This window comes from Vicugna pacos, chromosome 16 (genome assembly GCF_048564905.1).
Source record: "Vicugna pacos chromosome 16, VicPac4, whole genome shotgun sequence".
Lineage (NCBI taxonomy): Eukaryota > Metazoa > Chordata > Mammalia > Artiodactyla > Camelidae > Vicugna > Vicugna pacos.
The window spans coordinates 50,348,572-50,402,701 of NC_133002.1; the positions used below are offsets into that span (position 1 = coordinate 50,348,572).

General features: G+C 46.7%; 1 protein-coding gene across 1 annotated transcript; it reads right to left on the reverse strand.

Annotated features, from left to right (window-relative positions):
- Window positions 1-1,931: 1,931 nt before the first annotated feature.
- PECAM1 (platelet and endothelial cell adhesion molecule 1) lies at window positions 1,932-50,132 on the reverse strand. Its single transcript, XM_006199317.4, has 16 exons — window positions 49,838-50,132; window positions 49,725-49,751; window positions 41,706-41,999; window positions 38,152-38,457; window positions 34,686-34,958; window positions 32,079-32,327; window positions 30,560-30,835; window positions 27,244-27,531; window positions 26,501-26,608; window positions 25,386-25,413; window positions 24,723-24,799; window positions 22,880-22,933; window positions 21,812-21,874; window positions 15,963-16,019; window positions 7,826-7,848; window positions 1,932-2,961 (listed from the first exon to the last, which is right to left on the reverse strand). The coding sequence occupies exons 1-16, from the start codon at window positions 49,899-49,901 to the stop codon at window positions 2,932-2,934; spliced, it is 2,217 nt and encodes a 738-aa protein (XP_006199379.1). The 5' UTR covers window positions 49,902-50,132; the 3' UTR covers window positions 1,932-2,931.
- Between the last annotated feature and the right edge of the window lie 3,998 nt (window positions 50,133-54,130).

Below are 54,130 nucleotides of genomic sequence, written 5' to 3' on the forward strand. Positions count from 1 at the left end.
ATTCTCTGTGCCCCCATTTGCTTTGAATTTCTCCATCACAGCCTTTGTCCCGCTGTTGTAACTGGCTCTCTACTCACCTGTATCTCTACTGGGTTGTACGGGAGAGCAGGACCCACGTGATTCTTAATCTTCCTATTCCTAACAGTGTTGGGAAAACAGAGCACGACGGATACAAGCTTGTTGAGTAAGTGATAGTGGCTGGTTCAAGGCAGGGCTTCTCAACCTTGGCACATTGGCATTTTTGGACTTGGTATTTCTTTGCCATGGGGGCTGTCCTGTGCATGGCAGGGTATTTAGCGGCATCCCTGGCTTCTACCCATCACATGCTAGTAGCGCCCTATCCAGTTTTGACAACTAAAAATGTCTCCAGGCGCTGCCTGGTGGAAAACCACTGCTTGAATGAATGAATGTTGATCTTGGAGCCACTTCACCCATCGTGAGTCTGTCAGGGACTGAGGGTTCAGTTAATCAGCTCATGCTGATGGAGCGCTCAGTATTTATGAACTGGGTGGCTGACCTCTTGTGACTCCTCAGGAGAGGGGAAAAAATTCCACTGTGTGCGTTCTAAGTGGTCTAGTCTTTCATGATCGATTACAACGTGAGGACACGAGGGGACGCTCTAACAAGCTCTACGGCGGAGAAAATGTCCACTCCTGGAAGTGGTGACGGACGGTCGCTCCTGTTAAGTGATGAGCTGGGGCTTAGGTGCTTGCTGATGTCATTGGGGTAGGACAGCAGAACCAGGATCCTGGGTTTAGAGAGGCTCTTAGCCATTAAATCTACTCAAAGACCCCTGTGTATGGGGTTTCCTCCACAGACATATAAAGACCAAGGGGAATATAATTAAAGACCCACTTATGCTCCATAAAAAATAAGCCATAAGGAGTACAAACAGGGTCTTCCCAGCTCTCACAGAAATGGCCCTGCTCTGGTGTGGCAGCAATGGACTGAGCAGCTGACACGGGGACTCGGGGCTCTCACGAAACCATCGACTGTCGACTGTCAGACTAAGGTTGTTAGAGATTGTCTAACACTTTGTCTCCACCCTAAGTCCATGGCCCTCAAAACTGGGAAACTATAACATGTCTGTGATACAACATTGTGTGTGCCCATACCTTCCATCATTTTTTAAAACTGAATTAAAGTCAGTTTACAATGTTGTGTCAGTTTCTGGTGTACAGCATACTGTTTCAGTCATACATATTCTGAAAGAAGGCTGAAGCCTCCAAACATTAAGAACCATTAGTCTAACCTCTTCATTTTAGAGATGAAGAATCTGAAGCTCAGAGGTTAAGAGGCTCCTTCAAGCTTCTACAGCTATGAGCTGGCAGAGCCAGGACCCACACTCAGATCTCTGCCTTCAGACCCAATAGGGTGGTGCTGTCATGGGGACCTGGCCTGTGGGACAGTGAGGTCTGGTTTGAGGCCACAGGGCAGGGTGGGTCCCAAGGCTTGGAGGGGTGGGAGGGTGCTTTGCCAGTAGGATTACCAGATGAAATGTAAGATGCCCAGTTAAATCTGAACTTCAGATAAAGGAACAGTTTTATAGTGTAAGTATGTCCCAAATGTCACATGGGACATAGTTATAATCAAAAACTATTTGCTGTTTATCTGGAATTCAAATTTGACTGGGCATCCTGGTTTTGGGGCGTGTTGGTTATTGTTTTCTGTTCAGTCTGACAACAGCCTAGCAGTCTTCAGCTGGGAGACAAACACTGAAGCCCCAGCCAGTGGACATAATAACTCCGTGTTTGAGACTCAGACTACCTCTGACTTCAGTGAGGGCACAGAGGCCCTGGCCTGAACAAGACAGCCCGCTGATAGGACCTGCCTGCTTCTGTCTGTGACTTCCAATGGTCTAGGGAGTCCCCAGGCACAACAGGTGCTCTGTACGCATGTGTCCTCTCAGAAGATGACATCTCACAGGTCTGTGAAGAGTAAAGATCAAATTTATTTAATACAACACCCTGCAGGGTCCCTGCGACCGTGTTGCTGGGGAGGACAAGGGAAGTGGTTTGGGTTACGTGTGCTCACTAATGCAATCCCACTGCAGAATGGCCGCAGCCCCTGGTCCACCCACTCAAGACAACATGAGAAACCTGTGAAGACCTAGGGAGACCATTTCTTCAGCAAGGAATAAATTAAAAAAAATTAGTAAGAAAAATATGCACTTCATTTTCCTATTAAAAATAATACTTGCTGGAAGTGACCATCTTCCTGTCCTTCAGCATGGTAGAGGAAACAAAAAAAGAGAATAGAAAAACAGCCTAAGAACACCTGTGCTTTGTCCAACTTCATCTTCTATTTGGTGCATTGCCCAGAATGAACCTTGTCTTCAAGTTGGCATCTCAAAGGGGTTGCTCCCAAGCCGCTCTGTTTTCCACTTGTGGCAGGCGAGGTCACAGAGGGGACAGGGTGCCACTGTCCGGTCCGTGCTGTGCACTTCCAAGGAACAAGGACTGGCCGGAACCACAGACCTCTGAAGGACCAAAGGCAAAGAGAAAAACCAGCCTCTAAGCCAGGCCGTTCCCTAGACGTAACTGACTACAACACAGGAACAGGTTTCTGTGTGTGAGGGTATCTGGAGAAGGTCTTTATATCTGTACAAGACAAAATATTCAAGTTTCAAAATATCCCAATGGCCGGTTTACTCTGAACCCCCTGCTGCTGCTCTCCACTCCCAAGGGTGCTCCGACTTGGTGGGAGGCAGGCCACGTGGGAAATTAACCAGCCCCTCAATGGTCCCTCTGTACCCAGAATGAATGTAGTTAGGATGGATTTAAGAACTGGTGGCTTGGCCTGAGGAATTGCTGCGTTCAGTGGGAGCAGGGCAAGTTCATAAATAAGTGCACAGAACTCTTGGAATACAGGCATCGTCTACTCTTCTCGGAATGCGGGTGCCTCCCAGGGAGGAGCGCTGCTCTCGCTGTCCTAAGTTCCATCGAGGGAGGCTTCCGTTCTCTGCAGTGACAAGAGACAAGATGAGCTATGGTCACACACTCCAGGATTATAGACAGGCCTGGTGGAAAGATTTGCAAAACTGCAGACCGCAGACTGTGCTTCTCAAAGGAACTGCAGAGCAGGGCTGTCATCTGCGGGTCCACCCACCCTGGGGGGCAGCTCCTGCCCACACTCATTTCCCCCTTCTCGCCACGCCTGCTCGGTAGGGCCTGCAGCCTCCACTCCCCGTATATACACTTACAGCAGGCTAGAACCTGGGCTCGTCCAGCACCCATGTGCACCCAGCACTAGGGCCCGTGGGTGCCGCATGTGCCCACAGGAGAAGACGAGTACAGTTGAGAGACCTGGCTTCTTGCTCCAGCTCTGCCTCTAACATGAGGTCTCCTTTTAAATGTCAAGAATGAAGGACGGAACTCAATTGGACAAACTTAAATGTTTTAAAATTCTATGATTCTGCCTCAGAAAGGAATGAAATTCTGATACATGTCAACATGGATAAACCTTGAAAACATTATGCTACGTGAAATAAACCAGACACAAAAGAAACGAGTGTTGTATGATTCCACCTAGATGAGGTACCCAGAACAGCCAAGTTCACGGGGACAGGAAGTAGAATGGTGGCTGCCATTCTGGGAGGAAGAGGGGATGTGGAATTAGGGTTTAAAGGGGACAGAATTTTGGTCTGGATGATAAAAAAAAGTTCTGTGGATGGATGGTGGCAATGGTTGCACAACAATGAGAATGTACTTAAGAACACTGAACTGAACATTTAAAAATAGTTAAAATGAGGGGGGCGGGTACAGCTCAGTGGAAGAGTGTATGCTTAGCATTTAGCATGCACAAGGTCCTGGGTTCAATCCCGAGTACCTCCATTAAAAAATAAATGAAAATATTAAACCTAATTACCTCCCCCTCCAAAAATTTTTTAAATGGTTAAAATGGTAAATTTCATGTTGTGTATGTTTTGCTACAATAAAAATGAAAAAAATTTAAAAAATATTCCATATGCCATCTTGTAGAGTTCTCTAACTGCTCCATGTGGTATTTGTGTCACCTATGCACCCATCAGTGACTGGACCCCCATGTGACCCGGGCACTGTTCTCTCTGTTGAGGATGCAAGAACATGTCCCCGAGAATTTTATATCCTATCGATTGTTGACAAGCAACGCTACTATGAAGTAGAAGGTGGAAGAGCTCCTAACAAACCACAGAAGGGGTTCAGAGGTGGTGAGAGGACCTGGCTGGGCTTCGGGGAAGGGACTCTGGAGCCGGCCTCCAAGCTGGGGTGGATTTTGACATATGGAGGGAGCAAGGGGGCAAGAGTGAAGCATGCCGGGAAGTACCGGAGTAGAGGGGCCCTGAGCAACCATGAGTCCAGAAGAGTCTATGACTCTGGACTCTCTGTGAGCACGGGGCGCCCTGCTGCAGGTGGAACACAGGGAGGCAGGGGCAGAAGTTGCGGGGACTGGCCAGGGTCTTAGGAGCCCCACTAGCCACGCTGTTAGTCCCTCTGAGGGTTGGCTGAGACAGAGTCCCTGTTTTGTTCTGGTCCTGCTGGGTCTGAGGAGCCTCTTGGAACAGGATACAGGTCCGTGGGGCTCCAGCTGGAAGGCCAAGGAGAGACCCAGGCAGGCAGGCTAAGAGAGCTGTGCTGGCCCCGGGGGGCTGGAGCCCTGCCAGCTCTGTCAGCTACCCTCGCTCCATTTCCTCCACTCCGCCTGGAGGGGTGACACTGGTGTCCAGCCTTCCTGCAGGCTCCAGACTAAGTCCGTCCCCAGACACCTCCGCTCTCCCTCTCCAGGGGAAGTGATTGCTGGGGGAGCTGCCACAGGACCAGCACCACAGATGGGAAGGGCTGGGCCACAGTCATCTGAGCCTTGGCATTCTGAAGCCTGTGCTTGCCTGTGTTTAAATCAGAGCCCAGCCGTCAGGCACCCAAGTACAGCCAAGAAACTGCCCCACTTCTGGCCAGAACATGGTGCGAACACTCTCAAAGGTCACTGTGCCTCTAACTCTCCTGGGAGCTTGACTTCCTGCTTCTAGAATGTGCTCCTTCTGAGCACTTCCAATAAACCAGATCTGTGCTGGGGGCTCACCTAGTCCTTGCAACAGCCAAGTGAGAGAGGGCTTTATTGCCTCCAGTTTACAGATGAGGAAACCAAGGCCCCGAGAGGTTAGGAGATCTGTCTGAAGTGACATGTCTAATAAAACAGCTGTCACGGAAAAGTCAACACGTTTAACGTGGGTCCCGCTTCCTAAGTCAAAGCTTGGCTATGGTTGAATCTGGTGTTTTAGTTAAGCAACTGCTACGTTCCTCTCATGTGACAGGGGGCATTTCAGGACCAAGGGAAGCAAATTCCCCATCCATGCTCCACACTGCTAGAGTGTTTGAGGAAAAGAACTTTAAAGCAGATAATCAATTAGCTTTTCTCCGGTCGTTTGCAGTCTGCACAGCACTTTGCACATGTGTTTCTCATTTACCCCTTAAGACCCTCCTTAATAGGCAAATATTATTTTTGTTGTTGTCATCATCGTCTCCATTTTACAGACGGGGAAGCTTAGGCTTGGCTGGAGAGCTGGAACTCACGCCCCAGCCTCTCGATCCCCACCCCAGGGCTGTTCCCACTGCAGCCCAGCTGACTGCTGGCTCCCAGGAGGCAAGGGGGACAGTGGTAACTAGGAATTGCCTTTTTTTCAGCAAGAAGTCAAGTTCTCTCCAAGATCCTGAGACCCACACAGGTCCAGATCCATCCCTTTCATTTAGGAACAGGGTGTTCTCTTTCACGTTATCTGTCTGCCTGGGCCACAAACATGATTTATAAACAAGGCAAAAATGGCAGAGGAAAAATGAAGTCAGAATGTGCCATTGAAGCAAGTCAAACAATACTAAATTAGTATTTGGCTAAGTGGCTATCTCATTGTTAAGATATTTCCTCCAATATGTTTTCAGAAGCAACGGCCATTAAACAACTGGGAATGATTGCCAGGTTTGATTTCAGGAAGGAAATCCCCTCCCATTTCCCTGCTGGGCAATTCAACTAATTTTCTCTTGACCCTCACCAGCTGATTATTAGGGAAACTATACTTGCTTCTTTTACAAACAAAATGCATTTGCTTAAAGATTCAAAATTCCTTTCCCAACGGCTGGGAACCCATGTTCCCGCCAAAAGGCTTTACTCTTTTGGGGGCAGGAGCAGCCGTGGGTGAGCTCTCAGGGGCAGACTCCTGGGCTCACAGGCCAGATACTAGGGAAAGGGAAAGTTCTGTCTGTTCTGGAGCTCGGAGCCTTTGTCCACAGAGACCATTTGGATCGAAGACAAAGTAAATAAGTCGGTCCTGCAGGTCCAGCAGACCTGCCTTGGGTGGACATGGCCATGATTATTGCAGCGGGAGAGCATCTCTTTATCTGGGTCCCACCAGGCCCTCGGAGCCAAGTTCTCACTTTCCACTCTCTCCAGGCCAAGGTGGCTGGGTCAGTGACATCACTTCTTGGAGGGAGTCTCGTGTTGTGGACTGGCCGGGAGTCTGGAGGCCTAGGTTCTGGTCTTGGCTCTGCTATTCACAAGCTGGGTGACCCTGGGCAAGCTGTTCTGCCAAATTCAGGCCTTGGTTTTCTCACCTATAAACTGGGCCCCCCGTCTTTCCAATGCAACAGTTTCTGATTTCAGAAGTCTAGGTAGGCTTAGGCTAGGGAAAGACATTTGTTTCATTCCTCTTTTCCTGAAATTGATAGCCTTCCTCCATAAAAAGAATGTCAGCGGCTTCCTGTCTGTCAAAGACATAATAAGTTTTCTGTTTTACAAGAATTCAGACTCAGGCAAAACAAAGGAAGCCAGGGGGCCCCCTACAAGGGCTACCAGCAAGCTTGCTGCAAGTTCTTCTCAGACCTTAAAGAAGCAGTTGGAGAGACAAAACTCCTTGTTTCTTAAGATGCTAGCAGCCCCGTTAGTTAACTCCTGCATTGCTGGGTAGCTCATAAAAAAGTTGGGAGTAGGAAGATGGGGAAGATGGGTCTTTGCAAAACTTGGATCTCTGTATTTCTTTTAAACAGTATCAGTTGCCTAAATCCTCTATTTCCCACTGAATGAAACCTCATAATGAGGTGTGGGAGTCCTTCCCAAGCAAGCCCTGACTCACCTTTCCCCTGTCAACTGTCACCAGCACCTTGTCTGCTCCCTCTCTGAGCTGCTACAACGGCCCCATTCCTCATGCCTCTGCCCCGGCTGATCTTTCCACCTGGATGCTGCCGTAAACGACTCATTCTTCCTGGCCCAGCCAAGGGACCCCTCCCTTGTGCAGAGACCGCTGTCCTGGCAGGATGAAGCACCTCTCTCCTCTGTTCCCATGGTCTCTGGTGTAGCTGCTATCACTTTGCTTTCCCATCAGTGAGAACACATCTGACTCCCTCATTGGGTCCAAGACCTTGAGTGTCCCCTGCAGCAGACAGCCTGGTGCGTGAGGGTGACTGGCTCTCAGACTTGAAATGACCTGTTGGATGCTTGATGTCTCCAGGCACATCCCCGAGTCTGCCTCACCTCCCAAGACTGAGCCCTGGACTCGGAGGAAATGTGGACTCGGTCACTGGGAACTAAGTGCCCTGGACTCCTCATCCTAGGGGGGAATTCCCGGGTCTCCATGCGTGCATGGAGATGTAATGACGGAAACAGCGGGAGGGAATTTCAAAATCACAAGTGGGCTAGAAAACCTGGCTGGTCAAGAGGAGCCCAGACTCCTGGTCTAGAACAGACGAGGCCAGTACAGTGGTGTAACTGGTGGGGCTGCAGTACTGGGTGAATCTGGAAAGACTTCACTGTTCAATGGACTATTTTTTTTTTAAGCAATGCATATGAAATGTGTACTTACAGAATATCTGTTTTCCACGAAATCTGCAAAACAAAAGACAACATGGAGGTGAGCAATACGAAGAGAAGAACACGAGTTAGGCTCCCCTCACCCCCAACCTCAGGGGCTAAGCACGTGGAAGAGGGAGGGAGGGGGCGGCGGTGCAGCAGACGCCAGACCCTCAAACTTACGGAGCGCACTGGCTTATGACTCCTTTGCCCACAGACTGCCTCCCTGGGCCCTATAGCTCCCTATGACAAGCACATTAAGTCCCTGGCAGCTCATTTGACATTTTAAGCAGTTTTTGAAAAAAGCTAATAGCATATGTTATTTTAGGAAAAAACCCCTGAAAACTACAGAAAAGTAGAAAGTAGGTGAAAATTATCTCTGGTTCCACTGTTGACTGAAATGTCTTCCAGTTATTTTCCATTAAGAGCAGAGTTTTTTTTTTGGGGGGGTTATAAGAACACAGTCTATGCCATTTTATAGTCTATCTTTTTCACTTCTTTTAAACATTTTCTGGTACCTTCTTAAACATAATTGTTAGTAGTTGCATAATAATCATTCAGTGGATGTGCAACTGTTTACTTAACCAGCTCCTTACTTAAAAATTTAGGTTCTTTCCAAGGTTTTGCTATTTTAAAAAATACTGCCAGCACCCTCTTTGGGAACAAAGCTACTTCCATATTTCACACAAGTTAGTCTATTCCCAGGAGTGGGGTCAGTGGAACAGAAGGCACAAACATGGCCGACGCCCTTGGTATATACGGTCCAAGCATACATCCCCTTTCTGTGGGAAGCCTCATCTTGACTATCTGGAGACCACAGCATCTTCATGGCAGAGGGCATGCTCAGACTGGTGGCCCTGCCAGACTGTGATGGTGGCAGAGGATGTCCAGAAGATGAGAGTGAGGGTGAGAAAGGCCAACGAGAACAGGAGACACTGTGTGGACGGTGAGTGACCCTCCAGTTGTATTAGTAAGAGATGGTTTTCACTACAAGAGGAAAGAGGGGTTGTGATCTGCCCCGTGGACAGGACCAGGTCCTTACTGATAGCAGAGTTTCTGAATGGGGAGTGGCTGATTCCCTAAATAGCCCATTATGGGCATGGACCTGAAGACAGAGAAGCCTGCGGAAGGCCCGAGAGGAGATGAGGGTATTGGGAGTGACTGCTGTCCTTGAAGTTGGTGGAGGGCCCTAAACCCACCACCACCACCACCACCACATACTCAGTCTTACTTGAGAGACACAATCCAAGGGCCCTCAGTTTCTACTCAGCGCCCAAGCTCAAACCCAGTCCCTCCTGAATCTCAGGGCTCAGCTGTCACAACGGGAGTCACAACCTTGTTTCTTTCTCTAGTTTAAAAATATCCTGTTTCCACCAGTCCACTTCCTCCTCAAACCCTGTCTTATCACAGCCCCATTGTGCGACTCCTCTAGAGGGACCAGGGCCAGAAGTTCCTCAGGGGCCCCCTTCTGTCCTGGCTGGGCCACAGGCAGGCGTCAAAGGCCAAATGGATGAATCAGCCCAACCAAGAAGTCCAGCCATTGTGTAAACTTCCACACATTGAGTGAGGCCTCGGGCAGCGTCCCACCCCCAACCCAAATCTGACCTGGGAGGACCCAAAGGGTCCAGTGCTTCCCACTCCTCCAAAGCCCCCAGGGCTCCAGAATCAGACACAAGAGGAAAAGGCTGCGTGTCCTAAAGTGATATGGACACAGAACAGAAAACCCGAGTACGCTGATGATTCTGATGGTGCTCTGAGTGACGCACAGCACTTGGTTTGTTTCTTTTTTGGTAATAGAATCCGGTGGGTAGCACCCTCCCACCGCCGCCCCCATGGAGTAAGTTTTACCCTCTTGCACTCTGAAGTAGGAGCCTCCACCCCAAGGGCAGGGCTGGCAGTACCTGATGGCGTGGCTGGCTCCGGTCCTTGCAGGATGGGAGGGGACGGGCCCTCAAGTGCTCTTCCTTCCCTCCCAGAGGGGACACAGCAGAGGGACCCTCTGCTCTTTGGTCCTTTCTCCACAACCACCCACTCCTTGGCTCCCTTAAGAAGCATCCTAGAAGTCTGAATTCCAGGCAAAGAGAAAGCAGAAGAGGGAGGCTGTGGTGAAGGTGGGCCCCATCTGACCCAATGGACATGGGTTAGTGTCTGGAGCAGGACTCGGTGTCTCTTCCCAGAGCCATGAGCCGTCAGGTGGGACGTGCCCAGGACCCCTCCCAGGTGGGCACAGGGCATCTAGGGAGGAACACCAGCTCTCGTCTTGGAGGAATCACAGGAGGTGAATTCCTCCAAACCTAAGTTTCTTAACACAGTCACTGTTGACATTCTGGGCTGGATAATCCTTCCTCGTGGGGGCTGTCCTGTGCCTTGCAGGATGTTTAACAGCATCCCTGGCCTCCACCCATTCGATGCAGTAGCACCCCTCCTGCCCCTCAAATTATGACAACCCAAACTGTCTCTAGACATTACCAAATGCCTCTTGCACTGAGGACAACAGCTCTAAACTCTGGAACTCTTATCCTAGACCTGAGTTCTTTCATAGGGAAGAACTTGACTGAGTTGCCAATTAATTATAATAAACCACTTTACCCTTCTGTTGTAAACAGTGTATATGTTAACAAGTTATGCTTTGGATGAACTGCAAACTGTTTTATAAAGGACTTTCAGGATAAGCTGGAGTACTATAAAACCAGTACTGAATCAGAGTGAAGATACAAAGCATCCTGGCTAGCCAAGCACACAAGCCTAAACTAGGCTGAGAAGCTGACAAGGACACTGTGAGGCACAGATAACCGTGACTTCTCGGAGGGGCTCTCTACCCAGCCACAATGTCTCCCTTTCAGCCGTGTCACTAGGTGAGGACTAGGAGAACAAGGGCAAGGAAAAGAAAATCTCAAGCCTTCCCTTCGAGTAGTCAGCACCCGTCGGAGGAGGAAGACAGCTTGCAGGGGCCGGGGGCGGGCGTTTGACTGCAGGCGGGCCTGTGACCCAGAGCACAGCCACTGGGCCTTGCAAATCCTAACCTCAGGCCAATAAGTGAAAAGGGAATGAGAACTTTAAAAAAAAAAACCTCAAATGCTAAGCTTACAGATCTAAATGGTAAGAGTGTCAGCATTTTCCCCTTTCCCTAGGAAAGCCGAAGTTTACGGAGAGGCAGAAACTCTTTCTCCACCCATCCTGGCTGTGTCCCAGAACTTGCTCTCTTGTCTCCTTAGGTCTCCCTCAATTTGGTGTCTTTCTGATCAAGTCTTTCTAGTTCTGAGAAACCCACTCCTTCCCTCCCTAACAGGCAGGGGACACATAGCAAAGAATCGTCTAACAGCCGGAAAGCAAAGAAGCTCAAAGGTCGAGAGGTTTCCTCGCCTTAGACTAAGTTAACTGCTGGGATGAGGAGATGTTAGCTCAGCTGTATGTCGACAAAATGGGCTCCAAACAGAAGAGCAGACACGCCTGACCGTGGCCAAGACCCAGCGGGAGAGACTGAATTGGAAGAGATGCCTCCCTCCTTCCGGTTTTATAGAACCTAGCTGCCACCGCAGCCCCTGTCCACTCAAGGACCACGTGCACCCCAGGAACACCAAGGTGTTCACCCTGCAGCAATCCCAGAGGCTGAGGGCATTTTATTGAGAATTAGTGAGAAAACTAATGCCTGACAGAGAAGTGAGGGGTGGGGCCAAGGCTTAGAACCTGACAAGAGCAGAGCTGAGACCAAACCCCAGGTCTCCTGCTTAGGCTATTTTCCACTAGGTCTGCAGTTTCAAGAACCGTCCAGGCTGGCCTCTGACTGACATGGATGCAGCCTCTGGGATCCAGGACTTAATTCAGATTTGAAGGGAAAACTCTGGAGTCAAGGGTGCGTAAAAGATTAGGACTGGCTCCAAGGGACCTGGGGAGTGACTCTTAGAAGTGACCGGCTCCCTGCCCCTGCAACAAACAGATCAGAGGCACAGGTCTGGGGTGACCAAGGCAAAGACAAATGAGCATTGCTTCCAAATGCCAGGACACTGGAGACTCTCAGAATGTTATGACTGAAAGGCAACTTAAGCTCATTCATTCAACCATCTAATTTGACAGATTAAAAAGCTGAACATAGTCAAATTCACAGAGACACAGAGTAAAACGGTCGTTACCAGGGGCTGGGGGGTGTGAGGAACTATCATTTAATTGGTAGGAATATCAGTCTGGAAAGATGAAAAGTTCTAGAGTTGGATCATCTGATGGTGATGCTGGTGTGAATATACTTGGTGTTACAGAAACATACGCTTAAAAATGGTTAAAAAAGCAAATGCTATGTATATTTTACCACAGTTAAAAAAAAAAAAAGCTGAGCTTAGAGCCTAAAGCTAAGATTGCAGAGACCTGCTGCCTCCCACGGCCAACAGGATCCCCGACATCCTCAGCTGGCAGCCCCCAACACCGTTGCCGGGGCCCTGGTCCTTCTCAGAGCCCCCCCTCAGGCTGCTCCTCGGAAGCAGGCCAGCTGATGCCCTTTTGCTTATCTGGAGGAGCAGTTTTCCTTTGTATTACTCAGGGGAAAAGGGGGTTGAAGAGCCAGAGCTACGCCCTGTGAGCCATTTCCCAAAATAGCCAGCCCTCAAGTGCTGCTTGTTGGAAGACAGTGGGGAACTGCGAAGTCAAGGTGGGGAAGAGTGTACAGCTGAGGAGGGAAGCCATTTTTTTATTGTGGGTCCCACCCTCCCCTCAACACACACACACACACACACACACACACACAGTCTCTCTCTCTGCTGGCCAATCTGGAGCAATCCCTCCGATTGCTGGGGAGTAAGAACAACTCTACCCCTTCAAACAAGAAGCAGAGCAGAACTCAGAGCATCTAGAAAGTGGTTCTAAAAGTATGTTCCCAGACCAACAGCAGCAGCAGCAGCACACGGGAATTTGTTAGACATGCAAATTCTCAGCCCACTCCAGACCGGTGTCAGAGGTGGTGTCAAACCACCTGTATTTTAACAAACTTGGAGAACCTTGACCTAGATTCCAGCCTATGCCTTTCATTCCACAGAGAAGGTGACTGAGGTCCCGAGAGGCTTCATGACTCGCCAGGGTCACCCAGACCATACCAGGCTGTTACTCTTGACTTCAAAAGCAGACAGAACTGAAACCTCCAATTAGGCTGATGATAAAGTGGAAACCAGTTGGCTTGGCAACACAGAGCAAACAAGAGGCTGGTAAAGAGAATCGCTCTGCAGCCAGGCACCCTGCTTCGAATCCCTGCCCCACCACCCTGGGCCTTGGGGCCAGGGCCAGCTATTTCACCCTGGGGAAACTTGCCCATCTGTAGAGCAGGACTAATAATGGAGCTTCCATCAACCCTATAATGATTTTAAGATTAAGTGAGCAGCTGACAGAAGAAACAAAAGAAAGAAAAGGGGAGCAGAATCAACCAAGGCCTGCAGCCTCCTCCCCTTGGGCAGCAGCTGAGGGGGAAATACTCAAAAGCAGGAACTCCGGGCTCCCAGGACAGGGCCCTCCTCAGCAAGGTGGGGGTGCAGGTTTTCACAGCAGTGACACAGTTTTACCTACAAGACCCAGGGCTCGCTCTGCCCTCAATCCCTGGGCAGGAGCCGGCTGCCAGGTTAGCGACAAGACTGCAGAGAGACTCAAGCCCCAGTCGACCCCCAGTGGCCCCGATAGCACAGTGGGAGTGCCCTGGCCTGGGAGCCCCGAGATGGCGCTGGTCTTGCCCTGGGCCAGGCACTGAACTCCAGGGCTCAATTTCCTCACGCGATCTTCAGCTACAATGGACTGAATGCTCACTGTTGGTAGGGGTAACACACTGACTGCGTGCTCGGGATAACTGGGGCCATCTCCCCTGATGCTATCTCATCCCTTTTTCTCACTTAATCCCACCTCCATTTAATGGTTGAAGAAATTGAGTCTTAGAGGGGTTAGGCATCTTGGTCAAAGTTACACAGCTGGTAGCACCAGGGCGGGGAGTGTGGAGGCCACGTGCACTTCACCAGCTTTCCTTCACCAAGACCAAAGGCAGCGCAGGTCATTGATCAGGAGCAGGGACTCCGGCTCCCGGGTGGGCCAGTTCTCGGGGACTAACACTAACCCTGGGCAAGTGTTTTAACTTCCCTGTGCCTCAGTATCCTCATCTGTAAAATGGGATTTGTTGTGGAGGCTGGAAAGAGATAATGTAACATAGACCACTTTTAGCACAAACAGCAAGCACTCAATAAATATGAGTGTTTGTATAACCGAAGCAACTGAAAGTGAACCACCTCAGGGACCACGAGGAAAGCAAGAGGTGCATTTTGGCCCAACCACTCAACAACTGGGACCCTAAATGACCTTTAGCTTTCTGTTTCACTAGAAGAATTTCTTTCCAAATGTGTGTTTTGCTAGCTCTGAATATATTAAGAATGCAAAATGAGGCACTGAAGCCAAAAATCCTCCAAGAAATGGTTTTCAGTCAGGGTCAAGTTCCCCAAGGGGCTGAGTTTCTGCTCCACCCATGAAAATATCACTTTAAAAAAGATTAATTAAGAAGTGATTCCTATTGCAGATAAAAAAGTAGGCTCTTCAGGTAAGACAGTGTCTCTCAAATGTTGGCAGCACCAGAAAGATGTGGGACCCAAAAAACACAAGGAATAGTCAGTATTTTGTAGTAACTATAAATGGAATCTAAACTTTAAAAATTGTGAATCACTATGTTGTACACCTGTAACTCATGTAATATTGTACATCGACTATATCTTAATTAAAAAAAAATCACTGACCACAGGTAAGAATGTAATAAAGGTAATAATGAAAAAAGTAAATTAGACCATCATATCAGAATTAGAGAAAACCATTAATTAGCACTAAAAAAAGAGAGAGATGTGGGACCTTGCTGGAGTTCAGATTCTGGAGGTTCTGACCCTGCGGGGCTGGGCTGGGCCTGAGACCACTGCCGCCCGTCTCTGGACCACCCTCAGGGCAGCTGGGCTTTACGGAAGTTGCCCAGCCCATTTTAATAATTTCCTTTCAAAGGATCCACTTAAATAGAAGGCTGTTGTACAAAGCAAGATAGCCACATAGGGACCATTTCCCCCAGAATGCTTATGTCTTTTGGGTTGCAACTTATTTTCAGAATTTAAAAGTAGTCTTTGTGTGAAAACAGACTCATAGATACAGAGAACAAACCTGATGCCAGAAGGGACGGGGGTGGAGGAGGGGTGACACAACAGGTGTAGGGGATTAGGTACAAGCCTCCAGTCACATTAAAAAAAAGTCACGGGGATATGATATATAGCATAAGGAATATGGCCAATAATATCATAATAACTTTATATGGGGACAGATAGTTACCGGACATATTGTGGTGATCATTTTATAATGTATGCAAATATCAAATCATTATGTAGTACACTGGAAAAGAACATAACATTGTATGTCAACTAGATTTTAAAAAATAAATAAAAGTAGTCTTTGTGGATTTCATTTCATGAGAATAGAATAATTACACAAAAAATGAGATTGTTGGGCACTTGCCCAGTTCCGTGTCTGCTTGGGCACTGTGCTCAGTCCTGGGGGAAGCTCTTCCTGGGGAAGCAGTGGAGATGGGAAATGAAGTGGGTTCTGGGCAGAAGTCAAAGGAAATGAGAGCAGATCCACACCCCGCCACCTAAAGTCATTGTGCTCTCAGAAAGGCTGGAGCTACTGAACATTTTCAAAGCAAAGCACTGACTTTGCCTGAGACTTTCAGGAGCCCCGGTGCACCATGGCCTGGCCCGTGTGAGGAGCAGGTGAGGCTCTGTGGCTGGTATCTGAGAACAGGCAGGGCCACACTGCTTCTCTCGGGGGTCACAAGTGCCCGGAATGCTGCTGGGCATCTTGTGAGCATACAGCGGCACCAGGACACGCTCTAGTCCAACTGGCCACTGCTGAGTGTGAATGTATGAGATTTTGTTTGCCTGGCATGCGGCCGGCAATCAACGAAATAAATAGTACCTGTAACCCGAGGCCACTTTGTAAGGGTGAGGGGGGGAGACAGAGTCAACAACTCTGGTGTAAGGTGGCATCTTTCTTGGCCTCCTTTGCTCCTTCTTTTCCCTGCCCACTCCCAAGACCCTGTGGATGATTCCAGGGAAAGTGCCCTCCCCCCAACCCCAGACTGGGGCAGTTAGGGGGTCCTCACTCACCAGGGTCAGCCTTCCGGATTTCACTGTACACCGTCTCCGTGCCCTTTGTTCCCAGACCTGGAAAGGGACCAGGCACAGGTCAACAGCTGCCTCTGGGCACCAGGTCAGCCCACTGCTGAAGCCGGAAAATATTGGAGGCTGCATCCCACTACCCCATCCCACAAGCGCCCATCTCCAGGAGCACCTGGAGTCCTTGTCATTACTAAGCCCAAGCTGTTTCCCAGCTTTAGAAGATCCTGGTCTAACCAGCGCCACTCTCAGCCTGGAAGTACAAGGCCAACAGACCGCTGTGGGAACCCTGGACCTAGGGCGCCAAAGGTAGAGGGACCCCCAGCACAGACCTGCAGCCTCTAGCTCAGTGGCCCCAGCCCTCTTTCCCTGTGTCCAGCTGCTCTGTCAGCCCCTCCCAGGAGGCTGGGCTGTGGCCTCCCTAACACCCAAAGTCTGGGTTAGAGCCTGGGCATCGTCTGGATCTCTAAGGATCAGCTGGGACTGAGACCTGCTTACAAATCTTGACAGCTGGGCTAGTTGATTTCCGATGCCAACACCTGGGCCTGACTGCTGCTTCTGATTGAATTGGTTGAGGGTGGACCCTGGCATTGGTGTTTTTTAATTGCTCCTCAGGGAATTCTAAGATGCAGGCAGGGTTGAGAACCTCTGGTCTGGGCCCTTTCTGAATAGCAGACAAGATGACTGACTTAGGGTATGGATTACACCCAGAGGAAACTCAAGGGCTTGGGAGACAAAGAGTCCCCGTGCGGCCATCTGTTTATTTTAATCTGATGTACGTTCACAGGTTGTGTATACACACAAGCACAAACACTCATAGTGCATCTACTGTACACACACACACACACACACACACACTCAGGAAACAGGATGGACCCCGCCACTTGCCTCTCACCTGCACAAAGGACCAGGAAGCCTTAGTGTAGAATGGCGCCTAATGCCGTGTGGCCAGCATTCTCCCTCTGTAGACTGAGAAACCCCAGACAGGGTGATGCTTCCCGCCGCCACGGTCAGTGCCACATGGACGTTGCAAATTCATGGACTCTACTGCACCCTGGACTCACCATGCTCCAGGGTCCCCCCTCTCTCACGTCCTGACCCGACACACACTCTGCTGCCCACACGGTCCTTCTTCTTTGCCCCATTCCTCCTCGTCCTCCAAGCCCCAGGATGAGCTTGGCTCCTGCACTCGGGGGCACACACCCTCACACACCTACCTATTTCCTCTTACATCCCATCTTCCCCTGTGCCCTGGGCACTTACGTGGGCTCCCACAGCATCTTGGGGACACTTGCCCATGACACACTGACGCCATCTGTCCCCACGACCATCTCCCCCGGCAGACCCCGAGCTCCTCCAGGCAGAGCCTGGGGTCTTGTGCTCCTCCTGATCCCAGGCCTTATTCGGCCGCCTGGAGGCACCTATAAAGGTTTTTTGGCTTGTTTTAATTAATTAATTAATTAATTAGGGTGGGGGAGGTAATTAGGTTTATTTACTCATTTATTTTTAATGGAAGTACTGGAGGATTGAACTCAGGACCTTATGCATGCTAAGCACACACTCTACCACTGAGCTATACCCTCCTCCCTGGCACCTATAAAGGTTTGTTGGGACAGTGACAACAATAGCCAATATCCCTGCAGGTGTCTCCATCTCAGAACCCTGGCCTCCAGGAAGGTCTTGGCATGATCAGCCCGATCCCTGAGGTTTCAGGTTTTAGGACTAAAACCACGGTCATTCATCCCACACTAAGTGTTGGTGGTTCCGGTATCAGGGCCAAGAGAAAGCTTGGGTGGCAATTCAGATCCTGACAGCTGAACTTGGGGCACTTGGGGTGCCAGGGTCTTGTAGAAGGCATTGTATTGACTCCCCCAGGGAATCACACAGGAGGTGCGACTCAGCAGACTGGCACCCCCTGCTGGGACACCTGCCTTTCTCTAAGAGGACAGCAGAGATGCCCACACCACTCTCCACTCTCCCTCCGCGGCACCAGATCTGGGGATGTAGAGGGAAGCCCCAGGGATCCCCATATCTGCTGGGGGATCAACCACACCCTCAGGGTACAGTCTGCTCAATATCAGGCCCGGGCAAGTCACACTGTCCTAACACCTACTGTGTGCTGGACGCCATGGAAGAGGAAAAGGTAAACAGGACCTGGTTTCAGCTTTTGAGGAGCTCCAGGCTCTGGGGTGGACGGTGTGCAAACAATGCTGTGATAAACATTCTAGGACACTGCACGCCAGGTGCACTGGGACCCTGCCAGCTCATCCTCTGACCCAGCACCAAACGGGACCTGGGGGCGGTGAGGAGGGAATGGAGTGAGGGTGCCGAGCAGCCAAGCCTGGGGGTCTAGACATCCTTGGGAACTCCCTAACCCGAGGCACATAAGGGGTGGCCAGTGGCCCTCCCCAGTCATCCTGGGGACATTCTGACATCCTCTGGCCCCGAGGAGCTGCGCTTGACTCTCTTCCACTTCACAACTCTGCGTATCAGCTAGGGCGGCAGGGTGGTTTCACTTCTTGGTTGAGCTGCCAGATTTGCAGCTGCCCCCAGGGTTTCTCCTGCTGCCCACCTGGCTCTGCCCAGCCCAGTGATGGGGGCGGGGTCTGCAGCTCATCGGAGCTGCCTTCCTCTTGCTGCTCCGTGGCAGCAGCTGCCTGCTAATGACTAAACCAGGCCAACAGGCTGTTTGTCTGTGCTGTCAGGGATGTTTCCGGATGGGCTTTATTTTGGCTCCTGTTTTTCTCTGTTAACAGAGAAAGAGATGGCTTCAACGTCATGGGGTTTTCCCAGGAATCGGTCTCAGAGCAAACAGGCAGCAAACCGGCGTTTAACGAGTTCCTTCCCACCCCTCCTCCATCCCCAAGTGACCACTTGGTCAGCTGCCAGGCAGGGCTACTGCTGGATGCAGTCCTCATTGCTTCCTCCACCCCATCTGTAGAGGAGGGAAGCCTTGAGGATGGGGAACTGGGTTGGCCAAGACCAGGCCAAGTTTACTCACCGCTGGCCTTGAACCCACAAAGTCTTTTCCTCACCTAGGAACGCCCCACTCCCCACCCATGAGAAAGTAAGGGGACAGCATCGTGGGCCAGGCCACCCTCCCCCACTGTCCCTTAGTTGCCAAGGAGGCTGGGTCCAGAAAATGCAACTTGAATCCTCTAGAAACTCTCCATTTCCATCCAAGTGACTTTCATTCCAGCTCTGCCAAGGCCCGCACAGACCACACAGCACCATTGTGCAAACTGGGAAAAGGTGACCTGGGTGGACAACCCTGCAGCTGCACAGCTGGGAAAGGAAATGTCCCCACTTCACCCAGTCTCAGGGGTCCTCTTTTCCCTTCCATTCCCTCCCCACCTTCAAGCAAGAAAAAGAAAACCAGATACTGCTAACATGGAAACATCCCTAGAGAAATGGAAAATGGACGCCTTCCCAAGGCCAAATCCTGCTTCCTTCTTCTGCTTCAGTTTCCATAAATCCCAAGCCCTCCAGGCCTCAGGCAAGCCCTCATAATTCCTTCTCGCCCTGGCCCAGCCGGCAGGTGAGAGTGGGGCCTGGCCCTCTGGGATAGGTATCAGATCCTTGAGGCCAGAGCCCAGGGCCATCGCTGCCTGCTGGAGCGCCCAGTGATGCGCGGAGGACAGCGGGGTTTCCCCTCACACATTCAGCCCTGCCCTCTTGTTGTGGTTCCCCTTTTTCCCCAAGCCTGAAGCCTCTTTAAGAGGAAGTGGCCCATGGGATGGAGCCCACAATGCACAGTGATGGAGGGGCTTGGGCTGGACCAGGGAAGGCTGGCGCAGAGCCCCCAAAAGTCCCACTGGCCACAGTCCACCCAGACCCAGTTCTGAGCATCAAACCCCTGGGGTGTCTTCTCCTGGGCTGTCAAACTTAACCCAACTGAACCAAGCTCCCCATAAGCCTGTTCTTCCCAACTGCAGTCATCTCGACCATCCATGCCGTTGTTTAGTCAAGAAACACATAGTGTTAACGTGATTATCCCCCATCCTGGCCATAGGCTGCGATCTGTCTCTAAAATATATCCAGAATCCATCCGCTGCCAGCACTTTGGCTCCATCTTCACCCCCTCTTGCCTGGTTTCCTTATTTAGCCCCTTCAATCTGTCCTCCACACCAGCCACCAGGATGGTTTTTAAAGAAGGAAATTGGAACCTATCAATTTGCTGCTTAAAAGCTTCCAAAGGCCCCAATGCACTGAGACTAGAACAAAGAGAACCTCTGGTGCCCCCGCCCTGTGCTCCCAGCTTCACCTGGCTCTGCTCCTTCTCTCTGGCTCTGCAGACATGAGTCTCCTTTCAGATCCTTAACCAGCCAAGCTCCAGGCCACCTCCCCCTGTCCTGTGCATGTCCTCAGTCCTCCTAGGCCTCCCTCCTCTTGGTGGAGCCCACTTGGTTGTGCCTTTCAGGCCCCAGCTCAAAGCCACGCCGCAAGTAGGCTTCCTAATACTAGGCAGCCAGAAAATGCATCACTGTTCACGCCTTCTCATCACACCCCATGCTTCTTCCTGTGAGCACTGACTCTAACCTGATACTATCTGCTCATCGGTTCTGTTTCCGAGGCTCCCACATAGGCTGTATCTCCATGGGGTTAGGGGGGCCACATAAGTATCTTTGCTGCTCACTTTGGGGCTGGTCTATCACCAGCCCTTAATTTGTTAACCCAACAGGCGAATCGCTTTACCATGAAATAAAGAGGAAGAGGACTTCAGACCAGCCATGGTGCCCAACCTCCCCGGTCCAGTCTAGACGTGGAAGTGGGATGCCCTGTGCAGCCGTGTAGACCGGGCCATGCTGGCTGCAGGCTGCAGGCATGGTGGTCCTGTTGTGCTGCAGCCAGCTCTGCCCAGAAGGTTCCATGCACACACCTGTGGCCGTGGTACCTGGAACCATGCTAAGCAAGGGAAGAAGGAAGGAACCCAAAACTCCTTCTGGATCATGGAGCAAGAGATGACAAGAGAACACCGTCACCACATGGCTCTGGCTAATGCTCACAGGCATGGTCTGTAAAGTGGCCCCAGGTGTGCCAGGCTGAGTGGACGCAGCTTGGCATCAGCCTCAGCAGAAATGGGATGCAAGCCAGCAGGGCAGGAAGGCTCGGGGTGGCTGCTTCCTCTGCGTGGCAGCCTCTGGGGACGCTAAGGAGGTTTGGGAGAATATGCAGGTTTTTTGTGGGGCCCAAAGCAACTGAGATTGTTGTCCTAGAGCTTGCTGTGGACGAACCCACCCTGAGTCAGTCTCCCCAGCCAGAACCAGAGCTCGGGATCTCTGCTTTCCTCCAGGGCAGCCTGCCCCCAAGAGAACCACACACATAAAAACAAAACCTGAATAAAGATGGTGCCACTGTTTACATGGAGAGAGATTCTGTGCTTTTAAAAGGCTTTATCCAAGTATCCCTTTAAATAGCCAAGCCCTTGCTTCCTTCAAATATGCATTTTATTTACATAAGCTCAGTCAACAAGCAACTTTTAAAGAAACGTGCTGGGTTAGGGCAAGGGGGATAACTCTGGAAGAATGTCCAGACACCCAGGAGTGAGGCTGCCTGCAACTGTCTCTTAGTAAATCCACTTCTTGACACTTAGTAATTGCTCAATAAAATACATCTGTTATTAGTAGTATGATAAATTAATGACGTTTTACACCTCGAAGCCTGGATGGGGGTCACCGCTCCTGCCTTAAGCACGACCAGCCCATCTGTCTGCTGACCACCTCCCTTCTGAGCAAGGAGGGTGACTGGGCTCTGGTCCCTGGGCTGCAACACAGCCCACCCTGGCGTCTATACCCAAGCAGATAGTAAAGCATGGGGAATCACTCGAGTGATGGTGTTACCTCGGTGAGGCTCAGGTGAGGTCACTTCCACTTCAGTGTACTCCACGTCCAAGGTCAGAGGCTCTGCTCAAAAGAACCACAGCACGTTGCAGTTAGATAAAACCTCTCTGTGGAGGCATCAGAGCACATGAAAGATTTCCATTCAAAATGATCACAGTATACTGTATTTTAAAGGGGAGGACAGATGCAGGCTTGACTTCATTCTAAATGGGTGAGAAAACTCAGGCCGGAAGAGGTAGTGATGAGGCCTGCAGCCCCCCAGGATGTGAAAGGACCCTCCTGCTCAGGTCCCCTTGTTACTACAGTAGGAGGATTTGCAAAGCTCAGTAGCTACAGAAAACACCCAGCATCAGCCACAGCAGTTAACCCTAGAAGCCTTCTCCACGGCCATAGGCACAGAACACCTTCTCCAAGGTGGAAAGGATCTTAGGAAATGGGGAATAGGGTCCCCAGCCTAAAATTGCTTTGAGAGTATGAGGCATACATATGAGGCAGAAAATCAAGTTACACCCAAAATGGAACTTCCTGTTTCAGAAGGGGCTGCTAAATAAATCGGGGGGGAATCTCCCTCCCTTCGACAGTAGAGGCCCAGGTGGGTTTCGATACAGCAGTAATGCAAATTATCACGTTGTACACGTCAAGCTCACACAATGTTATATGCCAATTATATCTCATCAAAGCTGGCAAAAAAAAATGTTAAGGGGCTGGGGTGGGGAGAAATACACAAGGTACTTTAAAGGTAGCGGAAATTTTTTTTTTAAAGGGGATGAGTATGCAGTTATTGAAGCGCTGTTGTTTATATTTTATACACAACTTATAATTTGTATCTACTAAATGTTTAATAAAAATGAAAAATACACTATATAAAATAAAATAGCACTGTGCTTATTTTGAAAATAAGTAATAACAACAAGACACTAGTTTCTTTGGAGAAGCAACAGCCACCTCCACCCGAGAGAGGCGAAGAAATGTTCACAGGTCTTCACAGCTTTAGTTCTTCCTGGGGGTCTTTTACTCAAAAGCAAAGGTTTCTAATTAAAAAAAAAAACCACCTAATTAGATAATTACCTTTATTTTCATTTAATGGTTTCATTGCATGGTTTCCAACCTCTTCATTGTAACCTAGTTTGAAAAGTAACAATTAAGATGAGTGACGGTGGAACTCTTAAGTTTTCTATATAACTTTAAAAAAATCAATGCCACTAATGAAAAGAGTCAAGCCTAATTTCTTCAGTGCAGTTAGCAGCCAGCAGTGTATCTGGGTTCTGAGTTCCCTCCTGGTGCCCCTGGGCCCCAGCCAACCCACTGCCTGGTCTCCTTCTAAAACCGGTGAGATGCCCATCACTGCACGGGAGGGCAACGTCTGTTTATGAATTGTGCCAAATTCAGAATTGTTCACTAGAAGCAAGTTCCAAAGAAGTTAAGCTTAATTCTAGAAGGGACAAGCCAGTGACCACAAACATGAAGGATGTTAGTAAACTAACTCTCTCCAGAACTGGATCCATGAGATTGTGGCTTGAAGGACCTCCAGGCTGCCACCTCCATGGGCATGGGCAAAAAATTTTTACTCTTTTTTGTCAAGCTGTTCTTTATTAAAAAGAATTTTTATGAATGTTAAATATTATTCCTGAAGAACACCTGGGTTTCCATTCTGTTCCATTATGTATTTACTAACTACTACTGTGATTACTAACATATTTATAAGCTGAAATAATCTATGCAGAGAAAATATAATAAGAATTGGAGTATTTCTTGCATTCTTGGAAATTTGGGAGGAAATTCTGTTTTAATGTAAGCCTTTCTCAACATTTAATTTAAAGTCTCATATCTCTAGTTATGTATAATACAAATTACCATCATAACCCATTTTACTCCACAAAGAGAGATTTTCTCTACAGCACTGGGTTACTTTTTGCTAAATATTCACCAAATTTTTCTGAATGTTGTTTCTTAAATGACATATTTGCTCTTTTCTCTTCATTAGCACATGGCTTTTATTATGACAAATGTCTTATTTTACTTTTTAAAACATTTATGATTTAGTACCATAGGAATTGCTTATTTGTTTCTCAAGAATGCCCTGGTATATCCTAAAAATTTCTCTATATTTTGTGGGACATTGTTACAGAATTAAGAAAAGAACAGCAGTGTTTAATTCCCAAACCTGTCTGGGGCAGAACGTTTTGTGTGATATAATCATAGCCCCCTAGGAAATTGCCAGCATCTGTGCTAAAAGGCTTGAACGGTTTTCTCACAGACCTAATGGGATTTAGATCTCCTGGGTTTGCCACCCCACCCTACTGAGCTGACTCTCAAGTGTGCAATAAACCTCTAACCAGGTATTCCTTTATTGTACCACTTTTTTTTTTCAAATGCCTTTACTATTAGTGAATTCTTCTTTTTTTAATTTCAAAATCAATTTTATTGCAGCCAAAGCAGTGGAATTAACAGTGAAATCTTTAAATTGGTTTCCCATCATGGCAAGATTGAAATGAAACTGCCTTGTGCTTGCAATAAATAATTCCATCTCAGACATTTTACCAAGGCCTTCATTTGATAGCTGGGCTCTCTCTTGCAAATGGAGAATGATGACACTTGGGCAGGGTCCAGTGTTGGAGATAACCCACGAGGGGCGTCCATAGCACTGTAATTGTAATGGTTCCCCACCTTTCATTCCTTGGGATATTTACAAGGTGGCAAAAATCAGAGCACAATGTTCTGCCTTTCTTAAGTTTTTGTTTTGCTTATTAGCTCACCACCCAATGACTGATTAGATTAAGTGTCCCTGCTGGAAGCCAGGGCTTCCCTTCCAGCCTCACCCCACTGCCTAGATTCTGCTGCTCAGAGGGATAGGAGAGTGTGTAGCAAGCTGGGGAAAACTCTTAGCAACTGCACAAAACCATCACTGTACCATAATGTCTATTGGCTTCAGTACTGGGATCGGACAACGCCTTCTCAGTATTGGAGTTCAGAAGTGGTGCTGCCGGCCTTAAATTGAAATTTAAGAAAGAAAAAAAATCACATTTTTTGACTCTAATTCCAAACCAACAAAAGAATCAAAGAAAGATTATGAGAAAACCAGGAAGAGTTTTCTGAAGCGAGGAAAATTTCACTCTCATTTGGAACTAATGCTTTTTCAGCTCTGTGATTATTTGATAAATAATGTGCTCCTGTTTCTCTCAGGAACAGAGCTATAGTTTCCATACTTTGGGATTTTAGATTTCAAGAACAGTAAAAATAGTACAACCATTTTTTTTTTAAAGCCAACTCTATTTTGCCAAGTCAGTAAAAATTTTAAAATTCCATCTACTACCATTATATTTTCATAAGGAAAAATGTAGAAAGGACATGACCTCAGAAAAAAGCCATTCCTTCCTGTGAAGGACAGTTGGCAATCTTTCACTGAGACACACACACAGACATACACACACACACACCCCTACACCACTCACACCCAAGGTCCTGATTTTTCTGAGTTTGCCAAGAACCACTGAAAACTTCTAATGACAGGAATCCCTCCAGACAAGTCTACCCACACCCACAGGACAGCCACCCCTCTTCCAAGTACACTGACCTGGACATCTCCACAGGAATCTGCTTGGCTTTAAAAGACAAAGAGAAGAACCAAAGTCAGTATAAAGAACCCACATCCATACCAGAAGGGAACAATCGTTTCCACCACATTTGACTTTTTTTCAATACTGAATACCCATAAAAAGAGAGAACAGAAAGCCAAACATAGTCCCACTTAAAAAAAAAAAAAGGAAACAAACAAAGCAGGCCTTCTCTTGGTCTTATATCAAGAGATTTCACACCATTTCCCCCCAAATATGACATTTTGACTGTTTTAGCTCGGAGCGGTTTTCCTTCACGCAGTGGGACAGAGAGGAAGACAACAGCACGGGAACCACATGAACCAGACAAGCAGACAACTATTTGCTTCAAGACCATCCCCCAAAGTAAAAGCTACATCCATCCCTGTGCTTTGAATTCCAAACTGGCCTGAGACCTAGACTCAGCCTTAGGAAGGAGTTTGTCCTGGAGTCTGTCTGCCCAGAGGGATTGCCCCTTTCCTGCTCTAGGAAAAAACACCCTCCTCATCCCTTCTGCCCCCTCCCGTCCTAGGCAGCAGCACCAGGGGCTCCAACAGAACCCGCCTTATCCCACAAGCAAATTTTTGCAGACTTCACTGGTGCTGTGCCTTTGTCCTTGAGTCTGGCTTAGCTGACTCTGAATCCTGAGTGTCCATGGGTGAGCCTGGCTTCCCTTCCAGGCATGGTTAGCCCCAAGCACAGGGCAGAAATCATGGCACAACCAGCAGATGAACTGGGAGGCACTCAGGGTGTGTGTTGTGGAGTGTCTCCATAACACTCACCCCCAGCTCTACCAACTGTCGGACGAGGTGTGGCCAAATCCACACTTCTGAGCACATGTTGATGCAACTTCCCCCAAATTCATCTTTTCTGGGGTGCCCAACCAGGAAAGCCATGGCTTTCACTTCTGCCTAGCTAAATCCAGGGGCAATAAGAGCTCCACACCCACCAAAGCCGAAATTTTTGGCTACCAAGGTGACACGGCAGGAGGAAGACAATCGTCGTGAGTCACGTCTCCCCAGCTCCCACTGCAGCCCTCACATCCACGGCCGGCCCCGGCAAGGCAGCTGTTTGGCAGAATGAAAGGACTGCTCACCCTTGGTTTTCTTCAGGAAATAGCATCTGGCCGCAAGTATCAAGGTGGCAATTACCACTATGATGACAACCACTGCAATAAGCCCTTTCTTCCAGGGGGCAAGATAGACTGGAAATGCAAAAAAAAAAATTTTAATATAGAGGTGTTTCCTCCACCAGCGAGAAATAATATCAGCCTTAAGCAACAAATAGGACTGATTTTTACATCCTTGTAACCGGCGTCTTACACTGAACGTGTACCTCTGAGGGACTCTGTGTTCATAGTTGGTGCAGAAATGGTTGTTTCTGCTACAAAGAGAGTCAGTGATGGTCCGAAAGGGCCGCAGGACTAAAGGAGGCTCTTTTTGGGGTGTCTGTTCATCCCTCCTCCTTCTCTATAAATAACCCTCTAACCACATGGGCTGGTGGGCTCCTCTAACCACGTCTGCTCCGCATGGCCCAATCCTCTTGTCCATAAATGGTCCCTGGTGGACTCTGACCCAAGATGGGCCAGTTGGTATCTCTCCACCAAGAATCTGTGATTAGGACTGTGTGAAACACTTCTAATTCCTTATAATAATTAGTGCCTATTTTATACTTGAGTGGGTTTTTGTGATCTGCAGCCAAAGAGCCTGGAGGACGTTGGTCCCTTAACTCTCAACGAGATGCATTAAACTCCCATCCACTTCCTCTTACAAGTCGTGTGCTTTCTTGGCCTTGCCCTAAGAGCTCACACTACATTTTGCCACTGAGGCCGCGACTCACCTCTGACTGTCAGTATGTTGCTTTGGAGGACGTTTTTGGAAAGGTTGGCTCTGTTAGAGGCCGTGCAATAATACTGTCCCTCCTGCTCCTTGCTAGCCTTCGCCTTGTGCCAAATGGCCTGGGTGTCATTCAAGGTGGTCTGATAGAAGGGCTTCCCCTCTTTTTCTTTGTAAAACTTGTACGTGATGGGACCAGATCCTTCGTTCACAGAGCACCGAAGGACAACGGCCTTCCCAGACTCCACCTCATCATGCAACAGGATGGAGAGCTTGACTTCATCCACTGGGGCTGAAAAGCAGGAAAAATATTAGCCTGAGAAAAGAAGTGGGGAAGAGAAGCAACATGACACAGCCACTGGTCAAGGCCAGCCTTCTGCCCACTGTGACTTGGACTTGGATTTTGCCCTTTATTCAAGTCACTCCTGGGATCCCACATTCTTCACATTTTCTCCCAAGTAGCCCAGAAGGGCAGCAGTGGATACCCCCTGTCCTCGCATGTTGACTAGACACAAGATGCTAGGGACACCTCCCTTCACCTTCCATGTCAAGTACTACTGAGCACTCGGCTTGACTCTACCATGAACCCACGTCTTCTGCTGGGGGTGTGTTCTGGGGGAGCCTGTGTGTGTGAGTGTGTGTATTTGTGTAAGTGAGTGTGTGTGTGTCTGCATGTGATTTCTCTCTCTGCTCACAAAGATGCATGGCGCTTCCAGATCTTATGAGCAAATAACCTTGACACACTGGCTACTGTCCTGTTTTTCTCCTCCTTTTCTCATTTCCCACTTTTTTCTCAGCCCCAAAATCTGACTTCTATCCGTCTGCTTCTGAAACTGCACAGTACCTCTGATTTTGAAGAAACTTGAAAGGTCAGCTGATCCCTGACTAGCTCATCCGTGTGAGTTCCCTGAGACTAAATCCAGTGGTAGGTGTTCTTCCTGACTTCCCATCCTTAGCCTCCCTACAGCTCTCACCTGACGCCCAGCCCTTCCTTTAGAACTCAGCTTTCTCTGGGCTTCTGGGATACATTACAACCCTCATTCTCTTACCTCCTTGCCTGCCAGTTCCTCTTTATTCACCAATCTTTAGGGGGAGGGTATAGCTCAAGTGGTAGAGAGCATGCTTACCATGCAGGAGGTTCTGGGTTCAATCCCTAGTACCTCCTTTAAAAATAAATAAAGTAAATAAAACTAATTACCAGCCCCCCCAAAAAAACTAAAAAGAAAAAGTCAGATATTCACCAATCTTTCTTCCTTTTGCTCCTGAAATGCAGGCTTCCTATAAAATTCAGTCCTTGGTTTGCCATCTCTGTGCTCCTCTTTGGTGATTTCACCTACATTATAGCTTCTGCTTGTGTGTTTAACACGTAAACATACAGTATTTCATGCCTAGATATATAGCTCTAGTCCAGGTGACTCCCCTGAATCCCGAGTTTTGAATTTTACTTGGGCATATCCACTGAGAACCCCTGCCTGCCTCTCTTTCCCGGCAGATCCAAGCAAAACTCACCGCCCTCCCATATCTCCTTTCCCTCCCTGTTCAACCACCAAAATTCTGATCCTAAATTGTCTTCCCAAGTACATTTCTACTAGTGTGAGAATGAACTGATCAGCAGACTGGCATAGTGCAGGGGGTGGCCAGACCATGGGGCCGCCAAGCCAACAAAAGGGAGCAGCAGGCCCAGGATGGGACGGTGGGGTCAACCCCAAGGGCAGACTCCTGGAGGGTGCAGGCTGACCTGACAACCTCGCTCCTGAAGCACAAGGGGTGGTGGCAAGCCAGGCTCAGGGACCAGACTGCTTGCCCTCAATTCCTAACCCTACTGCCCCCCAGCTGTTTATCTTAAGCCTTAGTTTCCTCATTATAAAATAAGGATGATATTATTATGGGTCTTATGTGGCTACTGTAAGTACGAATGGGAATAATTTACTAAAATACTTCACATAGGGGTGAACACGTGGTCAGAACTCAGTAAATGTTAGCCACTAATATTGACCCAGTTTAAACCAACAGTCTCACATGGGCTTCTACGTTAGCTTCTTAAGGTATCGTAAGGTCTGAAGTCTCCACTGCTTCTAACTGATAGGACCAGCCGGTTAATCTTCCCAAGATCCCATTCTCTGCATGTCCCTCTTCCGTCTTCTGGCTCTTCACTGCACACAGGACAAGTTCCCAACTCCTAAGACTGGTGCTTGACTCCCTTTGCAGTTAGAAAAGTCACCCTTTCAATTTATATCCAATGACTCTCCATTATCAACCTCTGTCTCCAGCCATCGGATGCACCCACAGCCTCTTGATCTGCTCCATATAGCCTTCTGCCCATGTATTTGACTATGCTGGGGACCATCTCTAGCCCTCTCTGCCTACCCACTGTCAAGCCCTGGCTCCTAACCCAGCTCTTCTCCCTCCAGCTGGATGGTCTCTTGCATGCCCTAAATTCCTATCACCATCATGACAAGGAGAGCTTGTGTGACAATTAACCATATGTTGCCCAGTAACATTTCCCCAATGTTCATTTGCACCGTTATTCAAATATATTAAAATGCATCCTGTGTTTCTTGTTATATGATTGAGAACAAAGAATATGTCTTCTTTTTTTTTTCCTATAGACTTTATAGCACTAGGTGCTAAATATATATTGATGTTAATTTGAAAAGTATTGCTACTCTTAGGTTGTATATTAACAGTAGGAGGACTTGCTGTCCAACACAAGAAGTCCACGTGGCACATGTAGGTAAGCAGTTATTAAAGAGAAAGGAAGAGGAGGAAGAGGAAGCCTTATCAAGCTTTTTACAGCAAGATGCAGAATATCTCAGAGGCACAAGCGATCATCCTCCTGAGGCCTTCTGAGAAGATGGAGGCTGGAGGAAAAGTATCCATCCGAGGACAGTGGTTCGTTTCTCCTGAGTAGGAGAGCCCAGCAGCAGCCTGCAGCTCAGACTGCTGTGCACTCCACATGTGGCAAGACTTGCCCCGCCGAGTGCTCATGGTGTGAGAGCTCTGGCCTGTAACTCTCAGAGATGGCTGTCAGTTCATCTAAACAGGAGCGAGTGCTGGCAGGGCCTCAAAGCACTTCCTGAAGTTGGGACACTTCCCACTTATATTTTAGCAGTTTGTTTGAAAGAAGTGACACTGGCCACACCAATAACTCCCACATACCTTCCCACCCCATTTACTGGGGCCTTGGTCCTGCTTTGCCACGTGTCGTGTGTAGGAACTTTGCACAAGAACCACTCACTTCTCCGGTCCACTCTAAACCTTTGAGAATGTCAACTAAAGCCCCAATCCCACGTGAATTCTTCTCCAGCACAGCAACTTACCTATCACCTTGACCCGAAGAACTTCGCTGACCACTTTGGCGTGAGAATGGCAGTTATCCACCAGGCACTGGTAGTCTACATCTTTTGTTGGATTATCTTTGAATACCGCTGGCTCATTTGAGCCTATTTTCTGACTCGCCAACAGGTTACTTGCTTTTAAAAGGTCATAATCAATGGGCGAGGTTCCATTTATGGACTGACAACTGACTTCTATGGTCTGTCCTTTTATCACCTCAGACCTGGAGTCATGAAAAATACTGGGCTTGGAAAGCATTTCTAGAATGACAGAGAGAGAGAGAGAGAGAGAAACAGTCTGAAGCAAAACATCCAGCCCGAGGGGTTCCTTCTCCAAACTCTGGGCTTAGCTTTCTCTGTCATTACTGTGATTTAAAATGCCTGTCTGCCTTATCTACCTTTATAGAACTTCTTTAAGGTTGTCGAGGAGGGAGAGGAAAAGAGAACAAACAAAAAAGGATGACACAAATTCAAGAAGAACATTACATCCCCCTAAATATATGTTTATATTTTCATGTATCTTATTTATGTGAACATACGTACACACTCATGTGGGTGGTTTTTTTCCGTATTGAGAAGAGACACAAGAAAACGTTAAAAATTATAACAAATATCTAACCAGAATATATTTTAAACAAATTCTCAGTGCCTCAGCCTCTCCAAATAGTAAATTTCACACCTCAGAAACATAAATTATACTAGGTCATTATTTAGAAATTAGCTTATAAAATGAAATGACCTCTTCCCAAGAACTACAGCAAGACAAAAGGTTAAAACGGAATGACCCACATTTGTCTCTCACATTAGATGACGGCTAAAATCCTGCTTTGGTTGAGACTAAGATCTTGGCTAGATAAACCAAAGCCACAGGCTAAACTGAAGGACCACGACTGAATAAGAACAGTGACAGTGACAGCTGGACTGGAGTTCCACATCCTCTTAGAACTTCCCTACTCAGGGTGTGGTCCAGGGCCCAGCACCACCAGCATCCCCAAGGTGCAAAATCTGGCCCCATCCTGCCCTGCATCCTAACCAGATTTTGTGGGCACGTTCAATCTGAGAAGCCTGGCTCTAGGTGGTCCCAGTACCTATTTCTGCTAGCCCTTCTGGTCAGCCAGGGTATGGATTGAAAACTGAAACTTAGATCTTAAAGTTCAGCGTTGACTAAGCCATGTTTCCTCCCTGGCCCTCTGGGTGGGTGCCTGTTTGAGCAGCCAGACTCTTGCCAATTCAGAGGCCGCGTCATCAGCACGCAGCCACAACAAAGCCCTGCACGTGACTTCCACCAGCGACATCTCCCTCGGATGGCCTTTCTCCTGAACTCTGAGCAGAAATACCCACTTGCTGCTGTTGGGCTCTTGTTTCCGCTCCTCTCTCTTTCCCCCGAGTTCTTACCCTGCCTCAGTCTGCACTGCCTTCAGACTGGAGAGGGTGGCAGCTGGTGATAAATTCTCTTTCTCCCATTCAATCCCGGGACTCTCTGAGCCGGCGAGGACGTACTCACCACACACGGTTATCCAAACCGCGTTGCTTCTCTTGACCACCTTGCCCATGCCTGCGACGCAGATGTACGCCCCACTGTCCTGCGCTGAGGCTACCTTGGTGAAATTTTGAGACTGCGACACAATCGTGTCTTCCTTCAGGATGGTGAAGTTGGCTGGAGGCACTCCTGGGATGGAGCACCACAGGTTCAGAACTTCACCCTGGTCCAGACGTGTGGCGGAAGACTCCAGCTTTGGCTTGGAAAACAGCTCTGAAAAAACAGTGGGTGGGAACGGGGTGAGATGTTCCCCGGTACCGACCCCAGAGTCCCCCTTGAGGGAGAGGCCTTTGGCCCAGATGCTTTTGGCAAATCAATTCCCAGCTTTCTGCTTCTCATGTACCTGATGATCACACAACTGAAGAGCTAGGGTTCATTCTTTGCCTGGGATTCCAGTGGCAGGTTTTCCTCCCCCATAAATCCAATTTATTTCACAGAAATGGATTAGAAAAAATGTGCAACTTGCAAGGCAGCAAGTAATGATTCAGGCATTCACTCATTTATTCATCCACTCATTTCATTCCACAGGTATTTATTTCAGGTCATCTCTGTGCTTGGCATGGGGGAGATAGCAGTGAAAAAGTCATTGACTCCAAAGTGTTTACGTGTAGTGGGTGATTCAGGCAGCGTTTGCAGCAGAGCCCATAAACTAGGGGACGCTGAACCTAGACTTGGAGAATCATTAGGGTGTGACTGCAGAGATGAGAAGACAGGACAGAGTTGAGAGTCAGCAAAGTTGATGACAGTTTGGGTCTGAAAAGGCAGACAGTAGGGGGTGAAGAAAACCTACTTTACATCTAAAGATGAATGACTAATTAAATGATTCTTACATTCACAAAATTATTGTGAGCCTCCAACATCACTGTATGGAGTCACTCACAGTGAGGCTTGATAGCAAAAGAGGAGTGGAAAACCAGATGCGTAAGTGGGCCTGATACCATGTCCAAAGGCTTGTAGCACTTGAATGTGGGGGTGCTGCCTGCCAGCCCTGGCATGGCTTGGGGAGCTCTCCATGGAACAGGATCACAGAGCCCTAGGCTGAGGGGCTGGGAAGGGCATGCCAAGCAGAACACTGTGCTTTCTTGGGCTGGGGAGATCCAGCTCCTGACTGACTTATAGACCCTGTATGACTCAGACTTCTGGATGTAGGGGGTCAGCTACCACAAGAGTATCTGATGGTCTAACGATGCTTTATATTTTCCTAATGTAGTTTGGCCCAAAGGTCAGGGTGCTGCTTTAAAGGGTGAAACAGCCCATGTGTTTGCCACTTGGTTCCTGCTGCCCTCACAGCAGAATACCCATGCCTTTAGTGTGGCTGTTCACTGTATTCTAACGATCTGTGTATGTCTGTGAATTCCTCAAAGGCAAAGCCTGGCTTTAGGCAGCTCTCCATTCCCCTCAAAGTTGCCCAGTATACACAAGGTTCTCAGTAGATGTTGAACTGAATACTTTTCTCTAATGAGATAATGTATGTCTTATCAGTGAAAAATATGTCCCATGAAAATATGCCATTATCAATAATTAGGGGGGAGGGTAGAACTCAGTGGTAGAGTGCATGCTTAGCGTGCACAAGGTCCTGGGTTCACTTCCCAGTACCTCCTTTAAACATAAATAAATAAGTAAAACTAATTATCTCTCCCAAAATAAATAAAATAAAATAAAATAAAAATAATAAACTAAATTGTTACCAGGATCCAACCTGGTATATAGACCGCCAGGATCCAACACATGCCAATCACCTAGTTGGGTAGTTGGCAGCATACTTATGACACCGGGGACTGTCACTGTGACTATGCACTCAGTGCTTGACAAGGAGGAAGCTTTCAGTAAATGATTGAACAAATCAAGAATGTGAACAAATGATGAACGAATGGACACTTTTACTTGGTAACCGAGAAGTGCTGCTTCTGCCCTCTGCAGCACTGTCATCCAATGCTCATTTGTTTATCCAACAAATACGTATTGAATTCCTACTATGTACCAGGCACTGTTCTAGGTGTTAAGGATATGGCACTGGATAAAACAGATAAAGTTCCTGTCCTCACTAGCTTATATTCTAGTGCCTGAATACACACAATACACAGGAAGAAGGACCACGTCTTTCTGGTGGTAAGTGCTGTGAGAAGTAAAGGCAGGTAAAGGCGGAAGGAGTCCAAGGGAACTTTTGCAAATCTAACAGGCCTGGGAGTGATTCTGGCTCTGCCACTTGGCACCCCTGTAATTGTTGCGTGAGTTACCTAACTTCTCAGCTTCAGTTTCCACATCTGTAAAGCCAGAATCATAATGCCTACCTTACAGCAGAGCTATGACCATGAAATGGAAAAGTAACCAGGCGTCGAATGTTCAACAGAGAGGAACTGTTACTATTATTTTTGAGTTTACTAGTGCTTTCTCATCCCTGACCCTGTGAGGACAGCGATACAGGAACCTGCCATGACTTCTCCCCACAAGTACCACACCCCTGCACAGACCAGCGGAGCAGAAGTGTCAGCTCTCACTGTCCACCCTGGGTTCCAGCAGAGCTGCGTCTTGAGCCCGCCATATGCCAACACCTTCCGACAGCAGCCCTACCTGTTATGTTGACCACGATGCTGTTGACCTTGGATATGTGGCTGGCTTCCACTTTGCAGGTGTAGTTGCCATTGTGCTCCACCATGGCCATCACTGAGAACTGGGCCTCGATGCTGCGATTATGCGCTACAATCACCTTGTCCTTCTGGATTATGATTTCCGGAAACGACTGGGCCAGGTGTGTCACTTGAATGGTGCACTTGATGTGGAGCTGATCTCCTTCTGTGATCAGTCCCTTGGGGCTGATGTGAAACCTGGGGTTAGAGAAGGATTCTACAAGAAGAGGACAAGCTGGTTGGACTCAGGTTCAAACCTGGGTAAGGGGAGAAGGCACTTCCTCCCCTTTTTTACTCTTTTTGATGCCACCACAGTTTTTCCTTATTAATTAAAAACATTTTTTTCAACCTTTTCTTCTCCAAAACCTTTGCCTAGGCTGCTGGGATGCTCCCTCCCTTCTCGCTCATTCTTGCATCTTCAGGCTTCTTAATCTCAAGTCTCTAACTTTCTTAAGCTTCCCAAAGGCCAACCCATCTTCCCTAGCCCTCATCTGCAGGACCTTCTTCAAATGATCTCAGAAATAATCACAGCAGTTAGAAACAGACCCTTCCCTCTGTCCAGCAAGGACTTTCTAGGCTCTTCTCATACCATTTCATGGGACTTTGGCATTTCAGCATAGATATTCCATAGCTTTTCAAGAGTAGCTTCATGGAAATGCATATTTAAATAACTGTATGCCCTCAAAAAGTGATTTCTAGTCTATTCTACCTCTTTTTAAATAATACTGGTGTGACTGACAAAATTGATTTCATGGCTCATGCAGTTTGAAAAACACTGTTTTAATAAAATACCAGGATGTCAGATCTTCAGAAGATGGTGAAGTAGGGCTAGGCTTCTGCTCCCACCAAAAAAATAGCAGAGCATAAGAAAGTATACGCACAAATTATAACTATGTAAAATACAGTTAAGGACATTTAAAAATGCCAATTTAGAATAGGGAATTTAGAGTGATATAATACTTTAATATTCATTAGTTATTTTTTTAACTGTAAAGTCATTGAAATTCACAATAAAAAGCTATCATTTAAAAAAGGGGCTGTTTTCCTGAGTAAAAGTCGAAAACAAACAAAAAAAGAGAGAAGGTATCTTTTGGGATATTCAACAAGTACCCTCTGGGCCAGCTTGATAATAACTAAAGGTTTTTTTTCTGATACGCAAGCTAATTCCAGACACACCAGCGATCTAAATGCAGAAAAAAAATTAAACCACAGAAACCTTAAAAGAAACCATAGGGGCATTTTTTCATTAACAATCTTGGAGTGTGGAAGAACTTTAGGTGTGAATCACAAAACTGGATATCATAAGGAAAAATGATGCATAAATATGATTAACTAAAGATTAAAAGCTTCTTCATGGAAATAAAAATAAAAGACAAATGATAAAGTGGGTAAAATATTTGCATAGTACCTGACAAAGAGCTAATCCCTTAAATTATAAAGGGCTCAAACAAATCAATCAGAAGTGGTGAATGTGGGCAAAGTGTGTATGAACAGGCAGTTTATGGGGCAGGGGGATGTAACAGCCCAATAAACAAAAAAAGCACACTCAAGTCACTAAAGACCAAAGAAATGTAAATCACAACAATGACATATCATTGTGTCTCAATTAGCTTGTCAAAAATAATAAAACATTGATAATAGGGGGAGGGTATAGCTCAGTGGTAGAGTGTATGCCTAGCATGCATGAGGTCCTGGGTTCAAGCCCCAGTGCCTCCATTAAATAAATAGATAAACAAACTTAATTCTCCCCCAAGAAAGATTAATTAAAAAAAAATTTAAAAAAACATTGATAATATTCTGCTGGTAAGCATGTGGGCAAATGAACACTTTTGATGGAAATGTTCAGCTGTTTTGAGGCACACTTTGGCAATATTCATCAATATTGAAAATCCACAAAACATTTGTATAAAAAAGTTGACCCCATAAATAATAAAATACTCGCCAAAGCACACAAGTTATAAGTGCAAGTATGGCTGTTGCAAGATTGTCTTAGTAGCAAAAAACTGGGAAAATACCTAAATGTCTATCAACAGAAAGTGAGGCAAATATATTACGGCACATCCTTACAACAGGATTCCAAGTTGTCACTAAAATGGTATAGATATATATTTCTTGATCTGGACAAAAGTCCATACATGCTTTGGTTGTTAAGAAAAAGTTTAACAGGCCCTATTTTTTTTTTTTTGGTTGTGGAGGAGGTAATTAGGCTTATTTATTTATTATTAATGGAGGTACTGGGGATTGAACCCATGACCTCATGCATGCTAGGCATGTGCTCCACCACTGAGCTATACTCTCCCCTCAGGCCCTATTTTTTTTGTAAAAACAAAGAAAAACAAGCAGAAACTGTGAGTGCATAACAAATGAGCAGAACAAATCTAGAAGACCATACAAGAGGTTTTCGGAGGAGTGGCACTATGAAGGATTGTCACTTTACACTTTATACACTACCATATTTTCTGAAAATTTAACTCAGCTCATGTATTATAATCAGAAAAATATTGTGTATATAAAATACTATGTTGTATACACATAATACTATATAGTCAATGTATTATGTACCCATAATATATATAGCATTATGTATACACAATGGGCAGGGGTAAAGAAGGTGTCAAAAGCAGATAGTCATTTATGATAAACATTAGGGCTCCTACTTTGAAAATATCTGAGGCTGTCTGCCTTAGAGTGTGCCTTCCCCTGACTCTTCCCTGCTTCACAAGTCCTTCTCCCTCAGGTCCCAGGGAGCTGCTGGTTGCCTGTCCTGGAGCTCTGAGCTCTCTCTGTCCTGGACACTCACACCCAGGCTTTCCTCTGCTGGTGTCTTTCTCTCCTGAGAGCACTTCTCAGGTCACCTCATTTGTTTGCTATTTGTCCAATGTCTTGGTGATTCTGGGGTGGACAGAGGAGGGGAATCCCTCATCAAATGTGGGAGGCAAAGGCAGAGGACCTGGCCCCTCTTCCCTGCAGACCCCCTCCCTATTCAGATCCCGCTTCCTGGGTCTGATCTGCATTGGCTTAAAGCCATGGTTTCCAAACTGCAGGTCACACAAGGCATCATTTCAGTGAGTCAGGGCCAGTGTTTTAAAAAACTGAAACAGAATGGAAAAGAAAATAGCAAAATGCATCATATGTTGAGGTTAAGTATCATATGGAAAACTTTTGGAGGGGAAATTCATATACATATATATACATATATACATTATATATATATGTATATATATGTGTGTGTATATATATATTTTAACTGGGTAACAGCCAAAAAGTTTGAAAAATATAAAGTGATTTAGAATAGTCTTGAGACAGCAGCCCGGCCAGAAGCCCCAGCCCCTTTCCAAATCTCAGCTCTTTCTCCCCAGACCAAACCAGCAAACCCGAAAGAATGATAAAAAGGAGAGTAGGACTCTGACCCCTCACGGTGACCAGGTCACTCTTGATGGATTTAGAGGTCTCCATGTGGGTCCCAGAAAAGATCATAGCTTGACACTGGAATGATATAGCATGGTCTTGTTCCTCGACTGTGAATTTCATGGTCACAAAATTCTGGTTCTGAGAAGTTTTCTTTTTTCTTTGCTTGGAACCTTTTACATTTAGTTCCAGTTTTTCAATTGTGAAATGTATTGGAGGCTTTTCCTCTGGGACAGAACAATTGACCACCACGACCCCGCCTTCTATCACCTCCTTCTTGTCCAGCGTCACCCTGGGATCGGACACACCTTTGGGAGAAGAGAAAGTCGTTTAGCATGTTTGACTGTTGTTACATCTTACTGAATGTCAATCACAAGCTAGAATTGACTTTATATCCACGACCTCATGTAGTTCTCGTTATAAACCTCCTGGGTGGGCATGAAAGAGAAAATTACATTCATTTTACAGATGAAGAAGGTGAAGTTCAGAGAGGTTCAAGGCTCATCCAAAAGCTCACAGCCATCAAGCCCCAGAGCCCAGAGATTCAAGTCCAGGTCTATCTGACTCCAGAGCCAGACTCGGGGGCAGGGGGAGAGGAGGGATGCACGGCCTCCCGGTTCAAAAAGCAAAGCTGAAAATAACCAAACATCAAAATGTGTCACAGAGGCAGTGAGTGACGGGGCAGTCAGGAAAGGAGAAGGCCCTCCTTGCCTGGGGAATCAAAGAAGATTCTAGAAAGGAATAGGGCTTGAGAGGAGTCTTGGAGGAAGGGGTTTTTTTTGGACAGATGAAGTAGGGTGGGGCTAACGACAGGCATTTCAGGGTGCACAGGTGCTTAGGGAACTGCTTGTGCCAAGGACGATGAGTGGCTTTTCAGGAGGGTGGTCTAGAGCAGAGAAAGGGGGGGGAGGGGAAGGTACAATGGGCAGTGAGCCAGGGTCAGATTAGGAGGAGATGGGAGAGCCTACCCTGGCCCCATGGTCTGGTGGTCATGAACTCCATCCTGGAGTCACACAGACTTGCTTGCATCCTAACCCTGCCTTTTCCTGGATGTGCTACCTCACCCCGTCACTTAGGACTTATGCATCTTTTTTTTTTTTTGACCCCCCCCTCCCAGTTCAGAGACGGAGGGCTGTCCTCTTGGGAGAGACATCTGTACTGCGTTCTTATCACTCCGTGTACTTGTGGTGGCAGCTGTTTGCGAAGGTGTTCCCCTGCTTCACATGAGCTCCCCAAGGGATGGGAACATGTCTTACTCACTGTTAGGTCCTCGGCCTGGCTCAGAGTGGGCATTGGATAAATGATTACTGAATGAATGAACTCCCTTTTGTCCATCTCAAAGATCTATCATAATAATCAAGAGGGAGGCCAACTTTGGATGGATAGATAGATCTCGGTCCTAACTCTGGCTTTGCCTTTGATGAACTATGAGATGTAACCACGCCACTCAACCTCTCAGAGCCCCAGTGTCCACATATGTCAATGGCAGGAAACTTGCTTATCTCCCAGTGCTGTGGCAGAAGTAAAATGAGACGTATGTAAAGCACTTAGAACCATTTATCTCATGAAGACCTGATAAGTGGTAGTTCTTATTACTGGAAGTAACAATAGTATGAATGACTCTCCTGATCAAAAAAGTGAGCACAAAAATGCAGAAATGACAGTTGTGGCAGCAGCTGTTAAGGAAGCACAGGGCTGAATTCACTGTGTCCATTAAATCATCCCCCGTGGTCAGCACAATTCTTTTTAACGTACACTTCCCAGACTCTTAGCCTGCCAATCTTTCCTCATCACTAATGTAAAAACTCCCAGACCCGCTGGCTCCTCCCCTGTCCTCCGTGGAGATGAAGAGCCGGTCTGCATCCGTGTGGCTGTTGCCCTTGGTGACACAAAGGGATGTCTGGCTAGCAGAGGCCCAACTGTCTGTAAGACACCCAGGAGGAACTGGCCTGGAGGATGATGCAGTCACGTTCTCTGTGTGAGCCTCAAAGACCGACGGGAAAGTGATCAGAGGCTGTCTACTTTTGAAAGGAAAGTGCCCCCAAACACTTGCCCACTGCATCTTCCTGCTTCCTGTTTGCTGAAAGGGCTATTATTTTTTAAGGATAGTCTGGCCGAGGAACTTGCACCTGACAGGCCATGCATTCATTTGACACTTGGTCACTAAAGAGGTTTTATCTGCTATCCGTTTCATCCTCAAAACAAAATAACCTTCAAGGGTATGTATAGTAATCAGTTACTTGTATTTCAGAGACAGGAAATGATGACCTGTCTTCAAGAAGTTGGGGAATTCGATCAAGGGGCACTCTGCTAGTATAGTAACCTTGTTCTCAGCCTCTGCTCTATCACGTTTATGCTACAGCACTTTTCTCTGCCCTTTGCCCCACTTCACCATCCAGCAAACTCCTACACAATCTTCTGGATTTGGACCCAGTGTCCCTTCTTCCAGGAAACAGTCCCTAACTTCTCTACGCAGAATTGTTTCCTCCCACTGCTGTGCTCCCAAGGCACTCAGATCATGTAACTACTGGACTGTAATGATGTGCTCAAATGTCTCTCCTCCTCACAGGACTGTAACTGCCTCTAGAGTTAGGACCTGCTTGATGCATTTTTCTCTAGCACTTAGTTTTTTCATGACTGGCAGACTTGGGACATGCTGCTTGAGGAAATAAATCAATGAATGAATGAGTGGCTGAAACTTTATGAACCCAAATTTAACACAATGATATTTCTCTTGTTGCTCAATCCCTGTCTATTTCTACTTGCTCTTTTCACCTGTTTAAATTTATTCCACAATTACTTATTGAGTGCCTACTATGAGCCAGATTTTTTTTGTTCAAGATACAAAAATAGACCAAACACCATCTCTTTCCTCATGATCTCACAGTCCAGAAGAACAAACAGATGTGTGAGAAAGTTGCAATATCAAGTGAAGTAGTAATTGCCCCTTATTGGAAACTCATTATGTGCTGGAAATTGCACTAAGCTCTTTACTAACACGGTATCTTTTAATCCTCTCAGTAACTCCCTGAGCTGGGTCGTATTATATCTTCATTTCACTGATGAGAAGTTTAAAGTTTAGAGAGGTTAAGGGACTTGTCCAGATTGGAATCTAGGCAGAGTACCTGCAGAATCCAGTGTCAACACTCAAATCCAATGGCCTTTATACAAATACCACTAAATGCAGAGAGAGCATAAGAGCTGTAAGGACCGGGACCTGGGGGGAGATCAATTTTGTTTGGGAAAGTGTCAGAGAAGAGATCACTGAGTTGCACGCTGAAGGAGAAACAGCAGCTCATGAGGAGATGAGATGAAGGGAGGTATTCCAGGGAGACGGAATAGCATGTGCAAAGGCACGGAGGTGAGGAAAATCCTGGCATGTCAGGAGCAAGTCTAATGCCTACATTTTCAGGCTAGGAAAACGCCAGGCAGTTGAGTGAGAAGGATGACAGACGAGCAGGTAGGTCTGGTGTTACTATTCATACAATTACTATTCTTGCTACTGCTTGTGTTAACACTTCATCTACTCCAGCTGTGTTCATTTCCAGGGACTCACCTCTCACGCACACCTGATACTCCTCAGTGGTTTTCACCTTGTTGTTCAGGATCACAGTGCATTTGTATATCCCTGTGTTATAGACCCGGGCGTGGGGAATAACATAACTCTCTGTGTTCTCCACGGAGGAGACGTTGTGAAACAGCACGTCATCCTTATAGAACAGCACCTGGTGCTGAGGCTTGACATGTGAGGTGGTGCTGATATCCACGATGCACTGCAGGGTCAGGTTCTCCCCGTTTTGCACCTCGTTCCTTGGCAAGATCGCCATTTCGATGCTGTTGACGGTGAAAGCTAAATGCCAAGGGAAAGATAGCAGACACACCTGTTATCTCAGAAAAAAACATCGGCCAGAAAGAGAAAGAAAAATACCACATGACATTATTCATACATGGAATCTAAAAGAAAAAAAGGACACTATGAACTCATCTACAAATCAGAAACAGACTCACAGACATAGTGAACAGTCTTATGGTTACTGGGGAAAGCGGGTGGGAAGGGATAAATTTGGGAGTTTGAGATTTACAAATGTTAGTTACTATATATAAAAATAGATTTAAAAAATCAAACAAGTTTCTTCTCTATAGCACAGGGAACTATATTCAATATCTTGTAATAACCTTTAATGAAAAAGAATATGAAAATGAAAAATGTATGTGTATGCATGACTGGGACATTGTGCTGTACACCAGAAATTGACACACTGTAATTGACTGTACCTCAATAAAATAAATAAATAAGTAAAATGTAAATGCAAATCAAAACTCAAAAAAAAAAAAGAAAAAGGAAAGAAATAACAGCATCCTGGTGACCTTCACCACGTCAGACTGATATTGTCACATCCTGTGCAGTAGTGTCCAAGGGTCTCAAATGCCCACAGGGGCTAGGTGGTAATGACTGTGTGTGGTAGGTCAGGCACGATCCTGTTCCCACCAAGACCAGGGGGCAGCCTTGATCGTGATCGAGGAAACATGTCCATAAGATGCCCGCAGCCTATAAGCTGCCATATCACCACCCCTGCAGGGAGCAAAGGATTCAGGGAGACAAACATTCAAGTCACCACATACTGTGTGACCTTGCGCAATTAACCTCTCTGAGCTCAACTGCCTCATCGAGAAAGTGAAGTAACAGTACCTACGTAGTCGGTTATTGCAAGACTTACAGAAGAGGAGCAGGAAAGCACGCAGCGCAGTGCCTGGCACACAGCAATTGCTTAATAAATGATGGCTACCATTGTGCTATCATGAAATCAGATGGTCATGCCCAGGAACTTTCCTCCCTGCCACCCCTGCCCAGGCCTGACCAGATAAGAACAGTCTCAGCTGGTGTTTTCTATCTAATGAACTCAGCTTCACCAGATGGGTAAGAACTTGAAACCACTTTTTTGTTAGTTTTTTGGGGGTGGGGGCGGGTAGTAATTCGGTTTATTTATTTATTTGTTTATTTTTAATGGGGGCACCTGGGGATTGAACCCAGGACCTCATGCATGCTAGGCAAGCACTCTACACCTGAGCTATACCCTCCCACTGAAATCACTTTTTCTAATGGGTCTTGCTTCCCTTTTTGCTTTGGCTGCTAAGAAATATAAACTCAAAATTTTATCGCTGGCAGCCTTTGGGATGCACTTCCGTGTGCTAAAAGGGCCACAGTTTTGTCTGCCTTTATTTTCCTCTCACTCTGATTTCCTCATCTATTTTTACCCTACTGAATGATAATACATCACTTTTATTTTATAAGTGGTCCCAAATCATTTTACAAGCAAACGTAGCTAGCTGGCCAGAGATACTGGCAAAATGATGTTTCTTTCCTCTCTTTTAATAAAGTCAAACCTTTTGGGAATAACTTAGAATCTAACTTGTCTGTAACATGTCTCAGGTTTTAAAATGAATACAACAGTCCATCCCTATCCCTTTCTTATGAGCAATTAATTTAACAAAAAATGCCACCTGATCAGTCATGAGACAAGGTGATTGTTTAAGTTATTTTTTGCAGGATTAATCTTAGTGCTCCTTTTTCCGTCTTTCTCTATTCCTTATTAGCTCCTGGTCTGATAAGCCTGCGGTGGGAGCGCTCAGAAGAGAAATTTATTTCATCTGTGTTTAGTTTCCCATCCCAGGGAGGCAGGCAGGTCTCCCTACCCCTTCAGTACCTCCCCCTTCATTTTAAACCACACTGCTTAGTATAGTGATTCTCTCAGGAGATAGAGAGCAGAAGACAAGTGCAGAGCCCGACTTCTTGGGCCAAATCCCATCTCTATTCACAAACTGCTTCTGGTAAGTTACTGAGCTCTGAGCCTCCGTCTGCTCATCCATACAATGGACGTGATAATAGTAAGTTAAGTGAAAACCTGCGTTTAAGTCCTTGGAGCACAGTTCCTGGCACAGGTGAAATGTTAGCTAGATTCTGCCAGTTGCAGATATAAAACCAACTCTTGAGTCTTGAGGTCACTAAAGGCTCTTTCTCGAATCCATACTTCTAGTGAACTTTTTCAAAAGAAAACCATTTTTTAAATTTCCCAGGTGAATTACAACCACTTGTCCGGATTCCCAGTGTTGGTCATCCATTGTGTTGGGCTACTTTACTGTTAATCATTCTGAATGAAAGGCATGCCCGTAGCTGGTGCCCCTCAGACTGGGACACAGAACTGGGAGCAGGAATAAAGCAAGTCAGGCATACCACGGTCCAAACCCCTCATCCGACAGCCATTGGCTGGGTGTGGTGGGGAGTTATTTAACCCCCGCAGGCTTCCACTCCTCCTCCTATGAAGCAGGAGCTCTAATGCCTGCCTCCCCTTGCATTTTAACCTTGAACAATCACTGAACCAAGTGGCTGAGGGCGCTGAAGGGATGCAGTACATACTGTCTAATGCCTGGCCCCTGGCTGACATTTCTTTCCAGCTGCCTTAGCACTGTGTACTCAGCAGACATTTCAGGGGGGCTACTCTGTGCTAGGCACTGCACCCAAAACTGGGGGCTCAGAAAAGAGTGAGACTGGCACAGTTCCTGCCCGCCTGGAGCACAGTCTGCATTTCACAATTCTTCCCTACTCCAGGCCTTCCAGCCTCAGCGCCAACCCTGCCTGGGTCTCCTGCTTAGCGGCCCTGGTTCATTTCCTTTTTATAGGCACCCTACCACTGTTTCACAATTTTAAAATTGGCTAAAGCAGAAGGTAGTGGTTTTTAAGAGAGGATGAAAGCCTCTCTAAAAAACACCAGGCACTCCTGCCACCTTGTTTTTCTAAACAACTCTAAAAAACATCTGCTTAATAAATTAACTCAAGTGATTCACTGGTAGGGACCTCATACTTGCATGGCCAGCTGGAACAGACAAGGGAGCAGCAATGAGGGCAGGACAGAAGGAAAAGCATTTTACAAAATGTATCAATACATGAATGCCAGCTCTTCAAGTTAACCTCACTGATTTGATGCAACAGGGTAAGTAGCCTAGATTTTGTCACCATGACTACCACATCCTCCACCACCCTTTCGGTATCCAGCCTTCGAGATGGCCCCCAAAGAGCCTTGTCTTCTGATATCACACCAGCATGTGGTCCCCTCCCACATCACACCAGGGTTGATCTTATGCCTAACAATACTGCAGAAATGCTAGTATGTCACATTTGAGATTAGTTTATAAAAGATGTTGCAACTTTCATCTTAGTCACTCTTTCCTCTTCTGGGATCACTCACTCTGGGCAAAGCCATCTGCCCTGTTCTGAGCATCCCCGAGCACCCCCATGGAGAGGCCCACATGGCGAGGAACAGCCACATGAGTAGAGTCCCCAGCATCAGACAATTGTAACCTGACCAACATTTTATCAGCAACCTCTCAACAAACCAACAAATCACTACTGTAAAGCCACTAGGTTTTGGGGTAAATTTTTAAGCATCAACAGATAACAAGTACACCACCCGACCAATCTTTAAAAATCTCTACCTGATTATTAAGCTAATATGGAAAATACTATCCACTTTGTGAATAAACTTGCCAGGAACAGCCAAACTAGATTACTGTGCACAGGTCTCACTATTTACACAATAGAGTGATTGATACAACTTGGCTCCCTGGGCCTTCTGGAGGTTCAAGGATGGGAGTTAGGAGGCCTATGAACCACCTCCAATTATATGCGAGTGTGTGTTTTTCTGGGAAGAGGACCCAAAAGGTTCAGAACTGTAATGGAAGGACGGGGTCACGGAACAGCCTAAAGAGGCCAGATCTTTCCCACCTGGAGAAATGAAGGCTGATGGAGATGATTCAAAGAAACAAAGTCACCACAGCTCAGAAAAGGCACCCTGGGATCACAGTGCTAAGTCCCCAAGCCCTAAAACAAAGGAATCCACTTCCCTCTACTTCAAGACACCAGTCAGCGGATGCTGATGCTCCCCAGGAAGGTGAGGCATCATTACTCAGCCAGACACTTACCTCTCAACCTGGAAATGACTCAGAAAGAAAGGGGGGAGTGGACAGAGGAGAGGCCGCCCTGCATTGTCAGGAAAATACAGGGAGCCACGAAGCCTGGAGTCACTGATGAACTTTGAGGCCCAGCATGGAGTGTGCTGACCCAGCTCATCTGAATCTCCAGCACCTCTAAGTTCAGTCTGGGTCCCCTTCAGTGAGGCATTTATCAAGCACCTGTGCCAGGTGTGGGGCTTACAAGGTGAATAAGAAACCATCCCTGCTGTCCATGCAGGCTGGTGGGGACCCAAATAGCTGGAGTAAAATGCTGTAAGCACCAACAGGAAGTGGGGCCAGGAGAGGTCAAGTTTGAAAGACGTGATCTGGGAACTGAAACTTGGACCAGGACAAGAATGGGTGGTGGATGCTCCGGGCAAGAGAACAGCATGTCCCAGGACATAGGGGCAGGAGAGGTCAATGCATTCTGGGCACTAGCAGTTATAGAACCAGAGTGTGGGGCCAGCGGGTCAGGGGGCCAGGTGGGAGGGGCCAGAACAGAGGGCCTTGCCCTCTGACAAGCTGGGTCCTGTCCTGAGGGTCTTCAGGGGGTGTGGGAGGGGTAACAGGATGACACTGGAGCTTTAGAAAGATCACCGTGGGCTGGAGGGAGAGATCGGAGGCCTATGACAACTTGGATGATGGTTCAGGCCAAAGCTGAGGAGGTCTGCACTAGGTCAGACACAGCGGGGATGAAGGGAAGGGTTGGACTTGAGAAATATTTAGTGGATGCAAAAGGACTTGTTTTTTGGGGTGAAGAAAATTTCCCGAAACTAGACAATGGTGATGTTTGCACAACATTATGAATGTACTAAATATCATTAATAACATTTGTTATATGTATGTTACTACAGTTAAAGAAAAAAAGACACGGGGATCGAGGCAGAGAGTGGAAGATAAGGTTCCTGGATTAGGTAGTGCCCCCCTGCAGGAGGATATGCGTGTGCTGACTGCAGGAGAGAAGGCCAGAAAAAGATAAGGACGGGGACAAAGTCCCTGTGGTGCAGCCAGGATTGGGAGGCTGGGGGTGATGATCCAGAGGAGATGTCAACCACTGGCCCCATAGGAAGCCAGGTGCTCAGGGCAGCGGCCAGGGCTTCACTGGACTGGAGGGTGGGCATGTGGAGGTGTAGAGGGGAGGCTGAGCTCCAGAGACGACCGGATCCTGGGAAAGTCCAAGTCTCCCAGGGGGGAAGAAAAGAGGGTTTGTCAGAAAGGTGGGTGAACACCTGGGAGGAGGGTCTAGAAGGCCAAGGAAAGGGGCTTTGTGCAGAGGCAACGCAGGGGACCAGAAAGCTAAGGACTGGAGGTATTTGGGGCATCTGGCATCTCCCCTTAGTCAGAGGATTCCAATTGCAGGGAGCGGTGGGGGCCAAGGCCAGAGCCGCTAAGTAGGGATGCCTGAGAGGTGAGGAAGAAGTGACGGTGATTACAAACGAGGCCTCGGAGAAGTCTGACGGAGGAAGGGAACAGACAGGAGGGGGACACAAGATAAATGGAGGCAGGGATGAGTTTTCTTCTTCCTAAAAAAAACAAGAGACTGTCCGTAGACTGAAAGGAAAGAGCCAGAAAGATGGGGGTAGAGATACTAAAAGTGGGATGAGGGCTGGTCCTAGGGGGCGATGAGAGGGATGGGCTGCAGGTTCAGGTGGACAGGCTGGCCAGGCGCAGCCATGGGGTGGACACGGCATCTAAAGCAGGAGGGAAGCCAGGGACGGGTGGGGAGGCAGATAAGCCTGAGGCCCCAGCAGGGCGGGAAGTGGAGGGAGTTCCCTGCAAACAGCACTGTGTTCTAGGTGAAGATGCAGCTGAGGTCATCCTCCGAGATGGGCGGGCTGGGGTTGGGTGGGGACCTGAGGGAAAAGGGGAGGAAGGGCCAGGGCTGACCAAGCCCCTCAACCTCTGAGCAGGCAATGCGGAGCAGGCTGGCAGGTCACGTACGTCCAGTGTGGTCTCCTGTGGCCTAAGGGATGGGAGGCCTGGGTCTCAGCCCCAACTCTGCCAGCACCAGAGTTGACATAGTGCAAGTACCTTATGGAAAACAGGGTGGAGGCCTGGGGAGGCAGTTGGAGGGTCTTCCTGCTCTAGGTGCTGCAGTTCTGAAGTTTTCCCCTGAAGGTACAAAGACCTTTCTGGAAAACCTGGGCAGGGAGCGATTTACTGTCGCCTGCGATGGGAAGGAAGATGGGAGATTGGAGGTCCCGGGAAACAGGACTCAGAGACGCAGAAGCCCAGGGGCACCAGTGTTGGCAGGGTGTGGTCTGGACAAGAGCAGGGGGTATGTGGGCTGGAGTGGACAGGAGCTGAGGTTGTCGAGGTGAGCTAGGGCTGACAGTAAACCACTGTTTACTAACCACCACATGCCAGGCAGGTGGGTCACCTTTTTATCTAATCTCCTCTCTATACTGACTCTTATCACATTTATTTTACAGAGTGAGGGGAAAGGGCTCAAAGAGACAGAGTAACAGTGGCTTTAAAGATTTGAGTCAGGCCACTGGCTGCCGGCTCCAACGATGGGGGATGTGGGGAGGGGAGGTTCTGGTGCCCTGCTAACTGGCTCTTTTTGGACAAGTCCATTGTTTCTCTGGGTGTCAAGACATCATCAGTCAACTGAGGATGATTTGAGGATAATGGGCATCCCGCCTCCATGGGTTGTCATGGGGATCAAACACATGGACACGAGCAGGAGACCCACCAGACCAGCTCTGCCAAGCAGCCACACCAGCCCTCCTTGTCTTGGAGCTACAGCTCCAAGCCTTGTCTCAAACAACCAGTATCACCCACACACATCATTTCCAAATAGCTGTACAACCGTCTGCAACCCGGTCATCCCGATTCCTCACTGACTGAAGTGACCTCTCACAAGCACATCCTGTTCTGTAGGCTCTCCCTCCATTCAGCCCCCAGACTCAGCCCAGTCCCCTCTTTCACATCATCCCAGACGAAACAAAACAAAACCTGCTTATCTTAGAGATTCAAAATTAGCTCTAAAGGGGATGATAAACCAGACTTCAAAGACAGGCAGAAGCCCCCCCATCCTGTGCACAAGCACAGAGCATTGCTTATTGACATCATCGTAGCCTCCTGGGTGGATGGGAAGTGAAATCTAATCTGTTTTAGATCATTTAAGAGAAAAAAAAAGTCACAATAATGATCTTTAAACTATGTCCTGGCTTCATGAATCTCACAAATTGATTCCGTCTCCTTTGCGAAAAAAAAAAAACAATTGAGGATAGGGTGGAATATGAAAAATAAGAAATCATGGTAGAACAACAAAAAATAACCTATGGAATCACTCACTTTCTTATCTCCTCCCCAATCCAAACAAAAAGAAGTTCACTGGGATCTAGAAAATGTGTGCTACTTCGAGAAACTGCTAATTAAAACTTGGCTTAGAACAAGCGTTTTGTTCTAAAACCTTCTGAAAATGCGGAAAGGAATCAACATTAGCTCCCAGTTGGAGTATGTTTCTGAATTGTTATAAATATTAAACTCAAGTAATTTGATATGAGTTTTTAAAAAGTCACAGAATGACACAAGGAAGCCAGGTAGGAATTTTAGAACTTACAGTTTTCTTGACCCTTGAGGCTTGAACCTGGAAAAGACAGAAGAAATATGTTGGTTTCATGAGCATCAATGCTCCCGAAGTTTAAGCGATGCAGGAAGAGAGTAAAAACTCACACAGCAGAAGTGTCAGCAGGGCTGCGAGCCACACTGTGCCCCATTGGGTCCCCCCCAGCTGCATCCTGAGAGCGGAGACTTCGGGCAGTTAGTTCTGCTTTGGGGCCATGCCCTGGGGGCAGAAGACACTTCCCACGCGACCAGATGAGAAGCCTGTCCTGTGAAAAGCAGAGACCACGCTGGGAGCTTCTCCAGGAGCTGCAGAGAGACTGGCCTTGGCGCTGGTCAGGTAATGGCGGCCATGCTGGAAACCAGGAACAATGCCTGGGCCGCCTAATATCTCCTCAGGAAATGACTGGCCTTCCTGAGAGGCCACTGAACGCAGCTGCTTTGTTTAGCTTTTTCATGGGGTAAAAAAAAGGCACCAGTGACATTTACTCAGCACTCTCAGCCCTCCTTCTGCCTCGCCCAGATTTAGGGCCCCTTCTCATAGCAGGGTAAGAGGGTTCCTCCCTCTCTCCAACCTACCCTCAAAGGGCTTCTCTCCTTAGACTCTCACCAAATCTCTCTGCTTTTTCCTCTGGCCCCCCACAAAGGGGCTCTTGCCACATGGCATGAGTCTGGACCTCCTGCTTCTCCTGCCAAGGCTGTAGAGAGCTCTGACTTTTCCAGAAAATTGCAGGTTTATCAGGGAGACCTTGTAATGGCTCCCCATTACCCTCCAGAGAGAGTCAATTTCCCAGCTTTCACAATGCAGCCCTTGCTTACCTCTCCAGCCCACTCTCTCATCACTTCTGTCTTTGCCCCTATATTCTGGTTGCTAGAATTTATAGTTCCCAGAACATGTCACATGTCTGTGCCTTTGCCAATGCTGTTCCCCTGCCTGGAGTACCCATCCCCTTCTTCTCTTCTGGAGAATTCCTACCCCCTCATCATAACTCCAGTTCGGCATCAGCTCCTCTGGAATTCCTCCGTCTTCTCCACACTGAGCTGCCCTTCCTCTGGGCTCCTCATCTTCCTTGTCTGCCCTATGATGGATACTTTCTACCATCTGCCATAATGGCTGTGCCTCCCACAAGTGGACTGGTGGCTCTGTGGTGGCAGGAACAGTGCCTGGGACCTAGTAGATGATCAAAAAAAATCAGTAAAATGGGTGATTGAGTGAAAGAGGACAAGTTAACTGTATTGTCTAGATTAGATTATCATCACCGTGGGGTCACGGTGCCAGTTTCTGAAATGCTGCCCTTTAATACTGTCACATGGTAGAGCTAAGTCAGATCTGAACTGGGACCACAGACACTAAAGCCTTCTCTGCCTCAGGGCAATTACCGAGAAGTGATGGCTTCCAGCTAGAGAACAATTCCTCTTTCTGATCTATGGTTCAGTGGAAGTTTTGATAAAAGCTGTTAAGAGCGATACATGCATAAAGGAATTTATTCCACTGTGTTTTTCACTTTGGTTGTTTTGTTGTTTGGTATTTTCCATTCCCCACTGTAAACTATCTTCTTTGGCAACCTACTGGAAATTGTCCCCACCCATCTACCAAATTTTGATTTGACAGGGAAAAAAAAGGAAAAACCATGAGTAATAAAATAAATGTTGGCTTCAAAGGTTAACTTTTACATACTGTAGAGTAAGCAACTTTTGCTTCTCAAAGTGACATTCAAGCTATATTGATAAATGTCCCACCCCATGCTCCTAACTTCCAAAGTAAACTAAAAATTAGTCATTGTTTCATACACAATGCTAATACTTTTCAAAAAGCAGAAGAAAATAAAGCTTTATTTCAAAACTAAGGGTTAATGTTTTAAAAGAAAAGCAGAAAAACTATATCCCACAACCTACTCTATGCACCAGAATAAATTTCCAAAAGGACCAATCATCTGAAGGTACAAATTAAATCATAAAAGTTCAAGAAGGAAACATGAAAGAATTCCTCATGACCTTGGGCAGAGGCTGGTTTAACTAGGACTTAAAATCCAGAAGTATGTCATAATACAAGACTGATAAATTACACTGCACGAATACATGTTCTGCTTTGCAAAAAAACCTTCAGTCAAGAGAAAAACATAAACCAGAAAAAATATTTGCAACTCACATCATAGACAAAGAGCTAACCTCTCTAAATATAAAATGCTCACAGAAATCAAGAAGAAAAAGATCAACAATACAAAAGAAAAATGGGTAAAGAGAATGAACACATAGATAATATAAGAAAAAGTATCTGAAATTTAGAGATAGGCAAAAAGGATTACGATGTGTTCTTTCAGTGCTGCCTGCTGACTAGGAGGCTCTCCGAGGAATTACCTGACTCTCTGGGGGTATGTAAATCTTTGTTGGAATTGCTACTTACTATATTAACTAGGATATTTTATGGTCAGTAAAGGTAAACATTTACTTATGGAAGGCTGATAGCAATGCAAGTTATCTGTAGTGGGGGATGGGTGGTGCAACCTGGGCAGGTAGGAATTTTCATTGTAAAAATTTTTTTGATACAAACTTTTTTTACTATTGAAATAAGGTTGATTTACAATGTTTCAGGTTTATAGCAAAGTGATTCCGTTATATATATATATATATATATTCCTTTTCATATTCTTTTCCATCATAGGTTATTACAAGATACTGAATATAGTTCCCTGTGCTATACAGTAGGTCCTTGTTGTTTATCTATTTTTTTATAGCAGTTTATTGTAAATTTTTTTGTACTTTTTAGTTTTTAAGTTATGTGACTATTTTTATCTCTTTTTTATATTACCTTTTAAATTTTTAAGAAATTGAAAACTAAATAGCTTTATCAAGGTATAATTGACATGCAATAACTGCATACACTTAAGTTACAATTAGAAAAATTTTGACGTATGTGTACCCCGTGACATGACCACAATTAAGAAAATTAATATATACATCACCCCCAAAAGTTTCTTTGTGCCCCTTGGCAATCCTTTCCTCCCTGCACCCATCTCCCCATACCTACCAGCCCCCATGCAAACACTGATCTGCTTTCTCTCATAGTGGGTTAGTTTGCATTTCTAGAATTTCATATAAATGGACTCATACACTATGCACTTTTGTTGTTCTTGGTTTTGGCCTATCTTCTTTCAATAAGCATAGTCAATACTTCATTCCCTTTTATTGCCAAGTAACATTCCATTGCATGAAAATATCAGTTTGCTTATTGATCTGCTAACGGACATTTGGGTTGTTTCCAGGTTTGAGCTAATACAGATTGAGCTCCTATAAACAAGCTCTTGTCTGGACACATATTTTCATTTCTCTTGGATAAGTACCTAGGAATAAAATGCCTGGGCTATATGGTAGGTGTACATTTAGCATTTTAAAAAACTGCCAAACTGATTACACCATTTTACATTCCCACCAGCAAGGTATGAGAGTTCTAGTCACTCCACATCCTCACCAACACTTGGCAGGTCAATCTTTTCATTTTTTTGCCATTCTACTGGGGAATGCAGTGCTGTCTAATAGGAAATGGTTTTAATTGGCATTTCCCTAATGACTAATGATACTGAGCATATTCTTATGTGTTTGCTTGCCATCTGATGTATCTATTACAATCTTCTGCTCAATTTTTAGTTAGGCTGCTTTCTTAGTATTGTGTTTTTAGAATTATTTATATATTCGGGATACAAATCCTTTATTAATTATATGATTTGCAAATATTTTCTGCTAGTTTGTCTTTTGATCCTTAAGAGTTGTCTTTTGATAATCAGAAGTTTTAAATTTTAAAGAATGAAGTCCAATTTATCGATTTTTCCTTTTATGATCAGTCTTTTGGTATCACATATAAAAAAATCTTTGCCTACCAAGGTCTTAAATAATCTCCCCTATGGTTTGACACTTTGCTTTATTCTCTACTTTGAATTAACTTTTGAATACGATGCAAGGTATGGATCAACGTTCTTCTTATCTTTTTTATTTATTTATTTATTTTTGCATATGGATGTCCAGTTGTTCTAGCATCATTTGTTGAAAAGACTATATTTTCTCTAGTGAATTCTCTTTGCATCTTTGTTGATAAATCAGTTGTCCACATATATGGACGTATATATTTCTGGAGACTCCATTCTGTTCCACTGATCTATTTGTTTATACACTACCACACAACTTTGATTTCTGTAGCTTTATAATACATTGAAGTCAGGTAGCGTTCGTCCTAATTTTTCTTCCTTTTCAAAGTTATTTGGAATATTCTATTTGCCCTCTGTATGATTTTAAAATCAGCTTCTCAATTAAAAAAAAGCCTTTTGAGATTTTGACTGGAATCTCATTGACTCTATAAATCAACTTGGGGAGAACGGACAATACTGAGTATCTGGCCCATGAACTGGCATA

Excerpts from the sequence above, each read along its gene's own strand:
- PECAM1 (XM_006199317.4), bottom strand. The coding sequence starts at position 49,901 with ATGCAGCTGGGGGGGACCCAATGGGGCACAGTGTGGCTCGCAGCCCTG. Across the intron at positions 26,609-27,243 it reads CAACATACTGACAGTCAGAG|TCTATCTTGCCCCCTGGAAG; the intron begins GTGAGTCGCGGC and ends TTGCATTTCCAG. Across the intron at positions 25,414-26,500 it reads TTTCCTGAAGAAAACCAAGG|CCAAGCAGATTCCTGTGGAG; the intron begins GTGAGCAGTCCT and ends TGTCTTTTAAAG.